Here is a 72,089-nt window from a genome sequence, read left to right on the forward strand (position 1 = left end):
GACACTTAACTAAGTTGAATGGAAACTGTATTGGAAGTCATTATAATTTTAGAAGCCAGTCAAGACAATGGAGTAATGCAGAATTAGGTAGTGTTACCCTGCTTGATAGGTTCATGATTTAAAAATAAGCCCATCTTCAGGTCAGGGCAAGATCATGATGCATAGTTTTTTAATTTCCCCCAATCCTTTCCTAAAACATATACTAAATAATAGAATAGCTCTACTCTGATTCAGTGGCTGGTATATTATTATCATTGTTGTTGTTATTTGATATCCTTGGCTCTTGGCTCTGCAGCCCAAAGTTTAGTTCTGTTCCACTCCATACCCAGGTTTCCATAATGCTTGCCTGAATCTCACTTACCAGGGCCTATTTAATTGGGTTCATAAAAGAGACTGGATCGTGGAATGAAATAAATAAGAGTTTGGGAATTACATGGACCTGGGTTCAAATCTCAGTACCGCTATTCGCTGATTTTATAAGTTGGATCTGTCACAAGACCTCTCATTCTCTCATTATTGTTTGTATTAAAAAATCCAATTCAATTATATCGTTTGACTTCTAGGACTATGTCTATTTTCTCCAATGTTCAAGTAACAGGATTAGCAATGTAGTGGCCCATTGAAGAAGGGAGTAACAGGTAACTCTAGGAGAGGAATTGTAGGCACACACACACACACACACACACACAGTACTGAGAAAGGATAAAAGGTCTTTGTCCTTCAACATTTCTAAATTCTGAGCCTCTTTACCAACCCTCCTCCCCCAGGGAGGATAAACCGGCTTTTCTAAGTTCTGAGCCCTTTCTCAAACCTGAAAATTCTATTTGCAGAGAAATAGGAGGTTCTTTGTGCCTAAGAGCCTATAGGAAAGGGGATGTGGAGTTCTAGAAATTGGTTAAGGCCCAGGAAGTGTCAGGATTTGTGCAGAATAAAAATCACTTCTATGAGTATTGCTTTATGTCCCATGTGGTGGCCCAGCCCTGTTTTCTTGGTGTTCGCTACATATGGCATTAGAGGGATATCTTCACCAGGCAGGACCCGAATGAGGAGGACCCCAGAAGTTTTATGTTTCCTTTGTAGGTTCTTTGATTCCATTGGTCCCTGTGACCTGTCACACTCCAGCATGCTCACCAGCAAACACCCTGGAGACTCATGCTGACTGAGAACTAACTGCTGACAGCAAGGGTAGTCATTCAACAAAGATTTATTGAGTTCTTCATATATGCCAAGTTCTTGGTCTGGGATTAGATCTTTGAAACAGGGAGGATAAAACCTAATGAGGTTCATAACTTCTCCCCTCCATTCTTTATCCTGACTTATCTTTCTTCATAGAACTCAATCATTTATTATCTGTCTCTTTGTTGAGTGTCTGTTTTGCTCCATTAGAATTCAAGGCCCAAGAGAGCGGGAACGTTGTCTTGTTTATTGCTGTCTCCCCAGTGTCTGGCACATGCTATTAAGTGTTTCACAGATACTTGCTGAATGAATGAATGAATCCCATTGTTTTAGTCAATGAAAGCCAAGTAGTCTTGTATATTACTTTAGTTTCTCTTTCCAAAGTCCTCTTACATTTTTATACCTAAAATAAATACTGTTTTGCCTTTTCTGCCTCTTTTCCAAAAAGTGCTTATAATGATGCATCATTTATAGTCTACAGAGCTGCATAATGAACATCTGAGGTAAAAAAGGAACACTGTACATCTTGTAGTCTCTAGTCAGTCTTCTCGAGCCTTGTAGAGCCAATTCTTTTATGAAAGTCCTCTGAGGAAAGATCTATGAAGTTTCATAATGTTCTATTTCAATTTTTATTTATAATTTGAAGATATATACATATATATATGTATATATATATATTATTTATATTTATATATATATTTTTTTTTTTTCTCCATGAAAAACAAACCCTTTTTTGGTAGCCATTATATATATGATAGAAATAAGGAAGCAGTAGCCTCAGAAGTTTCCACCCACCTTCTCCCCACCACTGCTGTTGTCACTCAGACTTTCCTCCTTCCCACTGCCCTTCCTCACCTAAGGGAGGGAAGTAAGGGCAGGAAAAGGAGAAGGGTAAGCCACAGTAGGCTGAGGGCAAGATTACAGGAGAATTCTCTCAACTGTCGACTTTGCCAATGAAATTTAAAGATGCATCATTTCTTATTTCTACAGCAGTTGTTTGCTAATATTCTAATAAAGGCTTCATTGATGTGCCCCCAAAATTATTCAGACAACCCCAGTGACCATCTCTGTGACTTTTCTTTCATCAAATATAAATCACAGGCTTATTCAACTTAGCTAGCATGATCTTCTTTTAATAAAACCTGTGTCAATAAGTTTCAATCCTTTCATCACTTGGTGCTTACGTATTGATTTTCTTTATAGTGTTCTTGAACCTTAATTTGAAAACTGACATTAGCTTTTTAACATGCTAGAGTTTTCTTTCTTTTTTTTTTTTCCTTTCTTATAGAGACAATCATTTTTCTGTGTTTTTCCTCTTTGGGTAATCTTCTTGACTCTTGAGATTTGTAATGCTTTACTATTTTACCTAGCTTCTCTTTTTTTCTGCTTGTAGTAGTCCTTCAAAAAACTTTGTTGATATAATTTACCTCTTCCAAAAGATCAACACAGCATTCTTGAGAAAAGAATGACAGTTTTAATACTTAAATGACATAGTTAATGCTCAAACTTCTCTTGACTTTCTAATGAAGAGTTTTAATGTTTTTCTTTTTCCAACTTCTTAGATTTATTTGTATAAAAAAAGTGCAAAACAAAACAAAACAAAAAAACTCTTTTAGGGAAAATTTTATCATGTAGAATGCACACATACCTACATCTGACACTGATTTTTTTTTTTCTTTTAAGCATTGCCTTTCCCAATTCTTATCTGAGTCATCAATGGTAAATATTCACTAAGCCTTCATTATGTATTCACACTGAAATAAGGACTGTACTTTCCTTATCTCTTTTGAGCCTTACCACAATCCTGTGAGATAGGTACTATTTTTATATTTATTTTATTTATTTATTTTTTTAATTTCTTTATTGATTAAGGTATCACATATTTGTCCTCGTCCCCCCATTTCCATCCCACCCCCCTCCCCACACATGCCCCCACCCCCCTGTTGTCCTTAACCACTGGTTGGGCTCATATGTCTGCACACAAGTCCTTTGGTTGATCTCTCCCTTTATCCCCACCCTTCCCTACCCTCCCCCCGAGGCCCGACAGTCTGATCCATGCCTCCTTGTTTCTGGGTCTGTTCTTGTTCATCAGTCTATGTTGTTCATTATTTCCCCTAGATGAGTGAGATCATGTGCTCTTAGAAATACACTTATAAGAACCGAAAATGAGACAAGCAATAATGGTTATGGTGACAGGCAAATGAATCAGTCTGTAGTGAGTTTCTTTCTGGGCCAACAGTTCTTTTGAGACCCAATTTCAATGTCCAACAGTTCCTTATGTGTACATGTCAGCACTGACATTTCAGTTCTGGATGGTGGACAACTGGTGGTAATGCAGGTCCGACTCTGTCTGGTTTGGTCCTGGGCAATCTGCAGTGATGCACAGCTGCTAACTGCTATTATGGGAAGGCCACATCAGCGTCTTCTGTCTCTGGACTGCTTCTCTTCTGTCTTCATGGCTGGAGTAGTCCTGTCGATTCTTCTCTTGCTAGAATCCACATGGTCTCGGAGTTGTTTTCTGAAAATATACAAACATATTCTCGACCAAAAGTTAATAAAGGAATATTTTCTATAAATTTGACTGGGGATCCTTTTTCAATTTTTGCCCAAATGATTTTCCTCTGGCTTGTTTTATCACCTTGTGTGTTTTTCATGGGTGTCTTGCTTTTAGCCTTACAATTAATTTTCTAAAGTATTAATTTTCTAGATGTAATTTACTTACAGGATATTTTTCCTTACATGATATTACTCTACTATCCCCTCCTTTTTTGATTTAAATGTTAGGAGGCTTTTGAAAATTTTATAATGTAGTCTTGATGGCTTTTAAATTTTAATTTTTTGTACTATAATATTACTGTTTTAGGTTCATTACATGGTGCACAATTTTATCGTGAGATGAAGTACCAATAAAGATTTTAGTTGATACTTTAGGAACACCTTTTTGTCCAGTACAGTTATTTTTCTAGAATATTCACTTGTTTCAACTGGCCAATTTAAATTTGCCTGAAAACTTGACTACTATTTTACTGTCAAATTTATTACTCTAACAATAATCTTGTTTTACCCTGTAAATATTGGTGGAAGGGATGGTACTATTTTTATATTTATTTTTTAGATAAGAACACTGAGACTTGGGGAGCATCCCAGTCAAAGAAATAGCATAGTAGTAGGAGGAGCTGGACTTTAAATCAATATGTCAGACTTAAGATGCTATACTCTTAACCAGTATATTATAATGCTTCTAGAAGATCCATGCCTGGATAATTATCCCTTTCCAAGTATTTCTTCAGTTTTCAATTCTGTCTTTACTATAATTATTTACACTTTCATGAAGGCAGTAAAGCCTGGTGGTTACAGGTAAGGCTCTGGAGATAGATCAAGTGTAGCCAAATCCAGGGCCACCACATACTGTGTAATTTGGGGCAAACTATGTAGCCTTTTGTGTCTCAAATTCCTAATCTGAATGTGGGGAATATTAGTGCATACCTCATAGGGTTGTGATACTTAAATGAATCCTTATTATGTCTTTGGTGTTTAGAACAGTTCCTGGTATATGGGAAGTGCCCAGAAATGGCATTTTTATTTATTTACTAGAGGCCCGGTACACAAAATTCGTGCATGGGGGTGTGTGTCCCTCAGCCTAGCCTGCACCCTCTCCAATCTGGGAACCCTCGAGGGATGTCCGACTGCCCGTTTAGGATCAGGCCTAAATGGGCAATCGGACATCCCTCTCACAATCCAGGACTGCTGGCTCCCAACTGCTCACCTGCCTGCCTTCCTGATTGCCCCAACCGCTTCTGCCTGCCAGCCTGATCACCCCCTAACCACTCCCCTGCCAGCCTGATTGATGCCTAACTGCTCCCCTGCCAGCCTGTTTGCCCCTAACTGCCCTCCCCTGCAGGCCTGGTCACCCCTAACTGCCCTCCCCTGTAGGCCTGGTCACCGCTAACTGCCCTCACCTGCAGGCCTGGGTCCCCCCCAGCTGCCCTTCCCTGCAGGCCTGGTGGCCCCCAACTTCCCTCCTCTGCCAGCCTGGTCACCCCTAACTGCCCTCCCCTGCAGGCTTGATTGCCCCCAATTGCCCTCCCTTGCAAGCCTGGTCCCTCCCAACTGCCCTCCCCCGCTGGCCATCTTGTGGTGGCCATCTTGTGTCCACATGGGGGCAGCCATCTTTGACCACTTGGGGGCAACCATCTTGTGTGTTGGAGTGATGGTCAATTTGCATATTACTCTTTTATTAGATAGGATTTACTAGATGCCCAGTGCACAAATTCGTGCATGGGTGGGGTCCCTCGGCATGGCTGCCAATTGGGGTGGCAGGAGGGAGGGTTGGAGGGAAGGACAGCAGGAGGTTAGCTGGCTGGCCATGGGGAGGGACTGCAGGAGGTTGGCTGTGGGAGCTCACTGACCACCAAGGGGCAGCTCCTGTGTTGAGCATCTGCTTCCTGGTGATCAGTGCACATCATAGCAACCAGTTGACTGGTTGTTTGGTCATTTGGTCATTCATTGCTTAGGCTTTTATATATATAGATTTATTTCCTACTTTTTTGATAATTCAGCTCATGTACTTACTGAATGCTTTACTGTGTTACTAACTTCCAGGCATTCTGCTAAATTTCAAATATAGAAAGATGATTGCCATAGAATCTTCCCCTTAAGGTGTTCAAATCTAGTGGTGAATCATAAAATATTATGCTCACAAGGGGCTAAACCTCATAATCCGTGCAGACTTGGGGTGGTTAATCTAAATTCACTAAATTTTGGATCAAATGGATGAGTGATGGAATAAGAATCTGTAGCCAAGTATGTAGACCTCCCAAACTAGAGCTTTACAATGAAGTAGATTACTTACAGAGCCAGCTAACCCCATTTCACTTGCCCTTTTGCAACATGACTTTTCTAGTCCTCCCGTCAAGAGGTGGTGTCTATTTCCTTTACCTTGAATTTGGAATAGCCCTGGGATTTGCTTTGCCCAACAGAATGTGATGAAAACGAGGAGCATGACACAGTTCTAGACCCTAAGAGGCCTTGAAGACTCCTTTGTTGCCCTCTTAGGATCTGGCCTCCATGTAAAGAAGCTGAGGTTAGATTACTGAATGATCAGAGAGGGTCTGGAGAGAGAGAAACCCAGCCAATCTCCCACCATTTCAGTCACCCCAGCAGGGGTGTCAGTCATGTGAGTAAGCCTAGCACCCTAAATCCTATAGCTTTTGTTGAACTGCCTCAGCAAATTCCTGTTAAATTGCAGAATCCTAAGCAAATAAATGGTTCTGTTATGGGGGATGGTTTGTTTCATAGCAATAAATCCTGAAAGATAAAGAGTTCCTTGCAGCTTCCCTTTACACTGTCTTAGAAGTCAGCCACCACATATAAAGCTTGGATTAGACAATGGAACAATGAGAGATAATGTGGATAGAGATAAGTCCAGGCCTTCCAACCATCTCTGCCAAGGCCTCGGATATGTAGATAAAGCCACCACCTTAGACCTCCTAACACAGCCTACCCACCAGCTGAATGAAGCTGTATGAGGGTGCCCCATGCAATGAGCAAAAGAACCACCCAGACAAACCATAGAATCGTGGTTGTTTTTAAGCTATTGTATTTTGAGGTAATTTATTACTATGCAGCAATAGGTAACTGAAACACCCACAGTGTACCATGGCTTCCCACAAAAAATGAGGGTGTCAGCTTATGGTGTGTTTGGGGAGTAATAGTTTTACCATTAATCAAGTACTTTCTATGTGCCTGGTACTTTATGTATGTTGTTTTGTTTAGCCCTGTAAAGCAGGTAATCTGGCAAATGAAAAATCTGAACTTTGGAGAGGTTAGGTAATTTGCTCAAGGCCTCAGCAAAATGGAGAGGTGTGATGTCAATGCCTCATTTCAGGCTCTCTCCAACTTTCTTCTCTCTATGGCAGTGGTCTTCTAACTCGTCTCACCAACTCCCAATCTCATAGCCCTTCAGTAGATCCCATCAATTCTAACTACTAAAGCTCATGCTATCAAATGTCTATAGGATTTTTGACTCACCCTTACACTACCCCGCTGTCTATTGGATAAAGTACAACGTGTACAAAACTTCTCTTCTTGCTTCTCCATCTCAGCACCTCCTTTATTTATCTTTTTACCAGGTGGAGTCACCTGCACAGCACAGATTTGTTTTGTCAGCCCTCCTAGCCTATGCACAGATTGCTTTGCTAGGAATGTTCTCCTTACCTCCCCCATCTTCTGGTACATCCATTCATCTTCCAGGACTTAACCTCAAGCTTTACCTTGACTATGAAGCCTTAGCCTGGTCTCCCTGAGGCTCGGTTGACCAGCCCTCACTTGTGCCCCCACTGAAACTGTACACTTTCTTAGTAGAGCATTAGTAACACCTTGTTTGTAAGCCAGTTTATCTATCGGACTGTGAGCTTCTTAAGTCTTTATTCATCTAGTGTCCCCTGGACTGGTGACTAATAAAAGAAATTCTCTAGAAGAGGAGAGAAGTGAGAACAAAAAAGGATCAGATCAAATTGTCAAGGGCCTTGAATGTCATGGTGGTTTAATCCAAGTGCCTGTCACCTGGATGTCCTCAAGTCCTCTCATTCTTCTAGGACCACCCTTTCCTCTTATATCCAAATTTCCAAAGAGTCCAACTTCTGCTCCATGTTGTGTGAAAAGCTCAACATCACTGTACTCTTCCTTGGGTTCTCTTCCAAATATCTCTGGAGCTTTAAAGAGCGAGGAGTTGAGTCAGGGGCTCCCAGTTCCCTTCACCACCTCTTGCTCCCACTTCCTGCTTGTGGTGACAGATTGATTTTCCTGTGGCTCCTGTCCACTTTCTACACTGCTTCACTCTTGATAGAGTCTGCTTTGATTCTTTTGTTCTCCCAAAGTAGCTGTGGCAGTTGGGAAACTTTTTTTAAAACTAATTGCTTTAACAGTTTGGAATAGATAATATATTCACATAGTTTGAAAATCAAATAATATAAAAGGGTGCATAGTGAAAATTCTCACTTTTACTTCTGCTCTTGTCTGCCCTCCTCCCTCCCTCCCCCCATCCCAAATACCTATTTTATTAGTTTCTTTGGTATCCCTCTCGGATTTATTTATGCAAATACAATACAATGAAAATATGGAAAGTTTTTTTTTTTTTCTCTTTCAGTTGGACATTGCTGGCAGAAGCTATGAAAAATATGCTGCTGTACCTGCTCTCACATCTGTGCTGTCACCTGCTCTCCATGGGGCCTTTCCCCTTGCCCAGAAAAATCCTTTCTTTTCGGTTTTCCCACAGGGATGGCTTGCACAGTGACAAATCTATTTTTTTTTGGGGGGGGGGGGGCGGGGGCGGGGAGGGAAATTGGGACACATGGTCTTCTTTAATTCTGAAGGCCAGGACCTTTCTCTGGGATAGCAGACTTTTAGTATTGTTTAGGTTGAGAGACGGGACTACAGCTCAGGAAAGAATTGAGCATGATTTAAACTTGAATATTAGATATCTGACATGGGGGATGTATTACTAGCCACTCTTGTTTCTAGGGCCCCTGCCAGCTGCTGTCTGACTGTTGAGACCCTATCCTTATGCTTTTTACTTCTCTTCCAAGTCCTGGAACTCTCACTGCCCCTGAAAACTCCTACTTCCTTTTTATTTTATATTGTTTAATGGGAGGGATCACATGTGGGGCACTCCTCTGGGAACTTACCAGAAGTAATGGGGGGCTCTTGAGCATCACTTTAGGGATTAGTCATGCTGTAATAATTTGCATATAGATGAGAGGGCATCAGTGTGCCCTTTTTAAGCTAAATGAGGTCAGATTCTCCTTTGGATTTTTCATCCAACAAGCATCTTACTTTTGGACTTAGTGCATTTTATACACTTATTCCCTGTATAGCTTCATGGCAGAGATCATTAGTACGCCCCGCATATTCCAGGTGTTTTCCTACATTATCCAGCCTCACTTGCAGTTCGGCGGGGCCATTTAACTTGCTCTGGCCAATGATCTATGATCACAAGTGGTGTGAGTGTCTCCTGGACTGAGGCAATTAAGAGCCAGTGTGCCTTCTCCATCCCTCCCTTTCCCTCACTGGAAGCCAAACTTTCCAGATGGCATAGCTACAAGCTGCAGGAGGACCATCTGATCCACGCTGGACAGATGTGAGTGAAAAATAGAAGTTTATTGTGAAAAGCCACTGAGATTTTGAGATATTTTTTATTAATATTTCATTGCATATCTATGCTACTTGAGTCAATAGTTTTGGAAATTAAAATCTAGAATCTCTAAAACAATTGTGTGTGTGTGTGTGTGTGTGTGTGTGTATGTGTGTCTTGTTCAGGACATGCAAATGTGTCTCCACATTCTACATGAATTACAATTTGAAAATCTATGTTTGGAGGTCCTATAGATGTATAAGTGAATTTTATTAAAATTTTCCTGTATCTTAGCATTCTTATTCTCAAAGCCATCAAGAACATTAAATATTAAATATAAGCTTATACTATGTTGCCCTTTCATTTACTCCTAGTTCTGTGAATTACAAGTACCACTTCCTGTTAGGCCCACTCTAAATATCTTTAGACTTTCCCAGAAACAACAATGCGAAGTTCTGGTGTGGGATTTATTTTTTCTTAAAGATTACAGTTAGTAATCCTTTCTTCTTAGGGAAGTGAAATTAATTTAGAAGCTTTCTACTTAACAGCCTGTCCAAAGGTTCCTAATGACCAGCTCAGTTTTCTGTCTTCCAGCATGGACAAATTCTAGGCCCACTCTGGCTGCTGCCATACTTTCTTCTCTTAGTAGCTCACATGTTCTCTCACACAGTACTTGTTTCATTGGCACTCAGTCACACTTCCATGGCTGTCACGTCGTTGTTTTATTTATTTCTAGGACTGCCATAACTATGTACCACAAACTGAATGTCTTGAAAACCAGAAATGTATTGTCTCATAGCCTGGAAGCTCACAGTCTAAGATTAAGGCGTCTGTCTGCAGGGCCATGCTCCCCCTGAAGACACTAGAGAAAAACCTGTGGTAGGCCTCTCTCCTAACTTCTGGTGGTTCCTTGGTTTGCGGCAGCTTAACTCCAGTAGTTATGTGGCTTTCTCTTGGTGTACATGTCTGTATTCAGATTTCCCCCTTGTTGTAAGGACACCGGTCATATTGAAATAGAGGCCTATCCTGCTCCAATATGACTGCATCTTAACTCATTACATCTGCAAGCATCCCATTTCCGAGTGCGGTCACACTGGGAGGTCCTGGGGGTTAGGACTTCAACCTATGAACTTCAGGGGACATAATTCAGTTCATGTCATCAATGTTTGTAGTGTCAAACATTTAGGGGTGGGTAAAAATAGGTTTACAGTTATTCAGGTTATGATGATTATATAGCTTTATTAATGCAAAAGCATGTCACAATGCAACTGCAAACCAACTTTTGCCCCCCTCCCCTCCCCGCCATGTAGTCTTAACGGTTAACAGCAAAGGCCTTAGAGTCCTACTCATTTGTATTGGAATCCCCTTTTCTGGCATTTGAACCTCAGTTTGTCTCTAAAATGGGAGCATGACTCATCACCTTATAGTGTTGTTGTGATAATTAACAACATTCTGTCTAAATTTTAACCATGGAGACCAAAATTACAGGATTCAAAGACCAAAAACAAAGTAAGTAACTGCCAGTTACCTCCACATTCTAAAGTGAGTTGCTACCCCACGTATGTAAGACATGCTTACAGAGGACGGGTCACCCCTCTTCTGCTGATAAAGCAGACAAGGCTGATAAGGCCAGAAAGGGAAGAGGGTGCTGTTTTGTTTTATTTTTGAGAGAGTGTTTCTCCTGCTCTTCCTGTGGGAGGGGAGAGGAGTGCTTCCCTTTCACCTCAGTCAGGTAACAGGGACCCTTCAGAGAGCCTGAGGAAGTAGGGGTTGATGTTTGACCTGGCCTTGGAGATTACATGAGGAAGGCTGTGGCTGAAGTTGCCAGGCTCGTGGCTCCAGGGGCCCAAATGCTCCCCCTGGACAGCAGAGCAAAAATCAGTGCGGGGGATCTACCAAACTCAGAGAGCTCCAAGGCCAGATCATAGCCAGACCAGCTTAGAGACTGTTTTAGAGACTAGCTTTACCCCTTCCCTGCCTCATTTCAACCCCAGAGGACCCCAAGGCGCCTAGTGAAGGAGGGGACATGGGAAGAAGTAGGGAAATGAGGAAACATCTTCCAGAGAAAGGGAGCAGGAGCCAGCGTGTCCTCTTCCATAAAATGACAGGCTTCCCAGCCCAAGGAAAACTAGCTGGAGGCATAAATAGCTTTCTACCGATGAGAATGTTGGGTGATATGCTAATGGGATGGGCATTTTAATGACTGGAATGAGCATTTGGGGGGCTGAAATGAATTGGAGGACTTTTTAATGATCTGAGAGTGACTGAAAAAATGAGGAGACCTGCCTCATTTCACTCGGGGAGTAGGGGTCAAATCTGCTCACAGAGTTTGAGTAGAAAAGAATAAAGCTGTCCTCTGCATGTACCTCATTGAGTTTATCCTGGCAGGAAGTCAGTACTCAATAAGTGTTGCTATTAATCTGGTGATGCTGGTAATTATTTTAGTTGCCATTATGACTGAAGCCCACACCATCATTCATGATGTCAGTGTTTAGTTCCAGGGAAACAAATTATTCAAGCAATTATAAGTAGCAAGGGGTTTAAAACAGGTAATTAGAAGCTTGCAAAATAATTGGAGAGCTAGAGGAGCAGTCTCTAAACTGAGGCTCCAGAAGTAATTCCTAGGAGATAGCTATCAAACAGACTTGCCAGGGAAGCTATTGCTCCTGCCACAGTCATAAATGTGGGAAGTCAAGAGTCTGTTGGGATAACGGTGTGTTGAATTCTTGCACACACTGCCGATCTGAGCATCACGAGGCCACTGTCATTCTTAGAGTCACGAACTCCAAACACTCGTGAAGCTGGACACTGGACATTGAAATGCTGTTGCAGAAAAACCCAATGCCTGCCTGACCCTACTTGCCAGCAGCAACAAACATCAGAGCAGGCCCTGGTGTCCCCTGCTTTTCAAGTCTCCCCAGTGCATTTCACTCACAATCTGAAAAGGAGTCAGAGAAATGTAATTTTGAGCTTTTCAGCTTTTGCAATGCAAGAAGGTGGCATAGAAGGTGGTTGGAATGCATGCTAAGACCTAGTGTGTTTTTTTAAATATATTTTTTATTGATTTCAGAGAGGAAGGGAGAGGGAGAGAGAGAGATAAAAAGATCAAAGATGAGAAAGAATCATTGATTGCTGCTTCCAGTACACTCTACCGTGGGGATCGAGCCCACAACCCAGGCATGTGCCCCAACGTGGAATCAAACCCTGAACTCCTGGTTCTTAGGTCGACGCTCAACCACTGAGCCATGATGGCCAGCCAAGACCTAGTGTTTTATATGCACCATGATGATCCCATGTACATGAGAAGACACATTATGCCAGTGGTCCCAGCTTCTGTGTAGAGGACCAAATACTGGACTCAGCCTGAGTTCTTAAAAATCAACTTTCTTGAGGTATAACTTGCCCATAATAAATGCACTTGTTTTATTTATACAGTTCAATGAATTTTGACAAATATAATCCATGCCATATTCAAGATAAAAAATCTTGCCATCATTCTAAAAATGCCCTTGTATTCCTTTGCAGTAAGTCCCTTCCTTTCCCCTGCCCTCCAGCAACTCTGATCTGCTTTCTGTCTCTCCAGATTAGTTTTCCCTATTCTAGAATTTCATATAAATGAAAGCATACAGTAGGATACAGCTGTTTTTAATATTTGCAAATAGTGTTTTTTTTTTCTTGCCAAGAAGCCAGCATGGCATAGTGAAATAAGAAGACAAATTCAGGATTGAATCCCATCCCTCCCACTTAACAGCTCTCTACTTATTTCAAGTTGAACTTGCTGAGTCCAGATTTCTCAACTGTAAAATGGTATTTACAACAAACACAAAAAAGATATATGACCGTTAAAGCTAATAAATGAAAAGCATACAAATGGTACTTCATGAACGGTAACTATCATTCTTCCTCTTAATGATAGCCTATTATTTTCTCTTTATGCTGGTTTTCCAGTCAATCGCATCTGAACTCCAGTGCTTCTGTGGAGAATTTTACTGCTGACTTTCACATGTGAATGCCATAACAACAACCAGAAGCTACTCTCTGGAGTGTCAGATTTCTTAGGTCATATCTGGGTTCTGCCACTGGCTCTGTGGCCTTATGAAACTTCTTAATTTTTCTACACTTCAGTTTTCTCTTCTGTAAACAAGAATAATAACAATACCTAGGATTTTAATGGAAATTAAATGAGATAATACATATTACCTTAGAACATAAATACTGAATTGGTTAGCTACTGTTACTACCACTGTTATTTCATACTGAAATTTCCCTAACATCCCTGAGAGTGGGCCAGGCTTTATATTTTCACTCCAGCTTCTCTCCCAAGAGAAGTGGCTCTTTCTTTTCTTGCCAATTGAATGTTTCCATGTTAGCCTCCAGGAACCTCTCCCTCCTATAAAATACATTTGTATCCTCTCACTTGGCACTTATCCCACGCTTCATATTATCACTGAACCACAGAATGTTTGAGATAGAAAAAATGGCTCACGGAATCCTTTCATCTTACAGCTGGTGTGACAGAGGTCCAGTGAGGAAACATTATTCATCAAGGTCGTATCTTTAGAACGTAGGCTAGGTTAGAACTTGGTCTCCTGACTCTCAGACTAGTGTCTACAACATGATTTAAAGTGCTTACCACATAATATTTTAAAGTGCTTAGCACACACTATTCAGCTGTTCACTGGCTTATTGTGTGAATTCTTAAAATATACTTTGCTCAGTTGATTTCTAGAGCCAAATCCAAGGACTTTGCTTGTCACAGCGAGTAAGCTCTTGTCAGTCTCTGAAATTAAAAAAAAAAAGAAAAGATGTTCAGCCCTGTCAAAATATAATAATCACAAAGTTTATCAGGAAAAATAGTCCTGCATATTACACAGTGTGAGGTGGATATGCTGCATAGCAGGGCATGCTGCATAGGTTTGTGTGGAGGATATAAATTCCCGCTGACATTGTGGTGCCAGTTCTTTAGCAACTAGCCATAAATATATGAAGTCTTGCGATATAATTGCAAAGAAAATACTTTGTATCACCAATTCAGTCTCTGGGTAAATACTTTAAAAAGAAATTTCAATGGTATCTTCATCCCAATGAGATGAAAGCTTTTACACCACACACCCCCATAAAATGCAGGAAGCCATCTACCTAATAAAAGAGTAACATGCTAATTGGCCATACCTTCATGACACCCACCAGCCAATCAGGAGTGAGTATGCAAATTAACCCAACAAATATGGTGGGCTAATTTGCATACATGGGCGCTGAGTGGCCGGGGGCAGGGCGGGACACAGGCATTCTGCACCACCCAGCCTCTCCGGGCCTCTGGGCAGCGTGGGAAGGTGGAAAGGTGGCTCCGGCCAGAGCGAAGGTGGTGCCAGCAGCCAGGGTAAGAAGACCCATTCTTGCATGAATCTTCGTGCATTGAGCTTCATATATATATATGCAAGATAGCAGTCACACAGCTTCTCCAGGGCTGAAGAACCAAAAGTGTCATCTCCAATAGTGTGTTCATGTCCATGCGCCACCTTCGACTTAGGTGGAAAGGAAGTTCAATATGAACTTCCTGGGGAAAGGGAGAAGGGGAAGAGAGCATGAGGAAGTTAGTAAGATTTCTCCTTTCATCAAAAGAGAGTTGAAGTGCTCTCCAATATTTCTCTCACAATTTTTAAAGTGCTATGTATCAGGGGTCCCCAAGCTGACCAACCCCCTCAAGTCCTGTGATTTGACAGAAGATGTCAGAAGTCAGCATCTCTTTTTACTCATGACTAAGATTTATTACATGAAAAGATACAAAGCAAAATCAGAAGAAGGAAAAGGTGCATGGGGCAAAGTTGGGAGGAAAGTGGCTGACAGCTTCTAAGAGTCCCTTCATAGTGGCATAATTCCTTCAGCAATAAGTTGTGGCTGAATTTCACACAATACAGTGTATTCCTTCACAATACAGTGTTGTCTACTGAGGCAGTTCAGGAGTGACTTGGTGCCCAAGGTCTTTATAGAGGGCTGGTCAAACAGGTACCCTCTGCCTACCACGTACCCAAATTCCAGAGTCCCAGAAGGAAAACAGATGTTCAGCATAAGCCATACTTTTTGGACAAACAGTCTAGCCATAGTGAGCCACCCTTGTCACTTGCACTTATCAGCTGCACTTAGGGATAGTTTTATGTTGGTGTAGGGAACTATTTTGCACCCAAGTTCCCAGATGCCAGCGAAGAGCCCGTCTTTTTTTTTTTTTTTTTTTAAGGATAGATTATTGAGAGAGAGAGAGAGAGAGAGAGAGAGAGAGAGAGAGAGAGAGAGAAGGGGGGAGGAGATGTGAGAGTGCAACATGGATTGGCTGTCTCCTGCATGCCCCTTACCAGGGATCAAGCCTGCAACTTAGGCATGTGCCCTTGACCGGGAATAGAACCATCAACCTCCTGGTGCACCAGACAACGCCCAACCAACTGAGCTACACTGGCAAGGGCAAGGGCTAATCTTACAAGAAAGTAGACCTTTCTAGGGACAGCAGTGTGAGGCCTACTAAGCCAGCTCTTTCCTGCACACACTATTTTTTTTTTTAATTTTAGTGTGCTTAGAGACATAAGAAAGCCAAGTATCATCACCCACTTGAAATAAATATTCTCTAGCAAGGACAGTTTAAATGACTTATCTCAAGTGATATAAAGTAGAGTTAGTTGGCTGGGATAACTTAACTGAGGCCACAGGTTCTGGTTGTTAGTTTGGTTCTCAGTTCTTCCCCACGTGGCATTTCCTGGGGCTGTCATGCTACTGCCAGGACAGCTTCTTTACTCATGTCTCTTTACTCATGTCTGATTCCTGGGAGCAGATTCATTAACCAGATTGATATCTTGGGCTTCCTCCCAGCACAGTGGTCCCAGTTATAGAGGGCTGGTCAAACAGGCATCCTCTGCCTACCACATACCCAAATTCCAGAGTCCCAGAAGGAAAACAGATGTTCAGCGTAAGCCATACTTATTGTACAAAAACAGTCTAGCCATAGTGAGCCACCCTTGGATTCTTACACACTGGATGGCTTCCCTCCAAGCAGACATTCTAAGAGACCCAGGCAGAAGTCCTAGGACATCACTGCTGTCACACTGTCAGTTAAGCAAGTTACTAAAGCCAACCAGATTCAAGGTGGAGGGTGTTAGACCCAATAGTAGAAATAACAAAGAAATTACTGTTTTTGAACATATTGTAATAATGTATCTGAATTTCTTAACATATATCCATTCCCATTATAGCTATCTACTTTGCATGTTTTATCTCTCCCACTGGACTGCAGATTTCTTTTAAGGGTAGGGACTAGTCTGTTTCTGTTTTCAATTTTCTACAGTGTTAAACAGTACTTTGCTTAGTTTGGCAAGCATTGAATAATTATTTGTTGAGTAAATGGATGCTATTAATGATTGTGCTACATGCCAAGCACTATACTTGGCTCTTTAAATTTATTATCGCTCTGACTGGTGTGGCTCAACTGGTTGGGCATAGTCCTGGGCACAAAAGTTTCCAGTTTGATTCCTGGCCAGAGCCTCAGGGTGACAGGGCACATGCCCAGGTTGCAGGCTCGATACCCAGTAGGGGGCATGCAGGAGGCAGACAACAGATGTTATGCTCTCACATCAATGTTTCTCTCTCTCTCTCTCTCTCAAATAAAATAAAAATATTTAAATTTATTATCTTGCTTAATCCTTACAACAACCTTGTGAGGTAGGTGTTATAATTCCCATTTTTCTATGAGGAAACAGGCACAGATTGATGAAGTTATTTGCCTAAGGGGACATAGTTAGTGCCAGGATTTGAACTCAGACTGACTTTAGAACTTACACCAAATTATCCTACTCTACTGATTTCATCATGGGCTGGACTTTGCATGAAGAGGAAATAGCCAAAGAATCCAAATTATGGTAGTGTGCTGTGCAAAAACTTAGAGAGGTCTTAAGACACGTAAAGCCCTTTCTTTAGTTATTTTTCCTATTTTGTTGAAGTGGGAAGGGAAGCATGAAGAAAGGACAAAGATGGTAATAGACCTAAAAGGCATGCTAATGGCAAAGCCATGTTATATAATCTTGATTATTATGTAGTCTTGAGGCATTTGTAATATTGAAAAACTGCTTTTAAAAAAAAAATCTGTGAAATGAATGCAAAGGGTAAGAGAAAGAAAATAACTGAAAATGGAGAGAAGTCTCATACCATATTATATGAGCTTTGGGTTATATTTGAATCTGCACAATTGATCATTTTTATTTTTAAAATCATGTGTTAAGATGTGGAGTTTAAGGGCAAAATGCCTGACTTGTGGTATATCTGTCATTGGACAATAGTTAAGAATAAAAACACTTTTCCTTGAAAAAGTAAAGTGCTAATTGAGACAGCAAGGTCATAGAGGATTCTTCTCTGAGAAGGTAAATATTTCTGATTTCTCTCAGAAGGGCTTGGAGGGGAGTACCAAGTATCTGGAAGTAGAGGGGGGCGGGGAAGAATTTTAAATACAGAAGAGAGCAAGCACGAGGAGGGGGGTTAAATCAGGAAAGCTGTCCATGGGACCTGTGTCCCTGGGATGGTGATTGGGCCACACAGCAGGCCCGTCAGGATAAGTTCTGCTGTGACTAGCAGAGGAAGTAAGAGGAAAGCACCTGACAAAACCTGGAAATGTAGTTCTCTCCGGCATAAAATCACGTCTGGAGGAGAGAGGGCAAGTGCTCTCTGGCAGCTCCACGGACTGCAGGGAATCCAGCTCTTCCTATCCCTCTTGTTCTGAGCTGTGAACTGGCACACACCAATTCCTCGGGTCTTTTTGGTAAAGAACAGTAGGTTAGAGGTGCTTCCCCAACTTTGCTACCAGGTGACATGAAAAGCAAGTCTCAGAACAAATTCTACCACAAAAGCAGACATTTATTTAGTATTTCTTTTTCTTTTTTCCCCATCACCATTTATCCCCCCATGCTCTCTTCCACCTCCACCAGCCCCCATAATTGCCACACTGTGGTCCGTATCCATGAGTTATGTCTCTCTTTTTCTCTTTTTCTGCTCAATCCATTCACCTCCAGCCCCCTCCCCAGAGCTGTCAGCCTGCTCTCTACCTATGAGTCTGTCTCTATTTTAAAAGCAAACATTTATTAACAAAACATTTATTTACAAGCAAGCATAAGAATAGTTCTGTTTTCTATTCTTTCAATTCTTTGAAATCTCAATTCCAATCTTGGCAGGTCTGACAACATTCCAGGAGCAGGAATCTGTTATCTATGGTATCGGTCTGCCTAAACCCAAGGGCTTGACCCAGGACTATTTAGAGATCAAGTCTCAGGCATCATTCCTAAAGGTTTAAGCTGCAGGTCTCACTGGATTCTTTTACTCTATTTGTGCAAGAGTGGGGAGACTCTCTAAAAGATTTTAGCCAACCTTATCTCTTAAATATCTTTAAGTTAACCAATGAGAGTTCCATTCTAGCATTTGTTGTACTAGTTAGTAAACTGCTAATTTTACCCTAAAAAAGTAAAATATTTCTGAAGTTCACTGAGAACATTAGCAAAGAGTCTGGTGTTGATCAGGAATTGGTGACAGAAATATTTAGAGTAGTCACTTTTAGGATGTGTGTGTGTGTGTGTGTGTGTGTGTGTGTGTGTGTGTGTTTATTGAAACTTCAGCAACAACCTCTGGAGTATGCCCTTTCAAATAAAATTTTAGCTGACTACACCTGGATCGCAGCTTATCCTAACTAGGATAAATAAAATATCTTAATTGAATTGCCATTCTCAAAGCATGGCTTGCATGTACTTCTGCTTAGATCCCCATTGACTGAAAGTTGGTAACATGGCCACATTCTGCTGCGGGGGAATGTAGTTGTTATTCTAGGAAACCTTGTGCCCAGATATCACAGACATTACTACCAAAAGAGGAGAGATGAACAGATACTTCGTGAACTCTGCAAGGCTTCCAGAGCAGAAGAGAGGCGCACTATAGTTGCCCAATATTTTCACTTGTATTTTGTAATAAGTCCTTACTCCACCCTCAGCTTGTAGGCATCTTTCCAGGTATGAGCATAGTCCCTTGTGTTCTCAGAAATGGGTCAGGGATGTGGCAATGGCTTACTGGTGGATAGATGTGTGAAGGCAAAAATGTCTTTCATCAATTCTCTTAAGTTCCAGGTTACGTTAGGATCTTGCTACTAAGTGGGCTCGTGGACTAACAACTTCTGCATCATCTAAGGGCTTGTTTAAAATGCCTACTCTACATTTTAACAAGATGGACAGGCGATTCTAATGCAGAGTCAAGTTTGAGAAGCATTTTCAAATGTTTCCCCTCCTTCCTCCATACACATGTACATGAACATTGTGATTGGGGCCAAAGTGTTTCCTTCAGCAGGGCAACTTTGACCTAGAGGGCAGAAGAAGTAAGTGTGGGAGAATTCATGAACATGTGGTACTTTAAAGTTTAGATCATACTCAGCATTTTATGCACATTAGCTTTCTATCCAATGCAAAAAGCAATTAATATATTTTTTGGTATCTGAGAAGAAAGTAACTAGAAGAATATATTAAGAGTGAGCATGTTTAGATGGAACTCTGGATCATTTATTTTTCCAACTTTGTCATTCTTTCAGAATTTTCTTTTATTAACATAAACCATGTTAAAGTGGGAAAATCATTGTTTGAAGATTATTTGAAATATTTGTTGTAGCTTTTGCAGTTAGTTAGTTGAATCGGAAAGAAATCTCTCACTGGTCTGGAAGAGAACAGCAATGCTCTGGGATCATGAGGAATCCACCCAGGACAAGCGTCTGCAGTTGCCAAAATAAACTGCTTGTTCACAGGAGATGGGCAGTGCTTGTTTTAAATAATTGCTTTAATTGCTGACTTTTGCAACTCAAAAATTTTAATGTCATTTTCTAACTTTGCTTTCAACACTTTTGTATTTTGAAACTTGGCTCAAAAGATTAACAAAATTTTCTTCTAGTAATTAAAATAATTCAATTCAACTGCATTTATTGGGCAGTTGAAGGTTACATGGCTCTGAATCTGTTTTTCTTTTCTTTTCTTTTTGAAGGGAATGTAGAAAGGAATTAAAAGATGTAGTCTCTGCATTTGGGAACTCATTTTGGAGGACTATTATAAAAATATTTTATGACTTTCAAAATTAGGATTTAAGTGTGTTTAAATAATTTTATTTTGTTTGGATAATCTTGTAAGTCTACATATTCTTTCCAAAACCCATGATATATTTGATATAAAAACAAGAAGGAACTTTAGCTTCACAGGTCAAGATGTATATAGAAATTAGACCTACACTAAGACAGTTTCACACAAGCAAAGAGGAAAACACATTGAAAGCACTGGGTCTTTCTCCTATTGTTTCTGGAGAAAAATGAAAAAGGACAAATGAAGGAAGCAGAGAAACATTGGGTTTTCTTAACCAGTTGTTGGCAGGAACGCCAATAGGAGAACTTACGATGAAAAACTCATGCCTAATTCTTGACTCTTGAAACAACAAAAGTTAATTTCCTCAGAATACATTTTTATTCTAGTGGTTGGATTAGATTAAAATGACTAAAAACAGTCAGGATTATGAGGAGGACTCTACATTCTGTCAGAGGATTTTTAAAAAGAGCAACCCCTAATTCTCTAACATTTTAATTTGTGTACTCATTGATATAGATGTTAATTTTTATGCACAGCCTTGCTAATAAAGAGTTCTTTCGATTTAAAAAAACACACCAGGAATTAAAATACTAAAGCTAAGGATTTTTATTTTGTTGGTTGAAAGATATAGATACCCACTCAAACTAGCTTGGTCATTACAAAGGAAGATTCCTTTAATTGTTACATATATTTCACAGAATTCTGTGCATTTGGGCCTTACACAAACTGGAAAGCTGTTTAGAACCAAGATAGATTCTCCCTCTCTTTTTCACTTAATCTCAGCTTCTTTTCCACATATATCTACCATTTTCATCTCTCTGAAGATCAGTTTCATTTGTTTACTCATCATCTTGCAAATGGCTGCCTCAGCCACTGAGCTCACAGGATTTGCCATTCCAATGCCTGCCCCTGACTGGTCACAATCTTTGTGTTTTATAGTTTGAATCCACAATGGAGGGAATCTGATTAGTCCAGATCAACTGTTCTAGTCAAGCCACACCAATTAAAATTCTGTGATCAACCAGTGGATTGGCTGCCGTGTGGGGCAGATACCTAGCCATGGCTGGTAGAACTAGAGTTACCATCTGATATGTTGGGCTTCCCCGTTATTCTGGGCACAGTCTTACTTTAGATAAAGTATAAAAAGGCAGTAAGTTGTGTTTGGCCTTAGCAAGCCCAAATCTATAAAGTGAAGCTATAGAAGACAATGCACATGAAATAATTCAATAATATAGCTTGACAAACTGACCAAATAAATAGTATGACAAAAAATACTGAGGCCTGAGAATTCAGTGTAATCTATAGTGATCTGAGAAAGCTTTAGACAATATGGAATGTTGAAAAGCTGAAGGACTCACAGCATGCAACAAAAAAAGTAGGAAAAGGATGTGTTCCTTGAGTAATGAATCACAGATTAAAATTAATGTTAAATTGTCTGAAGAATTCTGGTTCAAGATGGCTGATTAAGCACATGCTTAAGAAAAAAATATATAAAGGATGAAAACTAAAATAACATAGTGAAAGTGCTGGGAGGGGTCTTTGGTACACAAGAGATTTCAACAAATTTCTGCAAAATGCAAAACAGATTAATGAGTGTTGATAGATGAAGCAGAGCAGAGGAAGCCATGGCCAAGAACACACCAGGAAGCTGACTGGCAGAACCCCAGGCATGTTCTACATCTAGACTTTGACACAAGATACAATAGTGGATGAGACAGAGAGCCTAACTGGTGTGGCTCAGTAGTTGAGCGTTGACCTATGAACCAGGAGGTCACGGTTCGATTCCCAGCTGGGGCACATGCCTGGGTTGTGGGCTTAATCCCCAAAGGGGATGCGCAGGAGGCAGCCAGTTAATGATTCTCACTCATCGTTGATGTTTCTCTCTCTCTCCCCCTGTCCCTTCCTCTCTGAAATCAATAAAAATATATTTTTAAAAACCATAGTGGTGCTTGCATATGGGGTGGATTGGAAGAGATTGAGACTGAGAGTTTTGAAAAAATATTATGTGACCCTCCTGGAAGTCCCATATATCCTCCCTATCAGATTCTCTCTGCCTCCCCTTACTCTCCCTGTATGCTGCTGTTTCCTTCTTTGTACTTACATTTATATTCTTAAACTTATTTGTTCACTGACTTGTTTATGGTCAGACTCTCAGGGTGGGGACTGTGTCTGTTTTATTTGCCAATACTCTGTACCTAAAGAGTGGTAGGCACTCAATAAATATTGTTGAGCAAACAAGTGCCCGGAATAAGGTAGCAACTATGATGATGGGAAAGGGAGGACAGATCTGAGAGGTAAGATACAGAATAGACAGAACTTAGTGACTAATTGAGAGAGTTGTGCTGGGGGGGGAGGCTTGAGGGTTGGGGAGGGAAAAGACCGAATCTTCCCGGGGCCTGACTTGGGAGACATCAGACTGAAGCTAGAGGTTTAGGGTGAGTGTGGGTGGGGTGAGGTGAAGTACGGGGGGGAAAGGGATGCGATGAAGTGAAGCAATAGAGAATGAGCTCCCATCAGGGAAGTATTGCAACCTGAACTCACCCACAAGCACATTTGCCTTGCCTTCTTTCTCTTTCAGTGGTTCTTAACCCTTTACTACACCTTAGAATCACCTGGAAAATCCCCATAGCTGGTACCCCCTCTAGACTAATTAAATCTGAAGATTGGGGCTGAGCATCAGTGTTTTTTGAAATTTAAAACACTGATTTTCAGAGTGGTTCCCTTCCTTCCCCTTTATCTGGAAACCCTAGGCTTCTCTGTCAGCTCACTGCAACCCCACATGCTTCAAGAGGTATCAGCTGACTGCCATTCTTCCTCTTCATCAGGGTTGGGTCATGGCACTTTTCTCCTCTACAAATATTTGTGCCTTTCATTTGCCACTGCTTGGCATGTATGTCACCTTGGCCCACATTTGCATTTACAGAGGACTGCACCCAGTGCTTAAAGGGGTGTTTGCGTAGGAGTACACAATGTGAATTAGTACTTGAGTTTTCCTGTTTCCTTTTAAGCCTTGGAAAACATCCAGGTGACTCTCTTTTGCCCTTATACATTTTCATCAAGCATTTTGCAATTTGAGCCTATAAAAGTCAATTCAATAATGTCATACCCAATTTTAATTTCTTGCCAATAACCATGGATGATCTTACTGGTTGGGTGGGTGGCAAGGGGGAGGCAGAGTATGTTATGCACCAAAACAAAATTGGGCCATGGTTATCTTCTGGGGTGACCCCTGGTGGCTTTTCATTGTAGGTACTAATACAAGTTTCTGTGGTAATCAGGACCCCCCAGTTAAACCACTGAAAATGGCTCAGGAGTGCTGAGGAACTACTGAATGAAATGTTTGTAAATTAATGTTAAAAATTAATATATTTTCCCCCTTCAGTTTGCAGGTAATTCGACTATAGAAATTGTTTATTTTGTGTTCTTTATTTGGTTTATATACACTCTTTGGTCATGAAGACAAGTTTTGCACATGAAGGCTTTGATTTATTTTATGCAAAGCTCCTAAGAGTGTTTCTAAGAGGGGGGATGCCTCTTTCCCAGCGTATGCCTAGTAAGGGGGGCAGAGAAATGGTCTTTCAGGGGGATGGAGCACCAGTGCAAAGCTGGAAGCCTTGATTTGGTCGGAAGAAGTGCAAGTGGTTGGGTAGCATGCTTATAGCTGGATGGGATTTGGTGAAGGATGAGGTTGGAGTGGTGGGTGGGCAGAGGACAGGTCATAGAGGGCCTTGTATACTTGTATGCTACCCCCTTGTAATCATAGTGGATGATTCATTGTTATGGCTGTATAGTATTCCTCTGTGTAAACATACCCCAATCTAGTTATGAATTCTACTAGAGGCCTGGTGTACAAATTCGTGCATGGGTGGAGTCTGGCTGGCCCACCCTGATTGGGGTGGGGGAGCCCCATCTGGGGTGGGGCCAGCTGGGGGTAGAGGCTGTGGGTGGTTGGCAGGCCAGCCCCACCCCTGAGTCAAGGGGAAGATGGGGGTGAAGGGGCTGGCCAGGGAGAGGGGCCGTGGCCCGCCCACCAACCACCTGCAGCCCCTCCCCTGGCCAACTGGCCCTGCCCCTGATCTGGGGAGGGTGATCAGGGGTGGGGTCATGGGTTGTTGGCCGGCCTGCCCCACCCTCTGGTCAAACTCCCCATCGAACTCCCAGTCAAGCGGACAATTTGCATATTAGCCTTTTATTATATAGGATTGTTGACAGGCCATTTCCTTCTTTGAATATTTTAGTATACCTTTTTTTTGGTGAAAGCATATATGTATTTTTGTTGCATATGTATGTAGGATTAGAGTTGTTGGGTCATAGGGTACACATATCAGATACTGCCAGTTTCCCCAAGTGATTGTATCTATTTGTACATCCATCACCATTACATAGAAATTCCAGTTGCTCTACACCCTAACTGTGACTTGTATTTTCTGTCCCATCCTTGGGTTGAGTATACACTCCAAAAAGCATCTACCATAGAGTTCCCATTCAAAACTATGTAAAGACCCAGATCTATGTATAAAGTATGGCAAGCCCTCTTCCCAACTCTTCTGCCTCATAAGTTTTTTGTTTGTTTTTATTTTATACACTAGAGGCCCGGTGCACGAATTCATGCACCAGTGGAGTCCCTTGGCCTGGCCTGCCAGATCGGGCTGAAACTGGCTCTCTGACATCCCCTGAGGGGTCCTGGATTTTGAGAGGGTGCAGGCCAGGCCGAGGGACCCCATCAGTGCACGATCGGGGCCAGAGAGGGACATGGGAGATTGGCCAGCTGGGGAGGGACCACGGGAGGGCTCCAGGGTATGTCCAGCCCTTCTCACTCAGTTCCTATCAGCTGGACCCCAGCAGCAAGCTAACCTACGGGTCGGAGCATCTGCCCCCTGGTGGTCAGTGCATGTCAGAGCGAGTGGTTGAGTGGCCTTAGTATATCATTAGCATATTATGCTTTGATTGGTTGAATGGATGACCAGACGTCTGGACACTTAGCATATTAGGCTTTTATTATATAAGATACTATTTGAAAATAAAATATTTTCCTGATTTTAAAAATTAAGGGAGCATAGGGAACCTTCAGAGGTATAAAATGTTATATATATTTAATATTCTGTTAAATATTGCTTAACAGAACAAAAACACCTTTAGCACTCTCCACACTTAGGAAATTCCAAGAGCTTGGGAGCTGTAAGCCAGAAACTGTAGATGAAGACCAAATATCTTCTAAATCATAATCATTGCAATTAGTGAACTGGATGTAACCCAATCTGGAGCTTCTCAGTGAAGCAAATATACCCCTTGCAACATAGGGTGTATTTTTATGCCTTCATCATCACTCCAGGTTTACATGGTGGGAAGGAATCCTTGCTGGAGGGAGAGAAAGTATATAAATTTATTTATATATATATAAATCAGTGTGATGGTTATATGGGTGCATATGCATGCATAAACTTAAAAACATTATTTCATAATGTATGCAAATATTGAATCATGCTGTGCATCTAAAATTAATATAACACTATACGTCAATAAATAATACCTCCCTCCCCACTCCCCAAATAAGAGAGCATCAACAAATTGGTATCCCTGACTCCAGTCCTATCGAAGTAATCAATGTAAAAAAATAGACTTATGTGAATACATATTCTGACTAGATTCTTGCCAGACTGGGGAATGAAAAGGGTTCTAGTACCCAATTCCAAACTAGGAGAGGGGGCACTCCAACAAACAATTCTCAGGCACCAGCCGGATGTCCAAGAAGTCAACTCAATTCTGACACTGTCTACCTGGGGATAGCATCATATTCCACAGGTTAAGTGTTCAGTCCAAAAGACGGCCTCCTGTGCCCGCCCCCCACCAATCCACCCACCAAACTTCAGACTCCAGTAGCAAGTCCAGGCACTTACCTGTGCTTCTGATCAACCAGCTATAGATTGAAAGTTTCAATAACCTCCTCCAACTCAGAATGCAAGTTCAGGTTGTTATCTGTACTTCTGACCAACTGGCTATAATTCAGAGCCTCCCATAAATACCTTCTTGGGCTTGATTAATTTGCTAAAATGGCTCACAGAAGTATTGCTTACTAGTTTACTGATTTATTACAAAGAATATTAAACAGCCAAATGAAGAGATGCATAGGATGAGGTCCTGAACAAAAGAGCTCTGTCTTCATGGAGGTTGGGGCCCAGCATGGTGGCACTTGGAAGTATTCTGGTTTCCCCTCATGGAAGTTAGGGCCAGTGAGCTGTCCTCTGGGTTTTTATGAAGGTTTTATTACATAGTCACTATTCCATAAAACATAGTGACTATGTAATAAGTGGCCATTGGCAATGGAACTCAATCTTCAGTAGGGGTGTGGGCTGGGCCTGAAAATTTCAAACCTGTAATCACTTGTATGGTTCTCTTGACGACCCTTGGGTGGGGTAAAAAAATAATATCGCTTAACAAAACAAAAACACCTTTAGCACTCTCCACACTTAGGAAATTCCAAGAGCTTGGGAGCTGTAAGCCAGAAACTGTAGATGAAGACCAAATATCTTCTAAATCATAATCATTGCAATTAGTGAACTGGATGTAACCCAATCTGGAGCTTCTCAGTGAAGCAAATATACCCCTTGCAACATAGGGTGTATTTTTATGCCTTCATCATCACTCCAGGTTTACATGGTGGGAAGGAATCCTTGCTGGAGGGAGAGAAAGTAATGTGCATTTCTTCCTAAGGCAAGGCTCTGAATGAAGGGGTGATATTGGTGAGCACTCTTCAATTTTCTTCAGTGCCATCTTTGTGCCTTGTTTATTCCATTGCTATTTGTATTGGGCACTCTGAGGCCTACAGTTTAAGAATGAAATAAAGATAAAAACAGATCTAGACATTTAAAAAATGACACTCTAGTCTAAGGTGTCATTGTTATTGTTCATCCCAAAGCAATACTGACACCTATTGGTTAAAAAAGAGAACTTTGTCTCAATGATTTATTTGCAAGTCTTAATTATGGAGAGCCCCAGGCACTTAACCATGGGTGAAAATAAAATGGATGTTAATTCAAAATTGTCATCCTGCCTCACCTCCCAGAACTTCTCCCCAAGGATATGGCTCATAGAATTCCTAAAAGTATGCCACAAAACCAAACACAGGATAGGGCATCACAGGTCCCTCTAGAAAGCTGAAGTCGTTGCACTCTACATTTGCTTGAGTCACATAACAAGATTTTAAGATCCAGAGACTAATTTTTCTGTTCTGTATGGTAGCAAATTCTCTCAGTAAATCTTACACTTACTAGAAGAGATGTGTTCTCCCTATGTTTCACTTAATGATGTATTTATTCCACAAACCTTTTGTTCTTTGACTTCTATTTATAACATTTTACTAGTTTTTATTCCTGGATGTAATAAAGTCTTACTTTGGCATGAAAACAAATGCTTTCTAAAATCACAATTAGGCCGGCCAGCATGGCTCAGTGGTTGAACGTCGATCTATGAACCCAGAGGTCACAGTTCGATTCCAGGTCGGAGCACATGCCCAGGTTGCGGGCTCAGTACCTGGTAGGGGGCATTCAGGAGGCAGCCAATTAACGATTCTCTATCATCATTGATGTTTCTATTTCTTTCCCTCTCCCTTCCTCTCTGAAATCAATAAAAATGTTTTTTTTTTAATAAAATCACAATTAAGGGAAACTAACTTTTTCCGATAAAATACTAAAATGTTATGTTAATAATACTAGTTATATACCCCAAATACTGTTGAAATAACCTGGTTATTAATTAATAACTGGAAAGGAGCAAAGGGAAGTTACAATTTAGACACATGCCCAATAAGGTCTGGGTGACATGGGAAGGCACTTGTCAGTCACACCTGCAGGTCATTGGCCAGAATAGGTATGGCCACCTCAAGGGTGTGAAATCTGAGACACTCGGCTCCTAAACAAAGGAAGTTCTCTCTCTCTTGCTGCTCCCACCTGACTCCTGCCTTGCTGGGCTCTGGTGCTCTGCACTTGCCCACGTGCCCCACAGCCATGTGGACTCCACACAATGGCTAATGGACCTCAGCCTAAGGTTATATCGGACCCAGCTACACCATGGAACGGAAACTCTGGCCATTGGTTTTGCTTCTAGCTCTACTAAAACCCTAGCTACACATTTTCCAGGACCGGATTAGGGGAAATGGAGCTTTGGTTACGGAGGGATATAATTTCATGCAAATAAACCTTTCTACCACATCTCACACAGTGGATATGAAGGTAGAGAGAGCAGAAAGGATAGAAGGTGATCTGAGAATAGACCATTGGAATTTAGAATTTCTGAGTTGGGACATTTCCAGGACATTAAGATCCAGGATAAGGGGCTGAAATGCATGCAGCAAAGGAGATTCGGAAATCCTGAAGTAAAATTGCTCACAGGCTATCTCCATAAAGGTTGAAATCCCTCAGGATTTGGAGTGGAGGAGATTTTGCTCAGTGATGGAGAGTGACCTGAAGGGTATGACTAGTAGATGACAGGAATGAAGAGGACTGGAGGATGGATATCTGCTTGGCGTGAGCATTAAACGGGAGAGGCAGGAGCAATAGTCCTCTTTCCAGACTCTGCAGATGCTGCCTGGTGGCCCTGCTGAGCAAGCACACTTTGGTTGCCAAGGAGACCAGTCCATCACTCTCTCCACAGACAAGGCTGGCTGTGCCCTGTTGTTCAAGATAAGAGGAGTCTGCTGCTATGCTAACCCTCTCCTTAATGCCTGCAAGCCTTGCTGTGAGTTTTCTCTTGTTCTTCTATGACATAGTCCTGTCAATAAAGACTAGGTCAGGCTTCTCTGCCTGCCTGCTTCTTTTTGCTTGTCCCTGGTTCTATTCAAGTTGGATAGAACAGTTCAAGTTCAATAATGGATGTTCTATCCCCTCTCTCTTCTACCAGCCAGTAGACAGGTAGTCCCATCTGTCCAAATCTGTCCATGGAGAAGAGCCAGGAGTCTTCTTAAATGATGTTGGCATACCCTCGAGGGGCAGTAAGAACTGGGCTGTGGCAGAATCCATTTGGAATCTCATGTCGGGGACAGTGTGAATTGTGAACAGCCAGTGACCACCCTTCTCCCAGCTCTGTCCTGAGATTGGCCTAGGACCAGGATTTTCCAGGTGGAGGATTCCGAGGAGTGTCCGATGAGAAGTATAATAATGGGCTTAATGAAAGAAGACAAATATACTATGTGCCACTTATTTAAACTACACCAAGTATAGTTTTTAGGGCATTGTTTTAACCATTCTGGTTCAACTTAATAAGCCCCCTTTTTTTTTCTCCCAGAAATTGAAGCTTTGCTTTTAGCACCAAGTGGGAGCTGGCCCTTATGGTTTAGGGAGAGGGACAAAAGGAGGTAGGACTGAAAATGCCAGGACCCAGGGCTGGGCCATGCCCTTATCTCTGGAGCCTTAGAAACAGAAACTGAGTCAGCACTACTCCTCAGCTGTTGCGTCTGAAGGCGGGCTTCTCATCATTATTTAAATAACAGCTGAGAAGGAGGCCTGCATGCCTCCGTCCCCCTCTGCATATCTTAGGCATGAGTCATACCCAAATGCTGACATTTGTCCCCTCGATTAAAAGCTGTTAAAAGCTAAAACCCATATCTCTCCACATAAGCATCTCATGGGCAAATGACCTACCAGATGGACCCTTAGAGATTAGGAGAAAGAGAGCAGAGACACATGCCCAAGGATAAAAACCATGGGCGTGCTCTAGAGCAAGCATGTCAAAGTCAAAGGCTAACATGGGCCAAATAAACAAGGTTTAAGTTTATGTGGGCCACAAAAACACACACACAAAAGCTTCAATTTTCATAGAAACGTAGGTTTATTTCAATAGAGACATGCTGAATACAAAGGGCTGAAATAAATGAGTAATCATTAACATAAAATAAATCATTTTTATAAAAATTAAAATATTTTTTCTTGAAGATTAATTTACCAGATACTGAAGAACTGCACAAATTAATAAGTGTAACACAAATAAACCTATGTTTCTCTTCTCCGAAAGTGAAATATTTCCTGTTGTGCACACCAAACAAGTCAGTCCAAGACTAATGATGAGGCAATCGGCTGCATATTCGCTGCTGGTATTAGTGGAGAGAAATGGTGCGCCTGCGCGTAAGGCGAGTAAGGGAAATGAATTCAACATGATTATAGTAATCAGTCATTAGCAAACGTTGTAGTTCATTATTAATAATTATGTATAACAGGATATTGTAAAAATTAAGTTATGAAAGCTTATTAAAGCATTTCTTTCATACCGTTATATTGGCTGGGCCGCAAAAATATTCCGCTCTGGGCCAAAAGTTTGACAGAGAGAGCATGATGTGGGTCCTTTGTCTTGAGGCCCTTTATCTTTCTTTAGCGGGTGGGACTCCTAGGGGAGGTCTTCGGGGAGAGTCTTAACAGAATATTCATTAGCTTTCCAGGTGTGACCTTCAATATGTGATTCATCAAAATCTGGGTATAGAGGAGTCAGAGTTATTTTCTGATTAGTTTCACTTTCAAAGAACATCATGAAGGAGGAATCGAGACCTGTCTGCTCAGTTCATTTTCCTTAAGCTTCTTATGCGCAGGCGCACCATTTCTCTCCACTAATACCAGCAGCCAATATTTCAGCAGCCGATTGCCTCGTCATTAGTCTTGGACTGACTTGTTTGGTGTGTGCAACAGGAAATAGTTTGCTTTTGGAGAAGAGAAACATAGGTTTATTTGGGTTACACTTATTAATTTGTGCAGTTATTCAGTGTCTGATAAGTTAATGTTCAAGAAAAAATATTAATTTTATTAAAATGTTCTATTATTTTATGTTAATGATTACTTATTTATTTCAGCCCTTTGTATTCAGCATGTCTCTATTGAAATAAACCTATGTTTCTATGAAAATTGAAGCTTTTGTGTGTTTTTTTGCGACCCACATAAACTTAAAGCTTGTTTATTTGGCCTGTCTTAGCCTTTGAGTTTGACATGCTTACTCTAGAATGTGTAAACCGTTTGTTCTTAAGTGCTCATGGTTAGGGAAGATAAAACCTTGTGGTTTTCATTAGTTGGCTGTAAATTGCTCTAATTGTTTGGCCTTCTTTAATTATTTTGTCTCAGTTTTCCTTATGCCACTTGCCAAGGAATTTCCCTAGCTTCTTACTATCCTGCCTCAAAGTTAGCTGTAGGAAAGCTAGGAAGTGGCCTGAAACTCACACCACTGTGATCAGTTGGTGCATTTTCCAAAAGTCCTGTCCACGACTTTCTGGTTGACTTGTTCTTTTATCTCTTATGTGACTGTTTAGTCACTTAACTTCCTTCCGGAAACTCGTGTTTTCCTGTGAACCTCTAGTAGCAAAATTTGTGACTACATTCCTGAAAAACTCAGATCCTATCTGATATTTGAAAGACTTATAAGTCAAGGCCACCTGCTCTAAATTCTGTAGACTTAGTATTCTAACAAGGTTCTTACACATTTTTTGCTAAATAAAGCATCCAGACTCCATGACTGTTCAAATCCCTCTCCAATGGTGGGCATATAACTTGTCAAATATTAATCACGGAAATGGTCCCATCTTGATGAAGCAAAGAACAGTCCATCTCCCAAAGTTGTGATAATTAAATCACAAGGAAAGTTCTGTCACATCCTTGGTGCTTTGCTCAACACATGGTAAACTCTCAAAAATGAGTTAGCATGATATAATATTCTGAAAAGCTTATCTAAGTTCAATTATAAATAAGTTTGAGCCCCACCAGAGTAACTCAGTTGGTTGAGCATTGTCCTGTGCATGGAAAGGTTGTTCAATTCCTGATCAGGGCATATACCTGGGTTTTGGTTTCAGTCCCCAGTTGGGGCACATATGGAATGCTAGCAATACATGTTTCCCTCTACATCTCCCTTCTTCCTTCCCTCCTTCCCTCTCTTTCTTTTTTTCTCTAAGCATGTCCTCCATGAGAATTAAAAATGAAATAAATAAATAAATAAATAATTTTGAGGGTATGAATGGAAGGTGGGTAGTGTTTGGACATCATAAGGCATGCAAGGAAGAAACAAGGAAGTAGATGTCAGGAAGTTTGGGATCCTAAACATAAGAGCAAGGAGCAACTTACCTAGTTTGGTGTGTGTCACTGAACTGGATGAAATTCCTTACAGAAGTTAACATAGACTGAATTGCTACTGTAAGAAGTTAGTTCTTTTCAATCTTGTCAAGTTTTCAGAGATGCTTCCTCTTTCTGTTGTACTAGACTTGGGTGAAAATATCTGCCTTACCCACCTCTCTGCTCCTGGTGATTATTTTTTAATCATTTGTTTTGTCACCTCTTCTTTCCTGAATAGTGATCCCTCACCTTTTAAATATCTTTCGTCTCTCCCCTCAATAAAGGTATTTGCTGTCTCCATGTGAATTCACGGGGCTCTTCCCTTTTTCTCATTTCCCGACGCTCTCTTGTCCATGGCCTCAGCATCCCTTTGCTGGTTTATTGCACAGTTTCTCAGCGGGACTTCCTCAGCTGCCGCTGTGGAGAATTCTGAGCTGAACTATAACATGCTTATTAGAACAGTACTTTATACAAGGACTTAAAACTGTTGCTTTTATAATCATCCACTCAGACTGAAGCTGAAAGAAAAAGAGAGTCTAACAATGTGGGTGAGAAGGGAATGGTCTGGTAGGAGGGAGAAGGTACTAAAACATAAAGAGATACAGATGCTCAAGACCGGAATGACAAACAATGCACTCTGGTAGGTCAGTGATATTCACAAGCTGATTTAAGGCTTAACGTGCTGGCAGATTTGCTGAGCAATTACACTCAGACCAGACAGACCCAGGGAGTGAGAAGGCTAAATCAGATTATCAAACAAAAGATACCACGGAAGCTGAGCTGCTCGTGCACAACATTCCTAACTGGAACAAACAAACTGCGATAGTTATTCCTCCCAGGCTTCCACCCTAGGGGAGGGCCCGGATGAAATGAACACAACAGTTTAAACATAGCCATTCTGGTTTACGTGACTCAAAAAAGGAAGAGGTTGATTTATTTCTAGAGTGGCTCAGCTGCCTGGTTTCTCCTGATCTTGTCTACACACAATTTATAAATTAAGTAGGAGACTTGATGTTCCTAGAGCCACCTTCTACCGAGTCTCTAACAATGGAAACATCAGAATCACCCTGGACCTCCCTCATCTATTAGGCAGAAAGTGCACGCGGCTGCCTTCCCGCTTCCATTTTTACTTAGCCTGCACACCACCCCCCCAGCCCCGCAGTCCAGTCTGTGTGGCTGTCGGAGTTATGTGTCCAACCGCCACATGTGGTCATGCCACCTCCTGCTTAAAAGCCTGGGCTAACCCCTGCGAGCTCCAGAGTGAGGTGTGGTGCTCACAGCCTTGCTTCCCTGGACTTCTGGTGTCTGACCCACTGCATCTGCTTCCACCACTGCTCTCCACACACCTGAGCCCATCAGGACTTTCCATGCCGCATCATTATTATTCTTGCCTGAAATGTCCCTCCCTTCTGGGTCTGACTAGGAAACTCCTTGAGTGGCAGTGCAATTTTTCTCAAGCATGAAAATGATCTGGGGGCTGCTTTCAAAACACACACATACATGCACACGCACACACACACACACACACACACACACACACACACACACACTTCAGATCTCTGGGCCGTGCTGCAGAGCTGTGGATTGCTAACATATGGAAGTGTATTTGAGAGTCACTTCCAAGGATGAGAACCATTAAAGTATATAACATTTTTTATTTATTAGTCTTTTGATTTGAAGATTCATTTTTTTTGCCTCACCTAAACTTGATAAGTATTCATATTTTTTGAATGACAAATGCTAGTAATAGTAAAACTTTAAAAAATATTTATAAGAAGTTGTGTATGAATTAAATCTTCCCCATTCCACCCAAGCCCTGTGAGGTTAGAGTGGTGTGAGACCTCTGTGGAGAGGAGGGAAGCATCTGTCCCTGGTCCTCACATCTGGAGAGTTGGGCTGGGTAGCCCCAGGCATACCTGACCTCAGATGCAGAGTACCGATTATATTTCTCAGTCATGGCAATCACCCCTAGATGACCATGCAAGGCCCCTCTCATATTTTGTCTATTCCCTGTTTATCCCCAAACCCCCCCATATATAACCAAGGTATTAACTGGCTATCTTTTTGTATGCATTCTTGCATACTACGTATTATTTGTTTGCAAAGGTTTTGATTTATGTAACCTTGTGCAAATGTTATTAAGTTACGTATCCATCTTGTTTCTTATGCATGGTTTGCCATTTTGGAAGGAACAGGAAGTTCTGGAGCCCTGCAAGGGACATGTATCACATTTTTAATGACATGCCTACTATGTGTGACGCTGATAAGGAGGGAGGGCTGTATGGAGATGTGGCTCAGAGCTCTGGCTCTGGGTTCCGAATGCCAGGGTTCATATTCTAGCTCCTCCATTTATTAGCTCCTGGTCTTAGGTGGGTCATTTCACATCTCTTCCTTTTAGTTTAATTACCTGTATAGTGGGGACACTTTAGCATACATATCAGAGGCTGTTATAAGAATTAAGTGTGATAAGCAGATCTGGGCTGCTTCTCCTACTGGAGAAAAATCACACTACAGATTGTGCCACAAGCCATTAATGACCTCCACTCCCTTCTGGATCCTCAGTGGCCCCCTTAGTTGTAGCCAGTCACAGCCTTTCAGCAGTTCTCTACTAGGTTCCCCTTATTCTCAAATCACATTTGGCAGACAACCTCCTTCTTTCTCTCTTCCTCCCTCCCTCCCTCCCTCCCTCCCTCCCTCCCTCCCTCCCTCCCTTCCTTCCTTCCTTCCTTTCTTTTTTAAGAAAAATACACATCATGAGGTAGAAGCTTTGCTGCATTTTTTTCTCCTTCCAAGAAAAGCACCTGTGCTCACTCCCTGCTCTCTTATTCAGAGAAGTGGAAATTCCGCCTCTCCAAGAGCAAGTCCTCCACCCACGCTAGAGTCAATATCATGCCAAAATGGGGGTACAGACAATAAACAAATAAACAATTCCACCTAGAAAGTACTGTTACCTACCAGAAGTGCTGTGAAGATAACACAATAGGGAGACTTTCATTTGGGTGGAAAGGGAAGGTCTTTCTGAGGCAGTAACATTGAAGTTGAGACAAGGCTATCATGTGAAGATCAACAGGCAACCAAGTTCAGGAAGAGAGAACATTCTGTGCAGAAACCGTTAGGGAGAAGGCGCTTGATGTGGGTGAGGAGCAGAAGGTCAGCCAGCGGCGCTGCCGTCCAGTAAGCAGGGGAACAGTAGGAGGTCATCCAGAGCCATGCATCCAGTAGAACTTTCTGTGATGATGGAAATAGTCTACACCTGTGCTGTACCCTGAGCTAACCACACTAGCCACGTGTGGCTGTTTAAACTTAACGTAACATAAAGAAAATAAAGTCTAAAATCCAGCTTTTCAATCACACTTGTCACGTGTGGCTCCATGAACAGAAATATTTAAAAATGTATTTTTACTATTACTAGCATCTCAAATGCTCTGTAGCCACATGTGGCTAGTGGGTACCATGCTGGACAGTATGGAAAAGCAAGAGCCGTACAGTGGGGCTTTGCTCACCAAGATGGTGGTTTGGATTATTTGCTAGTTGTGGTGAGAAGTCACTGGAGGGTTTGGAGCAGGAGACCACTGTGATTGATGTACATGCTAAGAGATGTCTGGGGCTGCTGGGAAGAGGATAGGGGTTGGGGAGGAGATCTGGAGAAGCGAGAGAGGAAACAAGGAGACCAGTTATAGTCATTGCAGTTGCCAGGGACACCGATGAGGGAAGCTTGGATTAGGGTGGTTCATTAGTGGTTCAGGATATTTCAGCAAATTAAAAGGGTCATCAGAATGATTAATATAAAAGGACAGAGGATACCAAGCAATAAGAATATGGAACAATGGGGGTTCTCATATACCAGAGATGTGAGTGTTAATTTGTACAGTCACTTGGAGAAACTCTTTGGGAGTATCTACAATAGCTGAGCACATGTATAGCCTATGACTTAGCAATTCTAGTCTCAGATATACACTCCACAGAGATGGGTATATATGTACCCCCAAAGACAAGTATAAGATGTTCTTTTAAGCACATTTGTTATGGCCTCAAACAGGCATCTTTAAGATGCTCTGCAGGTAATTCTGAGGACCAATCAGGACTTGGACCCATGACAATCTCAAATGTATTTTTGATAGAATTTTAATTTAACATTTCATTTTATATGCTGGTTTATTAGGAAAATCATAAGCCATTACCCTTCTCCTTAGCATGAAATAAAGTTTAATTGATGAAAATGGCTAAAAATTACTTATTTATAGAATACTACATTTTTTATTTGTTGAAATACTAAATATTTAAAAGATGTACTCTTACGCAGTAGAATCTGAAGTGGCCTTTGGCCCTGATGGTAGGATCCATTATAGGAAGGGGTTGAAGTCAGGAAAAAATAATAATAATTCCATAGTAATAAGTCTGTACTATAATATGATACAATTTGGTTGTCAGTTACAGCTTGAAATTGAAAAAAAAAAAAGGAGGCTGGAAATTATTTTCCCTCCCAGGAAAGCCACCAGCATCACCAGGGCAACTATCTTTTTAGTTAAGTCTCACATTAGAGAGGCCCCAAGTGGGAGCCAGGCTCTCTGCTGGGTGTCTAAACTTCTAATTGTCCCAACTCTCATGACAGTCCTGAAAGCAAGGAAAGGGAGACCTTCCTATCCAGGAGAGCAAAACTAGATCAATGTTTTATTTCCTCATATCTCTGGGCTTTCCTTCAAGGTAGGAAAAAAATCCCAATTTCATATTATACACCCTGGCCCAAAATGTCACAAGTGCTAAAGTTGCCCTGTGGCTCAGTTGGAGGGTCATCTCATACATCAAAAGGTTGGGGGTTTGATTCCTCGTCAGGGCACATACCTATGTGGCAGATTTGATCCCCAGTCTGGGCGTGCATGGGGGCAACCAATTGATGTTTCTCTCTCACTCTCTCCCTTCCTTTCTCTCTAAAAATCAATTTAAAAAGACATATCCTCTGGTGAGAATTTCTTTTTAATTCGTGCTAGTTTAACAAACCTTCCTTTTTTCCAAGAGGCCTGTGACCACTGAGTTTCAACAAGCAGAAAGCGGGTCAACATCCTCATAATTTTTGGTGATTCAGGAGGATCAGGACTAAATATTAAGTTTGGATTTCACATATCTAATAAATGAGAGTCACAGCACAGACTGAAGAGTGATGTGAGCACAGTATTCAGGCACTCCTAGAGCTCTGAAAGTTTAATTATCCAAAACATTACATAACTGCAAGAGAGAAAGTTATCTGGATTAAAAATAAAAAAGAATATAGTTAGCCATATTAAGAAACTAAAAGAAACTTTTGTTTAAATGTCAATTGATTCTCTTTCTTTCACTTACCAAATCCAACCCATTGGCAACTACATTCCAGAAATCAACCCAACTCCAACTCTTCTTATCTCTCTCTTCTGCTGCTCCCACCTCCTGCTTTGAAACCACCACTATGTCTCTCTTAGAAAGCCACTTTAATAGCTTTACCTTTTCCCTTGTTCCTGCCATGTGGTCCTCTTAAAATGTAGATTACTCACACACTCCTGAGCATCAGAGTCTGGTTATAGGTCTAGAAGTAATGAGAGGCATGAGGGTAGCTCCTGAAGATCAGTTGTTTCCTGGGAGGCAACTGCCTTGAGGGATGACATATTATGTCTTCAGGCTGGGGAAGACTGACTTCTTCAATCAGGCATGGAAGGGCTGTCTACTGGCAAAGGAGACTCAGTAGAATTTAGGGGTTCAAGGTCCCCAGTTCCATTGGAATCTGCTCACATATTCCCATTCCAAATTTTAAGCCCAATTTCTTCTCCATCTATGTCCTAACTTTAACATAAGAAACCCTACAAAGCTGATGATTCAACTTGTAATTCAGCCACCCACAGGATTAAATTTCACATTTGGTTTTCAGAAATATTGGCCCTATGGTACAGGATATCCTTATCTTTCAGGACAATCATAAATCCTGGAGCTTATCAGTTTCTTTCCTCACATTCTTCAGTGCACTTGGAAGCAACCATTCATTCCCAAACTACTTGTTTTCACTAAAATCATCCTTGGTCTTCTGCATTTGAGTTGGTTCACGCAAATTCTTGCCTTTTATTGGCACTTGATTACAGATGTCTACAGGTGATATTTCAAGTACCTCTTTGGCATGTCATGAACTACCAGCATCTCCTTTGCTATTGCCTCTCTTAATTCTATCAGAAAATCAATTCCAGATAGCCCAAAACTAACTTAGATAACCATTCTTAAGATTCTGTTCCCCCTTAATCACTAGTATAGTATCAATTTCTGTATCAGTTAGGGTTCACTCAGGGAAACAACCACTAAAAATGATATGAAATATGGGATTTATTGTAGGATGTAGACCTTATACAATTGTAGGTGGTGATGAAAAAGTCTACAGAAAGCTGTTGCCTCTGTGTCTGATGGTAGGTCTGTGGTTGCTGTAGTCAGGAGGTCCAGGAGTTGGGAAGAAAAGCTAAATATCAAGCAGAGGAGAGTGGGAACAAATTGGAACCAGGTCTGTTTCTCAATGCTTTCAATTTTATGATGCAGATGCCCTACCTTCCCCCTCACCACACCCCCAGTACTGGACCCAGGATATGGAGGGAGCTGGAGGAGCTTCATGCCCAGCGGCTACCCCACTCCAACAAGGTGAGCCAACAATGTAAGTGTTGTAAGCGAACTGCAGCAGGGCACCCAAACTGACCTTTTATTTTTCTCTCTTTTGCTTTCCAAGAATGATAAATTCCAGTATCTCAGGGGATGGTACTACTACCAGGGGGTGGTGGCTTGCAATCTACATAATAGCACCTGCTATTTTTTGAGCAACTACCATATGCCATGTACTTTACTAATATGTATAACCTTTAAATAACCCCCCCCCACACACACACACACACTATAATCTTTAGTAAGAAACCCTTGATGGAAGTATGATTTATCCCAGTTTTCACATGAGGAAACTAATGCTTGGTAAAGTTCAGGATTGTCCTTGAGCCAGTTAGTAAGTGGATTTGAACCAAGATCTATCGGACTTGTAAGCGTTGTCATAACAACTATGGTTTAATGCTGACTACAGATCCAGCTCAGATTTCATTCTCGCTCACATATCCAATGACAGGCTAAAAAGAGACATCATTTCAAACTTCATACATATAGATCCATATCAGCATTATTAGTCTGACCAATTATTCTACCACTGCAAAACCCCCAACTTCATCCAACATATACACTCCTCCTCTGCTATTCCTCATTCTTTCCAAGGTAACAGTCTCCAAAAGTTTCCAAATTTAGAACATCTCTGGGTACTCCATCTCCTGCAATGTACTTGGTTGCTTGCCAAGGCCTCCAGTGTTGGGGTCAGAGGTACATCTGCATCACTGTGGCTTCTGATATCGTGTCCTACTTCCTTGCTGAACTCCTGCCAATGTTCTCTTCATTGTACAATTGGCTCTCTACACTGCTGCCAAAATTATCTTCTGGGGGAAAAAATCAATCTGGTCCTGTCAGTTTGCTTTAAAACCTCTCAACTTCATTTTACCTATAGAATAAAATTTAATCCCCTTGGTATGCCAACCCAAGGCCCTTGACAATTGGCCTAGCCTATCTTGCAGTCTGCTGTTTTTCAGACATGCAAATATACAGGTGCCTCAGAGATGCAGAAATTACAAACATTTCAAATCGACTTTTTATCACATATTTTCTCAATCATTATGGATACTAAAAATAGCACAACTGTCATCATGTGGAGGTGAATTTTTATGTTTGTTAGGAAAGGGATTCTTGTAATGTAAATATTGGGAACCAACTAGATTTTCATTAAATATTTCTTCCAGATTTTAGATTTTAATTATTTCAAGTAACTTTCTTAGCCAAAGCTGTTAGAAGGCTATGGACTCAAAGTTCAAAGATATACCTAGATTGATAAGTTTGGTTTTATAGTATATTTGGGGGAGGAATGGGAGCATTGTATGGTAGGTTGGTGAAGGGATACTAACCTTAAGGTCCATAAAAAGCAGGGGAATTTTTGTTCTTTCTCAATAATTCAAATAAAATAATTTTTAAATTCTTTTGGCTCTTCTAATAGACTCCAATTAAAGAATACAGAGTTAGGAAAAGGATGTCATTTAGTAATACTGCAAGGTCATGCTATGAAACTCTGTCTTCTATTATGACCTGTGATCAAAAGGAGGATGAGCCCAGTCAGTGTGGCTCAGTGGATGAGGTTATGGTTTGATTCCCAGTCAGGGCACATGTCCGGGTTGCAGGCTCGATCCCCAGTAGGGGGCATGCAGGAGACAGTCGATTGATGATTTTCTCTCATCATTGGTGTTTCAATCTCTCACTCCCTCTCCCTTCTTCTCTGACATCAATAATCCTACATAATAAAAAGGTAATATGCAAATTGCATCACTCCACTACGCCCACGATTGGTCTGGCTGGAGGGTCGGGGGGGGGGGGGGGGGGGGGGGAGGGGCGGGACTCAGGGTGGCCGATTGGCTGGTGGTAGGAGCAGGGGGCAGGGACTCTCGAGTCTCCGACCCTCGCTCCTCCCGCCGGCCTAAACAGCCAGCGCTGCAGAAGGACCCATGGGGCCATGGGAAGACGCTGATGGCAGAACTCTGGTGGCCGATTGCGTGGCTGCCGGCACCAGTTTTCTGCCAGCAGCAGTTTTCCTCTGGCCACCCTCCGATTGGAGCGCCTCCCAATGGGAGTTCCTCTGGGGGTGGCCGATCGTGCTGGCTGGAGGCACTCTGATCGGCGGGTGGCCAGAGGAAACCTGCTGCTGGCGGAAAACTGGTGCCGGCAGCCAGGTGAAGGAAAAGTCTATTGCACGAAACTTCGTGCAACGGGCTTCTAGTAATAATAATAAAAATAGAGTGTTTTTTTAAAGGGAGATGAAAACTATTTTCACTCTAAAGAAGCCACTGGTTCCTCAGCAGCATCCCCCAGGACACCATCTTGTGTGGTCAGTCTCCCCGTGGAGAAGCGCATGTGAGTTTAGAGACAGTGGGCAGTGGGTTCAAACAAACAGATTTGGGTTGAAGTCCTAGGCATACTATCTGACTTGGAGCAAATCAAAGCTCTGAGACTCTATTTTTTGTTCTTCAAGTGGGAATACAATGCACATTTCCAAGTTATGGTGAGGTTCACATGAAGTAAGGCTGATCTGAAGGAGACTTATACAGGTGCATTTGCTTTTCCATAGTGTCACCCTTCCAGATACCTTCTGTGTCTTTAGTGCTTCCATCTCTGGCAGGAAGTGTCCTCACAGCTGATGTGGTCCATTTGCTTTACAGCTTTACAGCTACAGAAACTCAAAGAGGTCTTATAGGTTGTCTACAATTACATCAGAAAGGAGCTGGCTCACAAGGACCCTGTGTTGTTCCCTTCCTACCATTGATTTTATTCCTAGGGATGAAGAAATCAGACACATGTCCATTAATACTGAGAAAGAACATTGGCTTGCATGTTGCAGACATTCAAGAGCCTTTCCAGTGCCAGTGCTGTGCCGTGAGCTGGTGGGTAAACTGTGCTTTTAACCCAGGTGCTCACAGCCTGGTGGAGACGCAGACCTAACCCAAGATCTGTAGGTCAGGTTAGTCTGGATTAACCGCAGCAGACCCAGAGGAAGGAAGGCTGCGTTTCACCTGAGGACAATAGATTGGCACCTAAAGTCCTCAGCACTGTGTGTGGGGAGGCCAGTCTCCTGGCTCACCATGCATTAATTCAGCACAAATTGGTGGGGCAACAAATCTGTGTCAGGTAACCACTATCCTGTGCAACCAACCTGAGAATAGGAGGAGAAATAACCGAATAACGTACCGTCATAGAGTGGGGACAGGAATAAGACACAGAGGAAAATAACAACAATGCTAGGCAATAATTTTCCTCTAAAAGAGATATGAACAGAAGCAGAAGCAACTTTTTTTACTGTGAAGCAAGCCAGACAAGAAGAGCTGGGATGAGGCTCTTTATTCTCTGTGGTAACCCCTCTGTTATTTGGTCACATTTCTTTTCTGACAGCCAGAGGCATAGACACAGGCTTACTTCCTGCCTTCTCCCTGCTTCTCTGCTCTTTCTTCCATGCTATACACAACTCGCTCCTACCCATTTCCTTTCCCTCCCAGGTTCTGGCCTGAGGCAGTATCTGCCTCGGGGCAGCAGAGGCTCCACTCCTTACGAGGCCTGCTGTGACCCCGCAGGAATGAGATAGTGTCCAGTCTGCACTAGCACATCTAGATGATCAGACAGAGGGGGGGGCGGCAGGCAGAGAGCAAGCTGTTCCAGGGCTGCATCTATTTCTGCATCACAGAAGTTGGAACTCTTTGGTTAGAGATCAAGCCTGAGAATGTTTCATAAAGCTGCACAGGTATTTGTTTTGATGTGCAGTTAGAGCTGAGAATCACAGGAGTCTATTCAATTTTGTATAGCGTTTTCATCAAAAAGTTATTCTTGGGAGCTACCTTTAGGGAAAGCCAGCTCCTTTCACATACTGAAGAGTTAAGCTTAAATATTATAAACTAGCGTTCCCGTTGCAGGAAAAATCCTGCAATAGGATTTCCTGCTGCACTCTACCCTGCCTCCACTCTGCCCTTGTCGCCCGCCCCGCCTTCTCCTCCAGCCCGCCTGCTTTTCCCTTCGCCCCCGGCCCTGACTTCGCTCCTCCCTTCTCCTCCCACCCTGCTTGCTTGCTTCTCCGAAGCTTTTACTCCCTTCTGCAGCTCTTGGCTTCTTTCGACGCTGTCTTGATATGCAAATTAGCCGCCATCTTTGTTGGGGTAATTTGCATACTTGTCCTGATTGGTTGGTGGGCGTGGCTTGGCTGGTGGGCGTGGCTTAGGTGTAGCGAAGGTGTGGTCAATTTGCATATTTGTCTATTATTAGATTAGATGGCTAAGAAAATTGCAATTTCAAGATACAAGTTAGCCTGAGAGTTTCATGCATGCTGGCAGAAGAGGTGAGAACCCTGAGTCAGAAGCAAAGGGTTTAATTACAGTACGAGCAGTAACCAGAGGATCAGCAATTTTTTTTTTTTTGCAATGTTTTCCTGAACCCAGATTCCCACAGGGCATTGTAAACAGGGCTATGTGACAGCTGCGCACGCAGTGAGTGGGTTGCATTACAGAGAGGAGCCCTGAGCTTAGAGAACCTCAATCTTTTATAATGGACAGTAAACTAAATTTCCTTTTGCTCCAGAGGGACACACTTTTTGTTTTTTAAAACTGTTCACTATACAGACATTCTTGAAAAGCTAGTTTGGTACATGTCAGTGCCTCTGCTTGCCAGACATACAGAAACATGTGGGACCTCTGGGTAATTGTCTCCCAATAGCAGGGGGACCTTTGGTATCTGCTTTCTTCATTTCTGGTTCTGTCAAGTATTTTTTAAGAAAAGTCCCCTCCCCAAAACTTACAAACATTTGTAAGTTTTGTTTTGTCTTTTAACCTCTGCTAACCTTGAAGATTCCCCCTGCCCCATTTGCCTTTGTGGTTATTCCAAATATGACCACTTCATGACATAATGATAGGTAGCCTGCACAACCTCTTTTGGTTTCCAAATCTGGAAACTAAGTAAGGTGTTCTAAACAAGCTCTAGGGATCCTTCTAGATACAAAGCTTGAAGCCTTAAACATATATGAGGTATTTGGGAGCATGGTAATTTTAGTAATAGTAACAGGAAAAGAGAAAAAGATGCATTAATACCCACAAGAACAACTTAATTTCATTTAAAGTCATCATACAATAGTATAATGTGTTGGTCACTCATGTTATAAATGAAGAAATTGATATTCAGAGAAGTGACAGTTACCAAGAAATAGTGTTCCCAGGAAATAGTGTTCCCAAATCCATTTGAATCCAGAGTTCACTTCTTTCAGCTATCACATCCAGATTCTGTATTGAGAGACTGTCCAATACAAGCTAGTGTATTGGTGATGCCTGAAGTTAGTGGCTTCAGTAGGGTGGGAAACTGTATCTTCCCTTACAGGACATTTGGAAAGCCTAAATTTTACTGTATTATATTGAGGTGCTTTTATTCCAATTCCCTTATTGAAGCCTACCAGGGGAGCCAGAGTTATTTTAATTGAATTATCATATATAATAAAAGGCTAATATGCAAATCGACTGAACGGCAGAACAAATGGTCGCTGTGACGCGCACTGACCACCAGGGGGCAGACACACAATGCAGGAGCTGCACCCTGGTGGTCAGTGTGCACCCACAGGGGGAGTGCTGCTCAGCCAGAAGCCGGGCTCATGGCTGGCAAGCGCAACAGCGGTGGCAGGAGCCTCTCCCACCTCCACAGCAGCGCTAAGGATATCTGACTGATGGCTAAGGGGAGCGGGCCTAAGCCATCAATCGGACATCCCCCGAGGGCTCCCAGACTGTGAGAGGGTGCAGGCCAGGCTGAGTGACCCCCCGAGTGCACAAATTTTGTGCACCAGGCCTCTAGTTGAAAATAAAACATAACATCCTGCCTATTTATATAAGCCCTGGGCTAATATCCTTTGTACCACCCACTGTTACCCACACTACTTACGCACATGTATACACTAATACAAAATCAAACTTATTTTTCAGCCCAGATACACTATTGTTCTCAAAGTCTATGTCCTTAGAATGACCCTGCCTCAAGAAAAGTTACTTATAACATGAATAAGTGCTGAAAGTTGAAAGAGGACTTAAAAATTATATCAATCTAGTTGATTCTGAGGCAAGATCTTTTGCCCACATGCATATGTTATTTTTTAGATACACATAGATGCTATTATGATGAAGGAAATTCAAGTTTACCTAAAGAGCTACTTAAATCCTGGTAGCTTTTTATTATCTATTTCCACAATCAATGGCTACTGAAAGTATAATTTATGGTGCTTGAAATCGTTTGGTGTTTAAAAAGGATTTCATATTTGAAATCTACTTATCAACCAAATCAAAACTTTTTATAAAAACCCTCTTTTTGTTTCAGAGCTTAGAGAACCTACTCAGCCAGCAGTATCTCATGACTGTGGATCCTGAGGCCAAAGGCATATCTTTTGTATAATAATTTGGATTTGTGTGGGAGTCTGTGGAGGCATTAGATGGGGAAGGAGGTAATGATAGCTCAAGTGCTTTTGCTTAGTAGGAACTGAGTTTATTCTTAATAGCGCATTTCAAAGAATTTTTAATGTCTCTAGCACTTATAAATTCCAGTAAATGAATGGAGCAGGAGTCAGCAAAATTATTTAGTGATAATATTATAGTGATAATTTTATACTGTTAATCCATGACAATTTGTTTTCTATTGTATCCTGTAATAACAAAGTACAACCCCCAATAGCAAAGGGACTGGTTTCTATCCTAGTGAAGCCATCCATCTGAGTCAGCTTCATACTACATGGACAATGCATTGGACTTCAAATCAAATAGATTTGGGTTCAAATGCTGGACAAACACTGAGCAACCATTTGATCTTGACTGGGTCGTGGCTTTGAACCTCAAGTCCTTCACTATAAATAATTTTACAAAGGAATAAAATACTTTAAAATATTATGAGTTTTAAATGAGACAAGTTGGATCTTTTGAAGATCAACCAATAGCATTTTCACTACTTAAGAGTGCCATATTTTACTAATTCACATCTATTTAATGCTTAGAATTCTAGAACTACGAGGACTCTGAGAGTATATTCATTAGCACTCATCGTTTAACAGGTGTGGAAACCTCAGGAGGGAATGCAAGTTGCTTATGATCACATCCTAACTCAATTATGTGACTGGGGCTTAAGCCCAAAGTCGTATCTTAGCTGTAGTTTTAACTCTATGGATGGAGAGATTATCTAGTAATTAAATATAATGAAAAATCAACATTGATGTGAACTGAATAAATATTTGAGTCTTCTTAGTGCTGGTGAATGTAGTTGTACTTCGGTTAGTTTCAATACAAAGGTACTTCCAATATGGTGGAGACAACAAAGACGTCAACTCAACCAAACCTGCTGCAGTTGGGCTGAAATAGAAGCTTGAGTCTACAGAGGGAGGCAGGTATTAATTTTGCCTGTCAACAAAAGGAAAAGCTCCATTAAATCTGATACAGGCATAATGAAGGCAGTCTATTATTCTAGCCATTTCTTTGTAGTCACCATTCATCAGTTCTACAAATGTTTAAGGAACAAGTCTTTATCACATTGTGTTTCATTTGGGCAGAAGAACTAAAGGCAAATAAATGTGCTAAACAATTTATAACACAGTGTGTGTGTGTGGGGGGGGGAGATAAGGAGAATAATTTCTACAGTGGTGATCATTTCATTAGCATGTCAGCTCCAGTGGGTAGAGTTTTTCATCAGTTTTGTTCATTGTGTTACCAGGGTTTAGAATCTTGACACATGATAAGGTCTGAATAAATAAATATTTTTGGAATGAATGAACTTCTTCAAAAAAGATATAAACACATATAAAAGATACTGGCATGTACAGAACGTTAAAACCAGGCAATCACCAAATACTAGAAAAGGGCAGCCCCTCCGTATTCTCTGTGGAAATGAGAAACCAGCAACCAAAGCCTCCTCCGCAATTCAGAGTTGCACGTCTTTCCTGACAGCCTGGCTCACAGACCTAGCATCACATGCCCACTTCCATCTTTTCTTTCTCCCAGGAGAGTCAGAGTCAGATTCAGAGAATGAGAGGAGACGAGGCTGGAAGCAGAGGCCAGGGTGATGTGAGGAAGAGGCCATGAGCCAAGCTGTAAAGTGTAAGGAAATAGCTTATCCCCGCGAGCCTTCAGAAGCAATGCAACCCTGTCAACACTTTGATTTTTGGGACTTCTGACCTCCAGGGCCATACTATAATAAACTTCATGTTGTTTACATTTTGTGGTGATTTGCTATAGTAGCAATAGGAAACTAATGCAGACCCACCAACTCCTCAATGGAAAGCATCAACAGAGAGTTTGCACCAAAGTTCTTTTAATCCCTTGCCTCAAAATCAATGTCTTGCTATTTTCACAAATCCTGGGCTTGCACTGTGGTCCCTACCCAAACCTAATTTACCCCTCCCTGCTTCTTTGAAAGAACCACTTTAAATCAAACTTCTAGTTTTCAATAGATTCTAATCTTGCTATCCATTTCCTTCCCCGCTTCCTGAGACACTGCCAAAGCTCTAAGGAAGCTGGTGGTCCCTCTTACCAAAGTAAACAATAAACTCAGCTCAGTATTATCAACAGGTGGATTTGCTGATAGTTGAGCAGTCAGCATTTGACAGTTGACTGAGTAAAGCCGTCACCTCTGGGTAGTTTTCTGAAGGCACTGCTTCTAGGTTTAACAGCAGCTTTGGCTAATAATAATTCTTGTTTCCAGCTTCCTGGCCAGTAGGCAAAGGGGTGGAGATCCCAAATACTACATCCTGCTGAAATATGCCAGCCTCTATTGGGTTGAAAGTGTATGCCTCTGTCCCTTTCTTGGAGGGCCGGAATTTGGGCAGACGTGAATAGAGGCCTGGGCTGCCCAGGAGCTGCACTTAAGGCTGGGATCCAACTCACATGCAGATCCTTGTCGGGCTAGTTGGGACAGAGACATCAGGCTTGGATGGTATCATTTAACAAGCCTTAGGCATCACTGGATGTCTGTCTGCATCACAAGGGTCTTTCAACACAGAGTTCATAACCACACATCAGGAATTTGTGAACACCCTGGCCCAGAATTTCCTGGAGAGCTTGGTATTTGATACCTACCACTCAGCAGCCTCATTTGGGAAGTTTTTAATAGACTCTCTGACAGAGAACCAAACCTGGGTTCTGTCAATTCCCCTAATGTTATAATCCTCACTTCCGGCATCATCTTCCATTTTTATACCCCTTCATTGTCTTACCACTCCCAATAAGACAATTTATTAATATGCCTACTTCTTTTGTGCCTCTGTATTCTCCTTCTCCACAGAACTGTTTACGACATCCTTCCATTCGCAGCCCCAAACCCAGATTTCATCACATTAATGACTCTTTCATCAAAAGTTTTATTTTCCTTGACCTTTTATCCTTTTATGTTTGCTCCAGTTTGGAGCAAATTAATCTGTATTCACCAGCCATCTGCTTTCTTCACTCCTGATACTGGCTGCCAAGTGGTTGTACCATGAGAAATGAGTGATTTCCAGCCTCTGGGTGACCTCAGTGATATCCATTTTTCCCTCTCATTTTCCCCCAGTCATCTCCTCTTCCATTTGCTTTCTCAGGTATTCTAAACTTTCACCAATATCTGCAAGCCCTTTCCCTAACCCTGCCACTCTTAGCAGATTTCTTGGAGAAAACAGAATCCTTGAAGTATAAGTTCTTCCAACTTCTCTTCTACTTTTCTCTAGGCTTACATATAACTTATTAATTCATTTCTACCCCTTCTCTCCTTCTGGGAGAGAACAGAGGACCCTTCTCTCAGAGATCAGTTCCTTCTTCTGGATACTGAATTATATAGTTGCCACCTTCTTTTTTTGGGGACTATTCTTCCTAAAGGTACTTCTTGCAGTGTTCCCTCTGCCTCATAACAAGAAAGTTACTTTTTACATGGCCCTTCCTCTAAGCCTGCTTTTGACCATAACCTCACAGTAAGCTACCATCCTGTGTCTTTCCTGTCCTTGCCCAATGGACTTTCAGAAAGAAAAGTCTTTGAATGCTGTGTTCTTCCTTGGCTGGTATCACTGCTATAATATACAATATGGGTGTAGGGGTGACTAGACAGGCAGACAGGCTGGCCATCAAATGATCTCATGGGAATGTGTCATTTACCAAATCATCACAGTCTGAGCTTTGAACCTCAGATTTTGCCTCCACAGTGAAAATTTCCAAGAAGTGTCCCAGAAGTGGTCAGATCTGAGACTGATAGAATTACGGTGATCAAACTCACAGTGGCCTGACATTAAACCAGAATCCAACATACTACTTTTAAAAGTGAGAAATATTTCTACCCTGGGGACAAGATTTCATTCCCAGTAGTTAAAATTACACAAGAAGTCAAATTATATAAAGTTGTTTGTGAGTCAGCATTTTATTTAAGCAATGAGCTTGATTGACTTAAGAGGTTGGTATTTTAGTGGTTCATGATTTCAACTGATCACACGTGGAGGTAACTATTTTTAGAATACTGATATTTGGAGAGCTTGGGTACCTGTGTTTGTAGTTCAGAGTCCTCAGAGTCCCAGACTTGTGCTGTACAAATAAAGTTTGTGTCTTTGGCAGATTCGTGGTTTCCATGTGAACCATTTAATCTTCCTATAAATACATTAGGACCATCAGTGAGCTAGAGTGAAATCTTCTCTTCTTACTTAGTTTCCACTTTGCTGTCTTTTTTAGAATTATGTACTGATTTTACCAGTCAGAATTTCAGAGTCCCAGAGATATACGATCTCTACCCTCACTACAGCAGGTCACCAGTGACTTCCTCATTGCCAAATCCAGGGGACAGATTCACTCCCAATCCTCCTTAAAGATGTTAACTAGCCTCTGGTTGTTCTATCACATTATTCCATTGGTTTCTTGCTCTACCTTCTTCTGATTCTCTGCTTGCCTGTCTGACTTGTCCTCCTTAATGTTGAAGGGGATCAGAATATGCCTCTTAGGCATAAGGATTATTTTAGCTGCAGGCAATTGAGAAACAGCAGAAGCAGGAAAAGCTCTCTACCTTTCTTGTACTCAAACTGGGCATACATTTCACTTTGTGAAGGTGTCTCCCTTTCTCAAACCTGGAAGGGAAGAACGATCTTCATCACTGGAGGTGGAGATAGCACCAAGATGAGTCTAAATAAATAAAACTTTAATAAGTAACCCATATCTTCCATTAGTTTCCCCACATATTAATCTCCCCACAATTTCTGCCCAAACTCCTTTCATTTATCTAGTTTGGTCTCCACCATTTATCACCCTTTATTAAAATGATATTTAATCCCCTGGGTCTAAATTCCTTTTTGGATCTTCACTCATTTTCTATGAAGATCTCTGTGTACATGCCAAAATAAACATCAAATGAAATTTGTATGCCTTTTCTCCTGTTAATCTGTCCTTTGTCAGTTTAATCAGAGATCCCATCTAAAGAACCTAAAAAGATAGAGGAAATGTTTTTCTCCACCCCTACAATGTCTTTACTTATCGTCTTCCTACTTGTAAAATATTGCCTCTGTTTTATTTTATTTTTTCAATAGTTTGATATACATTTATTGTGTGCAAATTCTAACATTTTTCTTTATTATTTTTATTTTTTAATTAAACCATCTCTTGCTCTTTCAGGGCAACTGATTATGCCCCCTAAATATTATGCTGCTGCTCAGATCTATATAATTTATTCACTCAACTAATACTTGTTGAGTACCTACCGTGGTCCCAGGCCTATGGAGCAAAATTTCTTAGAGTTTACTTTCTAGAGAGGTGAATTTCAAAACAAGGGCATAAATGTATAATATATCATGTGGGGGAATATAGAAAAATAAAGCAGATTCAGAACATATGAGAAAAATAATCACTCCTATCATTTACTAAAATATGTGCCAAGATCTATTTACATATCGTCATCTGATTTAATCCTTACAATGTCAACAGCTAAATATTACCAGCCACATTTTTCAGAAGAGGCTCATCATTGTCCAAAGTCACCACTAACACTAATAAAAGGTAAAATGAGATTTAAGCCCAGATAATCCAACTATAAAACTTTTCTTAATCAGCACACTGTACTGCCAAATATTGAAAATGCACATGAGAACCATCTGTGGAGATGTTTTTTTTTTAAAGCACAGGTGTCTGTGCTTTAATCTAATACTACATCTCAATAAACATCTCAGTCGGTAGAGTTAGGACTGTGTATTTTGGTTAAGTACCAGGTAATGTAAAATCCAATTCTTGGCTGTCTCCTGAATGTCTGTCAAATACCTTAGTTTAACATGTACAAAACAGAACAATTTTTTTTTCTTTCCAAACCTCCTCCTCTCCCTCTTTTTCATATTTATTAATAAAACTACTATTCTTATGAATTTAATTTAGGAACCATATATTAGTCTGGCCCTGCCAGGAGACAGAAACGACACAGTAATGGGAAATTTTAATATAAAAAAACGATTAACTATTCAAGGGAATAGTAGTAACAAGAGATGGGCTGAAAAGAGGTCAAAAGAACCTAAATGAATCTAGGAGTAAGAGATAAAAGGAGCAGCCACTTCCCCTAGGGCTGAGATTGGGTACATCCACCCCTTCCAGGCTAAAGCCAGACCTTGCTGGAGGGGGCAGAGCAGCTCACTGGGTTGCAGAGAAGTCGCTGTGGTGCAATGCTGGTGGAACTTGCCAGAAATGAGCCCTCTAGGGTGACAAAGAAATCTGTTCACAAGGAGGTGTTTCACTGAAGGCATTCTACTACAAAACCTAGTAGAATGCCTTCAGTGAAACCTAGTAGAATGCCTTCGGGGCGGGAGGGGAGGGGGTGTGGGGAGTGATGGGGAAGCTGCTGGCCACTGGGGAAACGTGCAGTGACCCTGGAGAAAGACACACACTCTTCTCCAGAACCCCTCCTCCTGTGTGTCTACTGACAAACTTTATCGTTGTAGCAGCTGGCAACGGGAAAGCATTGAAAGGGCTCTGTTTGCTTTGGGTGAATTAGCAGCTGAGAGGCCATCAGTGACTAATGGGTACACGGGAAACCACCCCAGACTTCTCCCCCTCCTCATCTTTCGGGTCCAGTTGGTACCATGCCCAACAGAGCTTGCCTGGAAATGTCTGGGCTTCTCCACAGCTGCATCACCATCTTCTGTGTCCTTGCTGGTCTCCGGCTTCTCAGTAGTTCACATTCCAGCTCTCCTTCCCATTGCTTCCAGAGACATTGTTCTCACTAGTAAAGTAAAAAATGCTTGTGTTGATGGACAATGCTAATAATTCCTCTATGAACTTAATACGGGATGCACGTGAAACCAAGAGGAGTAGTACCAGCTGGTCTAAAATGACAGCAAATGAGTATGGCAATACAAAACTCTATCTGTAAATGAGAAACTCTCTTCTTGAATTGTCTACCCTGTTTTTTAACCTGAGGAATTATGGTTTAGAAGCAGTCATACACTAAAGGAATTGTGAGAGATAACCGATGGAGCGGAGAATTAAAGATCAGAAGTTTACTTTCTCATGCCTGCATTTTAAATACCAAAAAGGAAGTCCTTTAGTTTGTTTTATTTATTTTTTTTAATCTATTTTTATTGATTTCGGAGAGGAAAGGAGAGGGAGAGAGATAGAAACATCAATGATGGGAGAGAATCATTGATCGGCTGCCTCCTGTATGCCCCACACTGGGGAACGAGCCAGCAACACGGGCATGTGCCTTGACCGGGCATTGAACTGTGACCTCCTGGTTCATAGGTCGATGCTCAACCACTGAGCCACACCAGCTATGCTGTTTGTTTTATATTTTTAAAAATCTTTATTGTTGAAAATATTACATCCGTCCCCCGTTTTCCCCCATTGACCTCTTCTAGCCCACCTTGTCCCCACCTTTTCCCCACCTTTTCCCCACCCAGGCCTTCACCATTCTATTGTCTGTGTCCATGGGTTATGCATATATGCATACAAGTTGTTTGGTTGATCTCTTCCTACCCAACCACCCTCCCCTGCCTTCCCTCTGAGATTCAACAGTCTGTTCCATGCAAGAAGTCCTTTTAGGCCCTGGATTGAAGCGATGAGAAAAATATGATTATGATTATTGACTAGTAACCCAAATAATAGTGAGTTCTTGCTATACACGCTGCCCTAAAGGCGCTTACTAGTACACCTAGGCAGGGCTGGCTTCTCCATTAGGCACAGTGTTGAGGACCCATAGTGAAAATATTTTCATTTCTTTTAATATCAGAAGGAAAAAATGAACTTTTAAGTTAAAATATTGTAACATATCAATAATATTAGTCTGTGTATCCTAACAATTATAAAATATAAATTTTAGGGTTTATTTTTGTTTTGTTTTTTTGTTGTTTTGTTTTTAATAGAGGGAAGGATCCACAAGGCAAAGTGCTTACGGATCCTTGAAGTCATGACATTGCCCCATGGCTGGGGACTCTAAGCTGGGCATCTAGTTCAGTGTTTTCTCATCTGTGGCTCATGGACTCACAGTTATTGCTCTTGTATATTTTTGTAGACTGAATAATCATCTCTGATAAACAATTAGGTGTACCTTAGTGATGGATAAAATAGGAATTTATTTTAAAGGGTTTCTAAAGTCATTTTTTCATATATTTTCTCACCAGTGACTACCAAGAGAATAGCTTCTATGATGCATGTCTGGAAAAGGTCCAGATGTTAGAAAAGTCATGCATAAACTGGAATGGCTGAGAAGCATTGATTTAGTAGATTTACATAGCAACCATATCAATATTTTAAAAATCTTAGTTACTATAACTGACACTCTCTGGGCTGAGCCAGGATGTGTTCTTTTAGGCCAAGGGCATACATGTATCATATGGTAATTCGGAGAGATGACTCACTTTGTCTTGAGTTAGAAGGGGAGGATTTTGTTCTGAATCTCCAATGACTCAGTTAAAAAAATGATAAATTCTTCCAGCCTTTACAGTGGATCTCTAAATTGTGAATGGAGTTGAGTTTAGAGGTGTGCATATATAATTTCCTTTTGTTTTGTGTTTAATTTTTAAGAGAGGGTACTTATTGTTTTTTTGTTTATCCTAGTTAAAGCCATTCTGTAGGTGAGCAATGCTATAATAGAACTCTAGCCTTCTACATCCTAAGAAGTTCTTGTGGTAGAAAGACAATGGGCTCCAGATTTGGACAAACCTAAATTGAAATCTTTAATGAACTATTTCTGGTTATGTGTCCTTAGAAAATCACTTGATTTCTCTTGAGCACAAATTGCTTTTTATTCTTATAAAATGGGGAGAAAAATATTTTCCCCAGATGTTTCCCATTTTTATCAAGCCATCTTCTGGGTTTAATATCCTCTTATTTTGTCAAACAGAGGATTAAGGTGAGAGATGAGTACAGTTTTGTCCAGAAACCAGCATAACAATTGAAATTCCATTTTAACTCTATAGAAAATTTACTGATTTTATTTATAAAATAAATATTGATCCCTTAAAAATTATATTAAATTCATAAAATTCTTGGCATTTTGTCTGTATGGAATTATCTACTCAGGGTATTTCATATAAATGGGATGATACAGCATGTGACCCTTGTGTCTGGCTTCTTTCATTTAGGGTAATGCTTCTGAGGCTCATTCATGTTGTAACAGGTGTCTGTACTTCATCCCTTGTTGTGCCTACATTTGTACCTACATACATAGATTCTATTGAATGTATTTACCACAGTTTGTTCATTCATTCATCCATCAAAGGACATTTGATCAATTTGGCAATTGTGACTAGTGTTGATACAAACATTCTTGTATATGAACTTCTTTGAGTAATTTTTTTCAATTCTTTAAAGTATATTGCTGGGTCATATGGTAGCTCTATATTTAACTTTTTGATGAATTGCCAAAATGTTTTCCACAGTGGCTGAACCATTTTACATTCCCACCAATGTATGAGGGTTCCAATTTTTCCACGTCCTTGTCTTAATTGACTTTGCAAGGTTGTTGAGTGGCTTAACTGAGATGGGAGTTTTGAAAGGGAAGGCACTTAGCAGCCATCCCTATAGCTCCCTCTCATCTAGATTTCTTAACACTTGTGTCAACCAAGGACAACCTTGACCTTACAGCGTTCACACCTCCATGGCTCTGCCTCACACAGGTACCAAGGTGAATGCTTGGCTATGGGTGGGGCTTGGGAAGAGTTGGAGGAGGTGGTGGCAGGACAGAAGGCTTCCTTGGGATGATATTTCTTTGTCCATATCCAGCACAGCTCCCTCTCCATTTCTCTGTCCAGGCACCCTCTCTCTTGCTACCTGCTCTCTATTCAGACAGCATTATTTTCCTGCAAACAATTCTAATTAATATTTTCTAAATTTAGTATTCAAAGAGTATTATAATAAAACATTTGGAACCACGCCCTCCCCACCCCCCAAAATGTGCAGAACTCCATCATCCTGAGCAACTGCTGTCATTTTTCTGGTGCTTTCCAAGCCCATATTCCTAAATGTGAGCTTAGGTCAGTGAGTTTCACTTCCAATACCCATATGTGTCAGCAGGGGTAATTTGAAATATAACCATGTCTGGGCTCCTCTCCAGAATTATGGATTCATTGTCTCTGGAGTAAAGTCTCAGAATCTGCTGTTTTGGGGTTTCATTGTGATACTGGTTCACAGCCAGGACTGTGAACCACAAGAGAATATATAACTTTTTCTTTGACTTTCAATTTGTAAGTCCATTACCTAAAATTGACAAGTAATGATCATCTATATTGGTGAGATTTGTTAGAAACATTTTTAAAATTTGTATTATAATCTTTTTCAGTATCCGTTCATTTATTTTTATTTTTTAAATATATTTTTTATCAATTTCAGAGAGGAAGGAAGAGGGAGAGATAGAAACATCAATGATGAGAGAGAATCATTGATCAGCTGCCTCCTGCACGCCCCCTACTGGGGATTGAGCCCATAACCTGGGCGTGTGCCTTTGACCGGAACTGAACCCAGGACGCTCTATCCATTGAGCAACCCAGTTAGGGCCATTCCTTTAATTTTACATGCCCCTTCCACATGCTGTCCTATGAGGCAGAACAGTGGGTGACCTATGTGGAGAGCAGGGGAGTGTCTGGTCTGAAGTGGGGACGGGCGGCAGGCTAGCATGTCTCTAAATCTTTGAGATCTACTGGTAGATGCAAGGACTCTGGTTTGCAGCTGAGGTGTGTATACATTCAGAGGGCAGATACCAAATCATATTCTATAATAACTCCCATTTATCACCTCCCTACCAGATTCTGGGGATTGTGTTTGGTATGTTACAAACATTATTTTTAATTCTCTTCAATTATAGGTATTTCATGGATAAGAGATGAAGTAACTTATTTAAACCTGCATCCCTCATCCATTCAATATGGCTTCTCTGCCAAGAGAGCTTGCTGAGAACCAAGCCAGGGAAACATGGGTTAGTTAACATCATAGTTCTGAGCTTGGAGGGTGTGGGTGGCTAGCCAATAGCAGCGCCAGAGGCAGGAGGTTATATTTGCTGGGCCTTTACCTGTTCATTTTGCATACCCAGCCCTGGACAGGGCACAACTGTGGCTTCCTCAACTTTGCTGGAATAAAGGCTTATTATGCTCCAAGGTATGCACTGGGAGGGAAGACAGCCAGCATCTACTCTGATTGTTGGGGCCCCTACTAGATGTGGCCTTTATTTTCATTCTTTGAAATACCAGGAGGTTATTTGAGAGGGCTTAAATAGGGTGGCTGCTAGAAGGTTACTGTGTCCGGGAGAAATGGGGAACTGAGGGATTGGTACTGAGTGGTCTGGACAGAGAGAGGAACAGTGACTTGCTCTGGGCAGACTGCATGGAGGCTGGAGGGGTAGTGTGACTATCAGTGGAAGCACCCTGACCAGCTGGCTGTTGATGAGCTGTGAACGAGATGCAGTTTACATGGCTGCCTTTGAACTGTGTCACCCAAGACTGGAATACACATAGGTTAATCGTTGGAATCCAGGTAGCTGACTATGCCAGGACCATGGGAAACTTTGGTTAACGGTATAGCAGTCCCAGCCACAGCGAAGAGAGAACATCCTACTCTTCTAATTATTCCACTCCAACTAGCCGTGTGATAATTCATCCAGTATTTATGCAGTAACAGGTATTCCAGGTAGTATTTGAGTTGATCTGAAAAGGCAAAGAATTGCCATTTAAAGGATGAGGGGGAAAGAAAATATAGAAGAGCATAGTTATAGCAAGTAGTTGAAAAGGGAAAAATTATGAGATGTCATAAATTGAATTACAGTGGCCAGAGAGTGAGAGAAAGGGACAGAAGTAATTCACCAGTTAATAGCTGTGGGCCCGAATGTGATGTTGGAGATTTCAGTCAACCTCCAGGCATCCATTGGCTAATGTCACTGCATCCTGCTTATGCATGAACTTTCAGGATTGTTGCCTGTAACCAATCAAAAGTAGTAAATATTTCTTCCTTACAGACTGCAGCTACCATAAAACCGTCCCCACTCCACCTTTTCCGGCTCCCCCTTCTCTGTAACCATGTAAATTCTTACAGAACAACTTAAAACCTTTCTTCCCCAAAACATAATGTATAAAAGAGCTCTCCACTCGGGATGACAGGTGTGCTGTCTTCTCCATCTAGAGTTGGTGCTGGTGGTTCAGACTTCATCCCCAGGACCTGGTCCTTTTCCGGCTGGCATTTGGCTAAATAAAATCCCTTTCTTTCAGAAAAGCTTTAAGAGTGAATTTTTTTAAAAAACATAGTGATTATGTCCCTAACAAATACTGAAGCACCTTCTCGTACATAACAGCAAACTGGGAAACCTCCAAATTGCTAGGTATGAAGTTGAGAAATAAAGAGCTCAGTCAATCAAACATTTTTCCCCCAGAGTAATTTTCTTACTGTATGGCTCAAAGATGTAGTTTTAATATTTTCCTCCCATTTTTGTCCCTTCCTGTCATCCACTCGCCTTTTTCCAGGGTTTTCTTATTCCTTTAAAAAAATTTATCTTTATCATTGTAAGTATTACAGATGTTCCCCCCTTTTTTCCCATTGACCCCCTCCCTCCCAGTCTCCCCTAGGCCTTCACCACCCTATTGTCTGTGTCCATGGGTTATGCATATATGCATATAAATTCTTTGGTTAATCTCTCCCCCCCCCCCCCCCCCATTCTTATTTCTTTTTTTATCCACTCGTCTCATATTTGGAACTACGTAAACATTTTGCTGAAAAAGTAGATGGTTCCCAGTTTTATGAACTCTGTGCTACTACAAGATGCATATGTACACAACCTGTGTTAATATTCCCCTTTTTGTTTTACTGAGGCTAAGTAACAGATCCTGGAGTGACTAATCGAAGAGTGTTATGATGGACTAATTCTTCTTGAAACTTCGAGATTTTTCATATTATTAGTTGACCTGCTGATTTTGAGGAGGCTAAAAGGGGTAATTCCAATGTAACCCTCATATTTGGAGGCTAGTGATCTGAATCCAAGCCAGCAAGCTCAGTGTACATTCCTGATAACCTATAATTAAGTCACTATCTCTTTCCCAGATACTGGTCTTGCAGAACCAGTTACAGAGGCCATTGGACTGTGGACAGTGCACTGCCCAGAGGGAGGGCTATTAACTCTGACGCCAGGCCAGACCATCAGATATGGCCTGGAGACCCCCAACACCTGGGCGCCTTCTTGCAAGGCCTGCAAAAAGGACCGGAAGCATAATCCATGCTTGTGGGACAAAAGATCACAGGGAGGGAGATATAAGGGAGGGCCCCACGCGTGTTCCTTCACTCAGATTTGGAAGGCTGTTCCCTGAGTCTGCTGACGTATTAAACAGTGTCCCTCCTACTTCCTCAGAAGCGTCCTTGGTCTTCTTGGTCTTCTGCAACAATTTAAATGTAGGTGTAGAGGTGTTTCTCTCTTTTCCACGTCCAGCACGGAAAAGGAACAGGTTCCTGAGTGGAGGAGCTGGGGATTAAGACATAAAGCAAGAAAGAAAGCAAGACGCAGAGATAGAAGCAAAAAGCTGGGAGCTGGGTGGGAAGCTGCCACTCTGATGGAGGGACAGGACCCTGAGCCCATGCAGCGCATTTATTTTATACCCCCAAATACCAGGGAGTATCACCAAAACTTAGGATCAAAGGAGCTTATTTGCATTCTTGAGTAGGCCCTAGCATTCCTGGTGCTTGCCTGGATTTACATATCAAAGCCCGCTCCCAACACCTGGACAGAGGTAAGAAGTCAGTACTGATTAACACTCTCCGCCCTCTTGGGGAGAGTGTATCCGAGACGGGGCTCTGCCAGTCACTCGGACTCAGCTGACAACAATTTAAAGAAATGCCCATGTGCCTTCCCAGGCGCTGTCTACAGTAGGCATCACAGGGAATGTCTATGAAATCAGAAGAGAAGTAGGGGACACAGAACTGAAGGTCAGAAGTCCTATTTCAAATTGCATTTTAACACCTGGTAAAAAGCATCGTTAACAATTAGATCAAACAGCGGAGAAGCAGCAGCACAGGCTGCTGAGAAGGCCTGCGGCTAACATTTGCTGGGCAGGGCAAGAGTTGGGAGGCTCCAGTTCCATTTGATCGAATTCTGACTCCATCCTGTATCACGAGCGCTCACCCACACAGGTGGCACCCTGAATTCTGCTCTGAATGGGCAAATTCATGGCCAGCGAGAAGCTCAAGTGTGGGTCCTAGGTCAAGCGCTCTGATTATTGTGATTCCAAGGGTGGCTCTATTGCTGGAAACCCACCTAGTGTTTAGGAAATTGCTACTAGTAACAATGTGGCCTGTTCTAGAAGCATGTTCTATTTGGGGGGCTGAGGTGGGCTTATAAACTAATTGAAACTCTGATTCGGTGTTATTTAACATGTGGGACATAGGCTCCTAGTAGCTCTGGACTTATTGACAGAGGCTGGCAAATCTGAATGGTTTCATAGCATTTTCTAAAGACTTAATACATATGTCTTACTCATTAACAAATATTAATGTTACAAAGCTATATTGGGTTGAGTAAAAAGCAACTTTAGTTTAAGTGTTATTAACATGAATGAAGCTTTTTATTGTGTACATATTTTTAGTCAATGAATATCAAAGGATAGCTACTACCATCATGTGGTATAGTCTAATAACTACATCAAAAAAAAATTCTAGAAGATGGATCCACCTACAAAAAAATAATTAAGAAAAACCAATTTAGTTGTTATTTAAAAGAACTTTGAAGTTATTTTATTTTACTTCATTTTAATTAATGCTCTCAGGGCTGAACAAGTGCAGTCTATTACAAGGTAGCCTAAAGGTTTCATTTGGTAGAGGAGGATTTTATTCCGATTCCTCAGTGACTCAGGTCAAAGAATTTTAAATGTTCCAAGGCTGCTTTTAGAGGGGGGTTTTAATGTAGGGGTAGGATAAGACGTGGGAAAATAGGCCAAGATCATTTAGTTTTCATTTGTGTCTAATAATTAAGAGAGTATATGAATCATCTCCCACTGTAGTTAAGTCCACCACATCCTCAGTTATATCTTAGATCAGTGTATCGGGTAGGGTTCTGATAGGAAGTCCAGTGGGGACTAATGACAGAAGTATGGGCAGGTTTAGGAAAAGCAAGAGAGTTCAGCACCAGAGGACTAGGACTGAAGGGGAGAGGAGAGAGCAGTTCCTGGAATCTGAAGAGAAGGTATGGAGAGGGCCCGGTGACAGGCGCTGAGCACTGCAGGAGAGGAATTTTGTGGTAAGGGAGTCAAGAGAAGAAAGGCCCTGATATTTCTCCTTCCCATCCTCTGCGTCTCCTTGAAGGGTCTCCCTTGGGTCATTTCCCCTGAAAGAAGAGGGCAAGGGAGCCAGGGCCCAAAGTGAGGTGGAGAAGGATGGGGAGTGGCTCTGGAGGGACAAGTGGAAGATACTGACACAGCCGACCACACTAGAGAACATATCAAGTATTTGTCTTCCACTGCATAGCCAGGATGGTAAGGGAAATGGGCTCTGGATTTATACAGATTATGATACAGTTCTTTAGGATTTAATAGAAACTGTGTGTGTCTGGCTAACTCCCTCAACTTCTCTGAGCCTCATTTTTATGTTTGTAAAATGTGGATAGAAGGCCTACTTTCCCAGGTTTAAGAGATATTATGTAGATGGGGATATAGCGAAGTCTGATGCTGAAAACTTTAGGGCAATAAGGAGCCTTAGAACTTAGTCATCTATCATCTTGGTTCTTGCCAACTACTTGTCAACTACTACGTGTCCACTGCATGCTCTGTGCTTAGGGGCTTTATATTCTTGGCGATTTTTGAACCCGTCAGGAATAATATTGTGTGGGGATATCAAACTTGCATAGTCTAGAAGCGCTGACAATGGTCTAATCGAGTGTGTCTTGCATTTGCAATTACTATTTCTCAATTTATTTTGGTGCTGATGTAACTAAAATAAAATACAAATTTATTTAAGAGTTATGAAGTCATTACCTTGCTTATTTTTTATCATGGTGGTATATTTTCTCTATCAAAGGGATACTAAAAGCACACTATTTGCTTGTGGGGTTAGGTCAAGAAAAACTTTGTGTGCGATTCTAAAAGGAATCTTTGTATTTAAATGCTTAGGGACCACTGATCTATTTTGGCTACCAACTTGACTTAGATTTTGTATGAAGAAATGCTAGGCCTTAAACACCTGTTTTTGAGGATACATCTTTCCGTGTACCACATAATAAACCCGAGGGTAGTACTGGTACCAGTTCAACAGTGCCTTAAAATGGAGAGTCTCCCCTTTCAAACTTTCAGCAGAGATAATAGGAAAAAAAAAAAAAGCCCAATTTTAGGATCATGTTCCAATCTAGGAACAGGGATGAAATCTGGAAGAGAACATGTATTTAATCCTGAATGGAAATCATTCATGTTCAGTAAAAATAAGAGAGGTTTGTCAGCCCCTCACTCTCTGTCAGCATCGCCAGTATCCCAGCTCTTCTTGCCATTTTATTGCACAGGCAGAATATGATGAAGAGAGAATGGCCTGTAGATCCGGACAGCCCTGATTTCACATCCCGGATCTACGAGTATCAGGGCCTAATGTGAAAATATCAAGACTGCAAAGTTATTTTGCATTGCAACGAGCTAGATAGCATTGTGGGGATGAAAAAAATTAATTTCCCTTCTCGAGTGCTATGGCTCTACAGAGTTCTCATCACTTTAGTACTTAGAATTTCAGGACGGCAGGAACCCCAGTCATCTCTCATTTCCTTATTTTAAAGATAGAAACATAATGCCAATATTCTTTATGGTTATAAAGACATGGCTATGGTCATATAAGCAGTAAGTGGTAAAATTCAGACTGGAGTTCAGTCTTTTCCTGAAAATGAAATCTGTCAGTGACCAAATGTATGAGGAATCGAATTGAATACATGTTTGAGGATCTGCCTACTGCAGTGGTCGGCAAACTGCAGCTCGCCAGCCACATGCGGCTCTTTGGCCCCTTGAGTGTGGCTCTTCCACAAAATACCACGGCCTGGGCGAGTCTATTTTGAAGAAGTGGTGTTATAAGAAGTTTAAGTTTAAAAAATTTGGCTCTCAAAAGAAATGTCAATCATTGTACTGTTGATATTTGGCTCTGTTGACTAATGAGTTTGCCGACCACTGGCCTAGTAATATCCACGGAGCTGACCCTGGGACTCAAAAGGTGAAGACCTCAACACAACCAAGAAGGTGACAACCTGATGGAACACAAATACAGTACAACCACCTCACAAGTTTAAAGGTGATCCATCACAAAATACAAATACACTGGGCTGCATATCCAAAGAAGGAGAAATTTAACTCTGCCTGGGGGACAGCATAATGAAATCTAGTTTGTATTTAATAAAAAGGATGCCTTCCAGCTATTCCTAACTGCCCCACTGTTCATTAGTTTAGCAAATATTTGTGTACCTGCATCTGTGTATCAGACACTCTCTTAGGAGTAAGGAGGAACTAGTCCTCCCAATTACCTTGCAATTAAGGGTATGAGGGAGATCTGATGCTGAGGGGCTACTGCAATTAATTTGGTAAGTTTTACCACTAACTGCTTATATGACCATAGCCCTGTCTTATAACCTCCTTGTTTCTATCATTAAAATAAGGAAATGAGAGATGACTGGGGTTCCTGCCGTCCTGAAAGTCTAAGTACTAACGTGATGAGAACTCTGCAGAGCCATAGCACTCAAGAAGGGAAATTGATTTTTTTCGTCTCCACAATGCTATCTATCTCATTACAACTCAAAATAACCTCCCCTTAAGAACCGAGTGCAGAAGATCCCCTAATTGTCAGAACAGCAGGCAGGGTAACCCCAGGTGTCAATGGGCCCCCTGGACTGACCTCTGAAGCTATTCTTCAGCAAGTGCAATAACACTCGAAGGAGCTGGAAACAGGAGCGTTTCTCCCAGCTCCTCGCACCCCTGGCTCCCCGCCCTGTCCCGCCCTCCCGCCCGGCCACGCCCACGCCCACGCCCACGGCCACGCCCCGGCTCGCGCTGGTTGGCTCTCGCGGGCATGATGAAACTTCCCGCACGCATTACAGGAGGCAGGCGGTATAAAGTGGAAGGAGGCCGGCCGCGCCGCCCCGCCCGCCTGCCGCCCGCTGCCCAGGTCTGTGCTCCCGTGCCACCTGCTCGCCCGCCCTGCTCGCGCCCAGGTAAGCCCGGCTCCCGCGCCCAGCGCAGCGCCTCTCCCCGCTTGCCTCGGGGCTGCCCCGGGGGCGGGAGGAGGATGCGCTGCTGCCTGGCCCCGCCGATGGGAGGGCTGATGCGGATCCGGGCTCAGCGGATGCTGCGGCTCCTGCAGGGTGAAGAGGGCGGGGCCTGTTGCTGCGCACCCTGGAGCCGGCGGGAGAGGGAAGACCTCCGTATCGGTCTGCAGAGGGAGGGGTCCGTGAGCGTAGACCGGGAGGGCAGCGGCAGCCTGAGTTGCCCCCTGTGAATTTTACTATTTGTTATTATATTGCGTGGAGGCCTGTGGACATTGTCGCAGTCCCGAGACCTTCCCGTGCACCGGCTGGAGGGTGCACGTGGCCGGGTGCTGTTGAGAGTCCCAGGGGGATTTGGTAGCCTGGTGCTGGTCCAGAAGGGGCGGTGTCGGGGTTGTGGGTCTCGGCCTGGGGATCTGTACTTCCCTCTCACCTCTGGCTGCGCCTCTTTTACCTAAACACCCCCCCCCCCCCCCCCCCCCCCCCCCCCACTCAGGTGACTTGCTGAACAAAACCTATGGAAAGAGATCTGTGGAGGGCGACAGGCGGCGTGGTACAGAAAAAGGCAAAAGAACTGGCTTACTCGTTTTCAGTGGATTATCTGTTCAATTGAACTAACTTCATATTCATGTTACTATTTTGAATAAAAGACCAGTTTTCTTCTCATCCCGTGGCCCACTGACCCAGCGTCTGTTGCTCTGGGTGCTTGACTAATAGTAATTTAAAAGCACCGAGAACTCTTTTTTTTTTTTTTTTTTTTTCATTGATTGATCGCATTGCAGTAAGATTAATTAGAAGCAATTTAGTCTTGCCCTCCTGGCCGGTTGTTCAGAGCATCGCCTGCGGACCGAAGGGTAGCGGGTTCGATTCCTGGTCAAGGGCACATACCTCGGTTTTTTTGGTTCGATTCCCCGGCCCAGATCAGGGGGAGTGCGGGAGGCAACCAGCCCATGTGTATGTCTCTCTCTTTCCCTCTGCTCTCCCTCCCTCCCACTCTCTTGCTCTAAAGGTCAGTGGGAAAATATCCTTGGGTGAGCAATAAAAATAAAAAAAATAAAAAAATAGAAGCAACTCCTGGTTGGGAACCTGACCAGGAGTTGGTTGCTCAGATCTTAATGTAAAAATAAAGTGACATGAAGTCTAAGTAGTTGGTAATCAGAATGTAATGCACCAAAACCACTATCCAATTCGGTAGGGACTAGCCACATGTGACTGTACTGAGAACTTTAAATGCTGGCTAGTCCCAGTTGAGATGTGCTAGTCCCAATGGCGAAATGCCTCCTTGATATAATTGTTAATACTGTACTGATTAAATGTTCAGATGATACTATTTTTGGTAAAATGTGCTAAATAAAATATTTTTATTGTTAATTTCACATTCTCTCTCTCTTTTATTTTAATGGAGCTACTAGCATATTTAAAGTTACATATGTGGCTCCCATTTGTGTTGGACAGCACTGCTCTAGAAGTTTATGAGGAAACTAGAGGCCCTACTGGCACGAAATTCCTGCAAGAGTAGGCCTTCCTTCCCCCAGCTGCCAGCACCAGCTTCCCTCTGGCACCGGGACCCGGGCTTCGCTCTGGCCACTGGCAGGCACCTGGGACCCGGCTTCCCTTGCAGCCCTGGTTTTGTCCTGAAGGATGTCTGGTCTAATTAGCATATTACCCTTTTATTATTATAGATATGGATAATTACTGGGAACAAGTAATAGCAGTAGGACCTTTGCCCTCTAATGAGACTGGTTCCAACAAATGCAATAGATGATGGTTTTAATCTGCTTTTTTTTTCTGCTGGAGAAGTAAGTGTGCTTCACAAACTTGTTCCCGCCTTTTCCCTTCCAAGCTAGTGGTTAGTATTTATCTTTAGCAGGCTTAGGGATTTTCTAAGCAACATTAGTAGGACCTAGGTAAATAGGTGATTGGCTAATGACCTCACGTGGTTTTCAGAGCACTTTTCCAGCCCACTTTTTGTAAAATTGAAGTTTCAGTTGTACAGCACTGTAATTTGATAGCTGTGTACACTACAAAATGACCGCTACCAAAAGTCTAGTTATTATCCATTGCCACACAGTTGACCCCCTTCACACCTTTTGCCAATCCTCCGACCCCTTTTTCCTCTGGTAGCCACTGATCTGTTGTTCTCTATATCTATGAGTTTTTGTTTTATTTTTTAGATTCCGTGTATAAGTTAAATCATTATAGTATTTATCTTCTTTGGAATTATTTCACTTAGCATTATAACCTCACGGTCCATATAATTTGTTGCAGATGACAAACTTCCTTTTTATGGCTTAGTAATATTCCATTGTATACATGTCTGGAGTCAAAAGTAGGTGAATTATAAATAGTCATACTTAAATCTCAGTGAATTTTCCCACTAAATCACATTATTGGGTATTTGGCCAAGTTGTGTGGAAGGGACTGGCATAAGACATATACTGTATTTCCCAGTTGCTTGTGTTAATACCGTATTCAATTAATTTGTTCTAGTCTCATTAAGAGGCCAAATGGAGCTTTGAGGTTCATTTAGATACAAATGAAATACCCTCAGAAGATTGCTCAAAATGATTGATATAACATGAGTATATCTATATATTTCTTTATGATCTTTGTCCCAAATTATCTGGGCATTTGCTGCAAATTTACATTTTTAAAAAATACCAAAATCAATCATTTCCAAATTACTATTTTGATAAAATAACTGTTCTGAGCTGGCAGCATCCAAATAAAACAGCCCTTTATTTCACAGTTGAAAATTTTAAGTTGCCAGATAATTAACATTTGTAGGAATTATCTATTTACTTATTGGCCTACGGGATGAACCCAGCTGTTTTTCAGAGATGTCATCACTATGGCCCATCTACTCTGCTTGTTTACTGACCAAGGCAGCTTTGAGACGACAAAAATATTTGAGACCCTCCATTTAGGACAATTGGATGGTGAACATTGTGTATTTCTGTCAGTGTAATTTTTGTTGTTGTTATAAAGCCAGAATATCTGTATCAGATAATATTGCTTGCCTTTTCTCTTTATAATTTCTTTGATCACATTTGAATAAATCACTTAGTGGTAAGCTAGAAGTTGTGAAACGCTTATAACAGCTGTCTATTTTTTTTTTTTTTAAAAAATATATATTTTATTGATTTTTTTTTTTTTTACAGAGAGGAAGGGAGAGGAATAGAGAGTTAGAAACATCGATGAGAGAGAAATATCGATCAGTTGCCTCCTGCACACCCTCTACTGGGGATGTGCCCGCAACCAAGGTACATGCCCTTGACCGGAATCGAACCTGGGACCATTCAGTCCGCAGGCCGACGCTCTATCCACTAAGCCAAACCGCTTAGGGCCTTCCTATTACACTTTAGCAGTATGTATCATCTTCCATTCCACCCGCTATCTTCTATGTGCAGTTAGTACAGGTAAAGGGATATACATTTAATTGTCAAGGAGACCCCTGAGGATACTGTCGGAATCTAGAGAGTCTCATGCACTTTTGAGGGCTTTTGAGATTCTGGGCTGGAGAGAGTAGGGCTGGGTATTAGCCAGCCTACAGGGCGTCTGTATTTTGGGAGTGACCCTAGCATGCCCAATAGGATGTGGCCTGAACACTCACTGCCAGCTCTAGCCGACCAAATCCCAAGATGAGAGAGATGCAGGCTTTGGGTGCTAAGCTGCTATCGCTGACCGGACAAAAAGGCCATCCATCTTTCCTGAATACTTGTAAGTAGATTAAGTTATTTTCTACTCCTGTTGGCCTGCCGTCCTATGCTGTAGACACGATAGTTTATATTTCAGTCTTTGAAATGGTTTATGCAGGTTTTTGGAATCAAGATGTAGTACAAACTCGGATCGGATCCTGAGTATTTAACGGGTCTGCTTTCCCTCCACAGAGAACACGTCGCTTCCCTGACCATGTGTGGCATTTGGGCCCTCTTTGGCAGTGATGACTGCCTTTCTGTTCAGTGTCTGAGTGCTATGAAGATCGCACACAGGGGTCCGGATGCCTTTCGCTTTGAGAATGTCAATGGATATACCAACTGCTGCTTTGGATTTCACCGGTTGGCGGTGGTTGACCAGCTGTTTGGAATGCAGCCAATTCGAGTAAAGAAATATCCTTATTTGTGGCTATGTTACAACGGAGAAATCTACAACCACCGGAAGGTAAACAGAATGAACCAGAAGATATCTTGATGTGATTAAGTCTGAGCTCACTGGATGTAATTATTTTTACATATTTTATATAATGGTTTTTACTTTCAAAAACATTTCCATGTTCATGAACTCATTTGTTCCAATTATATAGACTGGGCACTGATGAGCAGAAGGGTGAAGTGACTTGGTCACACACAGAAAAGATAAAATGTGAATTACAATTCAGGTTTTTTAACTCTTGGTATCCACCCCCGCCCCCCCCCCCCCCCCCCCCCCCCCCCCCATCATTAGAGCCTGTGCTAGGCTCGGTGTTAGGTGCTGGGGATTCAGTAGTAAATAGAGAGGTAGGTTTGCCCTGTAAAGGAGCTTGTTCTATTTAGGGAGAAGACAAAAAAAGTCATTGTACACGTAACAGCATCCTGAAATGAATATGGAGCTGGTGGATATGGGGGATCCAGTTTTGGGAAGGGTAGTCAGAGTGGGGGTGGGGGGGTCTCTTGAGAAATTGACACTCGAACTGAGAGGCAATGGACAAGCATCAGCCAGCACTGGGAAGAGCATTTCCTGTAGAGGGACTAGCAGGTGTAGAAAGGCGGGAAGCTGTCCTCAGATTGTCTTAAGAAAACAAGTTAGGGTTGGGAAGGCAGGCAGGAACGGATCAAGTAGGACTTGGTATAGTATGGAGTTGGCATATCATTCTAAGAGCACAGAGATTTGAGATTTAATAGTTTGGAGGTGATCATACTTGTAGCTTTCCTATAATGCTGTCCTTAAGATATTTATTGTGACTGCATTCTTCCACTTAATCAGAACAAAAGACAGAAAGGTAGCCAGATGCAATTAAATGCAAGAAGTACGACTTTTAGCAGCATTAAAATTGGAACAACTTTCCAATCTGGTAAAAGTTTACTCTTAGGATGAGAATGGGTGAGGGGATGGAAATTCTAACCTGAGGAAGCTAAATTTACTAAGAACCTTCCAATCTGGAATTATTTGGCTAATGCTTCATAAAGAAAAGTTCAATCTAAACTTTGCAGGTTTTTTTGTCATCCTTCTTTCCAACTTTTAATTTTAAAAGGAACAGAACAGCCCTAACTGGTTTGGCTCAGTGGATACAGCGTCGACCTGCGGACTGAAGGGTCCCAGGTTCAATTCCAGGTCAAGGGCATGTACCTTGGTTGCGGGCACACCCCCAGTAGGGGGTGTGCAGGAGGCAGCTGATCGATGTCTCTCTCTTATGGATGCTTCTAACTCTCTATCCCTCTCCCTTCCTCTCTGTAAAAAAGGAACAGAACAATGAAAACCAGTTGAATAACTGTTAATGTTTTGCCATATTTGCTTTATCTCTGTTTCTCTATATTTATACACACACATTTATTTTTTGTTGTATTTAGAGTATATTACAAATACTATGACTCTTCTAAACATGCAAGTATATATCTCTTAAGAATGAGGACATTCTCCAACCTAATACCAATACTATCATTAAAACTAAGAATCCATAATACCTTCTAATATCTAGTTTATATTTTTCCAAGTTTCCCAGGAATATATTTATAGCTGGGTGTTTTTTTTTATTGTTAGTTAGTTTGTTTATTGGTTTTGAGCCAGATTTCATTCAAGGTTCATATCTCTGGGTATTTTTTGAGCCTTCTTGTTACACACCTATCATTCGTGGGTAGGGTTTTATATTCTCTCCACCCTTTGGACTTTTAGTGTTTATCTCTAAACCGTAGCTTTTGCCATTGTTTGTTGTCTGCTTATAGGAACACTCAATTACAGACTTCTCATTTGAAAAGTTTTTATAGTTACTCATCAAATGCCTTTCACATTTATTAAGGGCCTAGTATATATACATCAGGCATCATTTGTCTAGGTCAGTGGTCGGCAAACCGCGGCTCGCGAGCCACATGCGGCTCTTTGGCCCCTTGTGTGTTCTAACGCCACTTCTTCAAAATAGACTCGCCCAGGCCGAAAACCGACTTCTGCGCATGGGCCACGAAGTTTCAATCGCACTGTACGTGCGCGCCCACACGTATTTTGTGGAAGAGCCACACTCAAGGGGCCAAAGAGCCGCATGTGGCTCGCGAGCCGCGGTTTGCCGACCACGGGTCTAGGTGTTTGAAGACAACATGGTGAACAGGGAAGGTAAGAATGGAGTTTCATGCTAGGGAAGTCCAGGAGGGGAGCCGTTAAAACTCCTTTCTTAAGCCAAATTAGTACCAAATGCACAAGCATGCTAGGTTGTATTATGGTACTATTAGCCTGACTTTTGCCTTAAACGAGACAGGAAATTCCTTGTTTACTTGAACTGCATTGCTGCTTTTGTGTGCTTTGTTAATAGTTATAAAAAGTTAAGTATTTTTAAAATATTTCTATTTTAAATCAGCCAAGTATGTTGTATTGTCAAAAGCAGAGAGGTTCCATTGCTTCTATCTGTCATCTGTGGTAATGCAGTGTGAGCAGCTAGAAACCTGTCTAAAGAATGGACATTTTAGGCTCTTGTAAAGTATTCTGCAACAGAAGCTCCAAAGCCCTCCTTTTGTTGATGAAAATAAAATTTACTACTACCACTAAAATGCAGCCTGAGGTGTATTGGGAGTGGAGGGAGAATAAGGCAAGGAGAGGAGGAATCTGAGTAAAGGCTGGGGCATAGAGGAGGCCCTCTCCCTGCAGGGAGCGGCAGGGCCTTGCAGCCAAGTCCAAGGGCTCTGTGATTTCCAGAAGGTAGCAAGATATGGGAGCTTCTCTCTCAGGAGAGTGGGAGGTGGCACATGTGAATCATTAACCCATAAATCACCTGCAAAGTTTACGCCCAAGAGCGGTGATGACATGGTAGTGGAGGGAAGATTTGGGAAGCTGCTGCTTGCTGAAATCATTGGATACTTTAGGGTCACTCATCCCTCAGGTACTTAAGTCCAGAAGGGTCAGCAGAAGACCGTTCCCACACCTCACCTGCCAGGGACAGGGATCATCTCTGACGGTCTCTTAGAGCAGGGAGAGGCAACCAAGAGGTGGCTTTGTAGTCACTGGAGGCGGCCCACCCCCATTTTTGGACTGTGTTCTGTGGGGGGCTTAGACACAGAAGGTCCACAGGTTTATAAAGTGAGGGAGATTGTGAAGCATGTTTCATAGGCCATATGTATACAAACATGTAAATTTTTTTAAAAACATATATTTTTTATTGATTTCAGAGAGGAAGGGAGAGAGAGAGAGAAACATCAGTGATGAGAGAGAATCATTGATCGGCTACCTCCTGTACACCCCACGCTGGGGATTGAGCCTGCAACCTGAGCATGTGCCCTGACTGTGCTCCTGGTTTATAGGTCGACGCTCAACCACTGAGCCACGCCAGCCAGGCTAGACTTACTTTTTGAAAATTAAAAATATGTTTTAAATGTTAAAACTTATCTAGAATTTCCACCTGATTTTATAGGAACCTTTTTCTCTGCATTGTCAGCTGAAAATCATGAATTGAGCACAGTTTGCCAGTGATGATGGAGATCCAGGGGGTTTGGGGGCATAACTTCAACTTCCTTACTCTGCGGTGACAGTGACGGTTGGAGCATGTGCTCTAATCAGCTCCACTGCCGTTTTGTGCGTCTGTGAGAAGTCCCTGTAATTCCACTGCACAGTGGGGAGACTGAATGTCCTCCTCCAGGGACCTGCAGCTTTGTTTTAGACCACGTGTCTCTATTATTATTTATTTGCCGGGGAATCGTGCCAAATAAGTTTGTGCTTTTGCTTTCTATTTCCGTAGGTGGGTCTTTTAGGCTGAACTAGAAGAAACTCAGTCAATACTACATTTGGAAACCAAAATTTCACAATAGTAGAAGATACATTTTTAGGGTCATGGCAACCGGACAACCCATTTGCTTAACTTACATGTATACAGGGGTGGGCAAAAGTGGGTTTGCAGTTGTGAGTATGCGAAACAGAGTCTGTTCTTGTATTATTATTTATTAATCATTGTATTATTTTCCATACAAACAGCTATAAACCTACTTTTGCCCACCCCTCCATACCTCCAAGCATTGCTATTCTGGTGCATTATCTCCCCATTCTGTTTATGAGAATGCAACTAAAATTTTCACGGAATGCCATGATTCTTCTAAACCACTCAAGTGCATGAAATGA

General features: G+C 41.8%; 1 protein-coding gene and 1 long non-coding RNA gene across 2 annotated transcripts in view; one reads left to right on the forward strand and one right to left on the reverse strand.

Moving 5' to 3' along the window:
* Positions 1-12,773: 12,773 nt before the first annotated feature.
* Positions 12,774-26,394, reverse strand: LOC114234240 (uncharacterized). The gene is made up of 3 exons (XR_003620425.2): positions 26,337-26,394; positions 13,941-14,087; positions 12,774-13,441 (listed from the first exon to the last, which is right to left on the reverse strand). It is a non-coding gene; the product is annotated as an uncharacterized LOC114234240 (long non-coding RNA).
* A 37,294-nt stretch (positions 26,395-63,688) lies between these two features.
* The window catches only part of ASNS (asparagine synthetase (glutamine-hydrolyzing)), a 19,710-nt gene continuing 11,309 nt past the window's right edge, over positions 63,689-72,089 (forward strand). The window contains exons 1-2 of the mRNA XM_008148796.3: positions 63,689-63,749; positions 67,691-67,961. Of these exons, the coding sequence (XP_008147018.2) occupies positions 67,713-67,961 (249 nt within the window). The 5' untranslated portion in view covers positions 63,689-63,749; positions 67,691-67,712. The remainder of the gene's footprint in view (positions 63,750-67,690; positions 67,962-72,089) is intronic.

This window comes from Eptesicus fuscus, chromosome 14 (assembly GCF_027574615.1).
Source record: "Eptesicus fuscus isolate TK198812 chromosome 14, DD_ASM_mEF_20220401, whole genome shotgun sequence".
NCBI lineage: Eukaryota > Metazoa > Chordata > Mammalia > Chiroptera > Vespertilionidae > Eptesicus > Eptesicus fuscus.